At 33.6% G+C, this 58621-nt stretch overlaps 2 protein-coding genes and 1 long non-coding RNA gene across 4 annotated transcripts; 1 reads left to right on the top strand and 2 right to left on the bottom strand.

Annotated features, from left to right (window-relative positions):
- Positions 1 to 9928: 9928 nt before the first annotated feature.
- Positions 9929 to 11783, bottom strand: LOC122590918. The gene is made up of 3 exons (XR_006322630.1): positions 11768 to 11783; positions 10843 to 10907; positions 9929 to 10012 (listed from the first exon to the last, which is right to left on the bottom strand). It is a non-coding gene; the product is annotated as an uncharacterized LOC122590918 (long non-coding RNA).
- A 15742-nt stretch (positions 11784 to 27525) lies between these two features.
- LOC122594157 (putative glucose-6-phosphate 1-epimerase) lies at positions 27526 to 39587 on the top strand. The gene is made up of 9 exons (XM_043766628.1): positions 27526 to 27621; positions 29099 to 29173; positions 30004 to 30060; positions 30141 to 30301; positions 30423 to 30563; positions 33136 to 33238; positions 33315 to 33417; positions 33915 to 34088; positions 38948 to 39587. The coding sequence occupies exons 1-9, from the start codon at positions 27526 to 27528 to the stop codon at positions 38986 to 38988; spliced, it is 951 nt and encodes a 316-aa protein (XP_043622563.1). The 3' UTR covers positions 38989 to 39587.
- A 3379-nt stretch (positions 39588 to 42966) lies between these two features.
- On the bottom strand, positions 42967 to 52697 carry LOC122591995 (villin-4-like). 2 transcript variants are annotated; one of them, XM_043764212.1, is made up of 24 exons: positions 52628 to 52697; positions 51615 to 51748; positions 50953 to 51052; positions 50202 to 50270; positions 49876 to 50112; positions 49616 to 49793; positions 49398 to 49530; positions 48576 to 48738; positions 48344 to 48491; positions 48126 to 48226; positions 47724 to 47879; positions 47518 to 47586; positions 47349 to 47417; positions 47108 to 47245; positions 46878 to 47006; positions 46613 to 46760; positions 46480 to 46490; positions 46263 to 46403; positions 46058 to 46183; positions 45908 to 45976; positions 45112 to 45433; positions 44309 to 44508; positions 44101 to 44239; positions 42967 to 43467 (listed from the first exon to the last, which is right to left on the bottom strand). In XM_043764212.1, the coding sequence occupies exons 2-23, from the start codon at positions 51668 to 51670 to the stop codon at positions 44126 to 44128; spliced, it is 2877 nt and encodes a 958-aa protein (XP_043620147.1). In that variant the 5' UTR covers positions 51671 to 51748; positions 52628 to 52697; the 3' UTR covers positions 42967 to 43467; positions 44101 to 44125. The 2 variants fall into 2 exon arrangements, with proteins under 2 accessions (XP_043620147.1, XP_043620148.1); XM_043764213.1 differs by having other exon boundaries at positions 46263 to 46408; positions 46485 to 46490.
- Positions 52698 to 58621: the final 5924 nt, after the last annotated feature.

Genomic DNA, 58621 nt, shown 5'->3' with positions numbered 1-58621 from the left:
TGGCTGATCCGTGCTCTGATACCAACTGATGTAATTTTTCAATCAAGTTGGATCAAACAGTCACAAGAACAAGCTGGATATTTTATTCAGAAACAATATAATCAAAAGTTGCGTTCACAAAGAAAATCCTAAGTATTTATAGCCTAACCCTAGCAAAGATTTGAGGCAATAAACAAGGAAAAGAAAGTAAATCATACGTAAAGTCTAATACTAATAAAAGATCAATAATTAAACTATTTTCCAGCTTGCACTCCAAGTAAGGCTCAGCCCTGGTCTTCTATATGGGCTTTAATCGGGCCTATTAACTAGACCCTAACTGCATCAATTTCTTTCTTTGTTCAAATGGACTTTATTAACTTTCTAACGATCAGATGTTCAATTTTAAGCATGCATCGATGCATATAAAACTTAAATTTGACCATTGTTAATATAATATAATTTCTATCTCTACTACATTATAAAGCACGCGCTGAGGGGTACCCGCAAAATGCGGCGGCCGTGGCGGCGACAAGTAGTGGTGGCGGTAACGGTGTGATTATTAATGTAAAAATATAAATGTTTCGCTGTAACATCTCAAAACTTTTTGACGTTGACCGTTAACTTGTCGTTAGCGACCGTTAGTTACTATGTGTTTTATATGTGCTTACGAGAATTAAATGATTTACGTGAGATGTGTTAAAGTGATTTAAAGTAATGAAGTTAAAGTTGATAATGATTAATAAAGTCAATTAATGTTCCCGATAAGACATAAGGGGTCGATAAGTGTTTTCGTATGCGTTAAACGAGTCGTTAAGGGCCGAAACGAGTTGTAATGAAGTGCGAGGGTGATGTGCAAAATCGAGCTTTAAATTTATAAGACTAGAACTACCTAACAACTCACTACTACGCACTCACGGGCAGTGGACCCGATCGTTTGTAATATAGTTAAGAGATAAGTCCGAGTTCGTTCTCAGGGATCGGAAATGACTAGTTGCTTACGAAATGGTTTGGAATACGGGTGTTGCTTTGAAAATCCTCTTGACAATTAAAGTAAAATTGGTTTGCAAAATAATTGCATAAATTTGAAAAGAAATTCAGACAAGATAATTAAAAGTCATCCGCCTTGACTTCCCTCAACTTCAATTGTGATTGCATTTAATTAAGAATAAACTCTCTAGAGTTTAAAGATAATCATGACAAGACTAAAGTGCTCACGTGATACCACCAACCATGAACAGAATACCGAATCACCTAATTGCTAGTTAAATTACCCAAGCCGGTACCACCAAAACAAAGACAATTCTTCCAACAATTAGTTTTATTGACTATCAAATTATCAATTGAACCTATGTGACAATAACGTGGTACCACCAACCGATATCAATCACGTTGACAAAATTAATCTTTTCTTAAAATGATATTCACTATCATACCATGAACTAGTGATAATTACTCATAGACAAGTAACCGTTTTAAAATCACATACACATTGAACTGGTACCACCAACGAAGAATTATATGCAACCAATATCAAAATTAATTAATAAAAAGAATTAAACTCATCAAGATCATAGAACAACGATAATCAAATAAACTCTTTTGAATTAAAAATATTGCAATCACATTATCCGTCTCGTTTCATCAAGATGGATGATTAAACGTTTAGCTACTCATGATCAATCCACAATAATAATTAAAACAGAAGAGAAACATGATGTACCAATCGTTTGATAAAAAATAAATTGCAAGACAGTAAGTAGATAGGATCTAGATGGGTGCCCGTGAATCTTCAACGAATCCGCCTAAGAAATTATCTTGATTGGAGATTAAAGAACCCTTCTAGAACAGCTCCTAGAAAGATTTTTGATAACCTATTTTCGAACTAGGGTTTTTGCTTTTATACTCCTTCAAAATCTGATGCAGAAAATGATCCAAGCCTTCAGCCCCCGTGCACCCACTGCGGCACAGTGGGTAGTGCATCCCCTCACTGCGGCGCAGTGAGGTAGGTTTGACTTTGACTTCAAGGTGACTGCGGCGCAGTGGCCTTACGGACCCTCTACTGCGGCGTAGTCTAATTCCACATCCTATTTTCCTTTTCCAGTGACTGCGGCGCAGTCATGCACATGTAACCCCCACTGCGGCGCCGTCTCTTCTACTCGAATCAACTCTCGATATTATAAATCATTTCTGGGCCAATAAGTCTTCCAAAAATGCACCAATCGAACGCGTAATCTGCTTAGAACCTGAAAACACTAACACACACCATAAACGCGCCAAATGCATACGAAAACGACTTAAAACACATAATAAAATGGCCAATAATGATGTGGGTAATGGGTATAAATTAGTCACATCAGAGGCCCTAGATGTAAAGTTTTTGAAGTTGCCCCAGTATATATATGTCCTATTGGTCGACCTAAAGGTTGGGGAAACAGATCAAAACCCTAGAAAAGTATTTCACACAAAACCTAGGTTAAATCTTCAAGTTCTAGCTGATTTCGGGTGATTTGGTTTTTGCTAGCTTTTCGATCCATTAATCATCCTTAAAGGTAATATGTCAGTAATATAATGTTGATTAAGTTTTAAAGTAGGTTTTGTCTCTGTAAATTCGACCATGAGGGTTGGGATGGATTAAAGTTGATGTTTTCGGTTAAAAACGACGTTTTCGTGAATCAAATCATTAATTGAGTCACTTAACTACATCAAGATGCAAAATTTAATGTTGAATTATATTATTTATATGTTTATGAGTAAATCTCAGGTGGTTAATTAGATCCATAAGTGTTCAATTGTGTTTTTGTACAAAACGTGTCGATTTCGAGTCGTTTTAATGATCAAAAGAGGGATTCATGTTTGCAAAAATTGATTCAAGGATCAACTGATATTTTCAAAGGCTTAATTGAGTCCTATTTAATGTTAATTTAATGGGTTAAGGTGTTTATAGGACCTGGGGGTGTCACGAATACGTTTACGAGTCAAAAAACGAAGCAAAAACGCAAAGTCCTTCGACCAGCACCCCATATGCGGTGCATACAACTTATGTGCGGCGCATATCGGGGCCTGGGAGGGTTCTGGGTGATTTTCGAAGCAAATATGTGACGCATATTCAAAGCATGCGCCGCATAAAGTGTCTGTAAGTCCGTTTGAGGTCCGAAACAAGCGTTTAAGGGTCCTATAAGTGTACCTAAGTTAATGGTTGCTGTTGTAACCCTATTAGGATAGGTTTATACCAGTTTAATGACTATGAACTCGATATAGGTCACTCATGATAATTGTGAAGCTTGTTAACTTGTGTTTGGTGTATCATTGCGCGTTCTTGAGTTAAGATACATGACTTTTCTCACAGTGGAGGCACAACAAAAGTAGTTTTCTATAATTAACCTATTAATCGGATTATCTTATATATGTTGGGTTTTCCAGGTTATGCAGGAGGTTATGTGGGAATGTATGCATGTTGAAATGATTTATGTTGATTTGATGATGTTTAAAGTAGAAGTAAATATGTGCATATGAAGTATGATGCTTATAATTACGTTGCCATGATATGTTTAAGATATGTGTTGTTAATAAATTCATTGATATACCTTAGTATGATATGTGATGGCTTGTATGTGGGACTTAAGTATGATATGTCTAGTTCACTAGATACACGTAAGAAATGTTATGAGTTGTGCACATTAGTGGGATTAAATGCAAAAGTAGACGTGGGACTAATTAGGTAATGATTGTACCTAATGTTAAAGTAAAATGTGAGATGTGGGAAACCGTTCTAGCCTTAGTGTTAGTGCGTAAAAAGGAAGAAAGATATAAATACGTGGGAAATGCTATAGCTAAATATGTGATATTGACGTGGGAAGTGTTAAGCTTAACTCGTGCTAGTTGAAAAGCTAGTGCGTATGTGGTCGCTTGAGTGGCTCCTTGCGGCATAGTTAGGTGGGACTAATATTTCCGGGTAGAGTGACTAACCACTAATGTTAAAAGCATGACGGATACTATGGAAATGGCATTGCCTTTCTTGAAAGTTACGACGTGGGAAATCGTGCTAGTTGTAATGCTAGTGCGTAAGACGTGGGAAATCGTGCTAGTTGTAAAGCTAGTGTGTAATATGTAAGATGTAAGAATAAGTTGATTAAGATAATTCTGAGAATATGTGAGAAAGATGTACATGCAATTTAAGAGGTGGGATTACAATGTGATGTAAGATATAATAAGATATGTTGAGACGTGTGATAAGAATGATGTATTGTTGATAGGCACAATTAGGAGTATATACTCTACATGTGCTAATATGAATACGTGTGACAAGTTTATGTGTGATATGCCAAGATATGAAATGAAGTTACGTTTAAGTAGTAAGTCTATGTTGATATGATATAAGATATTGATTAAGATGTGAGTATATGATGATATGATGTATATGTTGATATCAAATGAAATGTGATGCAATGTGGGAAAAAGGAAGTATAGGTTGATCTATGATTGTTGTGGATGATATGTAATGTGGTTGTTGTTTGGGGTCAGATTTTCTATAACTATGATCCTGACCAAAGATATTACTGACATAAATTTTTGTTGTACACGATAATACTCTTTATGCTTTACAGGATCCTGAACTTAGGATCATGATCCAGGATATTTAGAAAGTGGCCAACGGTCGAAAATAAGTGTCTACATTCATTCAGCTAATTTCAGTTAGAAGATAAACGTGCAATTCCAAGAAAATCGCAACAAACTAGAAGAATAAACGTGTCAAAGAAGACTCAACGTTCACTTTTCAACTTCAGCATGTTGAATAATATCACACGGAAGATCCCAGATATTTCGGATCGTTAGTTAGGGATTTACATTATAACTAAGAGGTGATTGATCGAGATTAGGCCAATTGCTCACACACTTGTATTTTCACACACTCATTCACAGCATAGTTACATTTTTTTTCGTCTATTAGCTCGATCAAATCACACTCACCCATATTGTATTGTAACCAATCAAATTAATAAAAGAACTAAGGAAGGGTCGATTGCATCCTCCCGGGGTTTTTTTACCTAAGATCGCTTAATTGGATCAAGGGTTTTTCCTCGTCAACAAAATTCTGGTGTCGTTATTCTTTATAGCTTTCTTTAAGATCTTAGTATTAATTTACATTACTTTGCATTATCTTCAACAGTTTTCTTAATTACTCGAATTATTTCTATCTCAAAGATCTTCTAAAACTCCTTTTAGTCAAAACTCTTAGTTTTAATTATTTTTGTTAAGAAAACTTTCCTTTTAATTGAAGATCCTTGAACACCTAACCCCACTTACAAATTTTTGGTTCTTAAGTTGTCTAAAATCCTTTCTAAAATTATCTTAGGTATTTTTTGACCGAAATAGTTCTGTTTTGATAAGTAAAATATGACGAGGTTTTATGAAAGTAAAATGAAGAATTTTTTTATCAAAATGTGTGTATCTTACTTAGCTAATTTATTAGCTAACACTTGCTTTTATGAAAACGTTGTGTTCTTCAGGATAAGCAGGTTTAAGTTGGAGAAAGATTTAGCTTATGAGATGGGTAGATACAATAAAGAAGATTAGCATAGATTGTTTAATGCTTAGACTTTCCGCAGCCTATGTTTCGGCTACAATAATTACGTTTATGATGCATGTAATAATGCATGTAATAATGAATGGCATTTATGTTGGTGCCATGACTTGGATTTTCATTTATATTGTTTTGATAATGCATTTTAGTAACACCATTTTATGAAAGGTATCATCCGTTACGGATGGGACAGTTTTTAAGTGATCCTTTTCCGCTACGTTTAAACGCCGTTTGGCAAGGTTTTTTGAAATCCAGGTTTTTAAAATGACGGGTGTTACATTCGCTAATGAAATCCTAAATCAAATTGTAACACCCGTCATTTAAAAACCTAGATTTTCAAAAACTTTCGCCTAACGGCGTTTAATAATAGCAGAAAAGGATCTCATATAAATCTGCCCATCCGTAACCGTATGAAACATTTGAAAACATTTGGTGTTACTATATGCATCATCGAAATAATAAAAGAAAATCCAAGTCTTGGCACCAACAAAAATGCCAAGCATTATTACATAGTCTTTAATCATAATATCGTAAATGGAGTAGCCAAACAAAAGGCTAAAGGTAGTTTAAGCATGAAGAACATAAATGCTATCGGCTTTAATGTCCCTACCCATCCTCACCAAGCTATCCTTTCTCTAGCTCCAAACTCATCTAATCTGATGACACAACATTTTCAAAGAGCAAGTGTTAGCTAATAAAATAGCTAAGTAAGAATAACATATTTGAAAACATTTGCCAATTAGATATATTAACAAAATCATATCATCGTTATATGTTAATATCACATGAGCATCATAAACATCATAAACATAAGAAACATCATGAACATCATAAGCATCATATAACATAACATATTAGGAATTCATCGTAGTCCTAAATGTGCCTATCATCATAAAGCTTTACTTTTCATCTTTCTTTACTTTCTTTCTTTCTTTATTTCTTTATTTTTCTTTTGCCTAGACGTAGCCGATGTGACATAAGCCACACATACTTAGGGATGTGGGGTTGTGTGTAGGCGGTCATAGACCATACAGGGAGTCCTCACTAGGGGTGGTAATCGAGTCGAGCTGTTCGCGAAATGCTCGAGCTCGAACTCGGTTAAACTGAGTTCGAGTTTAACTTTGTTGAGTTCGAGTCGATCCCGAACAAAAAAAAGGACCTCGATTAGTTAGACGAGCCAAGCTTTAAAAAAAATATTTTAGGCTTGGCTCGCTCGAAAGATCGATTACTTTTTCGATCCGAACGAGTCGGGCGAGCTTTACGAGCTACTCGACTAGTCGAGCTACTCGAGCCTTGTGTACAAGGTTAAAAATATCACTTATATGTTAGTAAGGAGAGTTGAACCCATGACCTCCAAGTTTAATGGATGACACTTTAACCACTAAAGACAACCATCTCTTTATTATTATCCTTGCATATATTTTATATAAAGGCTGAAATCCTTAAGTCTTTAACCATTACTTAAATAAAAATATAAATCAAGACTAAATACTTTAATTGTGTATCAAACTTAATTTTTTTCAATTTATTTCAACTTCCAAATAATGTGATATGTGTCGCTTGCTCTTGACATTTTTAACTTTTTTTTAACTTATTATTTTGATAACTAATACGTATTCTTTAAAAAATATAAATATATGTTTTATCTAAAAATTTTTATATATTTTTTTAAAATAATATGTTATTATTCATTTTTATTTTTGTGAGATCACTTGTTTTAGGATAAACGCAAAAATACAAACAAACTTTTCATCATATCACCATGAATTAAAACGATTAATCAAAATTATGATTAGTATTTTATTTTATAGGAAATATAAAACAAGTATTCAAGTAAAAACAAATAAAACAATAAATTTCTCATATAGTTGTGACTTGTAAAAGGAAAGGAAAGGAACTGCTCAATGCCGCCTTCCGTGGGTTTTGAGCCCCAACACCTCGACGGTGTATGGGGAGGTTAAGTTGTAGGCAAACCTTACCTCTACCTAAGTAGAGAGGCTTCTTCCATGTTCTACCTAAATGATAGAAAATCCCTTCAACCTTTGCATGGGATGAGGATTGAACCCATAACCTTTGTCTCCAGAGACCAGGGTGTTTACCACTGATCCAACCATGCTGCTTTAGTAGATATATGCTCTGAATAACTTTCTTTCAATAGTGATCACAAAAATAACCAGTTGTGACTTGTGAATAACATATTACTAGATGTATGCTCTGAATAACTTTCTTTCAATAGTGATCATTTTAGTAGATCATTTTATTCATAGTAATGTGATCAAAATTTCGATTATACACTTATAAAGATTGATAAATGTTTAATGGTAACATATTTGATAACTAATACATATTAGGTATCCTTTAGTACTTAGACAAAAATGAATATCATATGGTTGATTTTGTCCAAAGTTATCTGATAAGGATAACATATAACTATATGTATAAGGGATTATTACCTATGAATGTAACTATGATCAAATGTCTATATTGTGTAAAGATCTTGTAGAATGTCTATGTCATGTAATGAACTTTCAAATCCCGATTATTAGATGTACATGACCAATCAAAAACTTACACGTGGCAGATTATATAGTAATTTTATATTGTAACTTATATAAACTTAAGTTGTAAGTTAAAAACATGAATTTCTAATATAATTAGAATTTAGAACTCTTGTATTAATACTTATATTATATTTGTTGTTATCATAAATATAAATTTTTAGGGATTATTACCGATCGATGTACCTAACTATGACGAAATGTCTATCTTATGTAAAGATATTGTAAAATGTCTATGTAATATAATAAACTTTCATATCACTATTATTATATTCAGTAGTAATTTTTAATTTATAACTTATATTACTGATTATTTAAAACCTTCAAAAATAAGAGACTTTTTTTTATAAATAAGAGATTTAACAAGAGTCTAGAATTTTTATAAATATATACTAAATAGCATATACTATATAATACATTTACAATTAAATACCCATATGAAGCATGTACATATATTTAAAAGTTACATATTGAAAATTAAAACCATATTGTTTTCATAGTTAACTACAGGTTTTTATTTCATATATATATAGCTTTTTTTTTCTTTAATTTTCATGTTTAATGTTAAAATCTTTCATATTATATGTATTAGATTTTGCTTCTTATTTGGATATTTTTTTAATTTTCATAAATTTGTGTTAATGTGTCAGAGCCTTAAAAAGGGTTAATGCTAGGTTAACAAACAACTTACAAACAAAAGTTTAGAAATAAATATTCAATCAATCAAATCAAGTTATGTTTTCTCTTTCGTTTTTCTCTCTTTGGTGATTGGTCCACATCACATGCGTTTGTAACCATTTGTTTGTAAATTGTTTGTAGATCTAACATTTTTCATCATTAAATCACGTTGACATTTATTAAAACTTTTTGGAAATGGGTCTTTGTTTTCTGATATATATCTCCATTGTTCTCAAAAATTATTTCCCGTTATTATATACACATATCTCAAAATATCCAAACCGTTAATGTCTTCTATATGGTAGATATATGCCAGATTTTCGACCAAACTTTCTATGCTCAAATGATGTGTATGTGAATCAAGAAGCATGTAAAACATTTTTAGTATGGTCATATATTTTTCAAAGAATGCATGTATGTGGTATGTATCCTATATGTTATGATATTTATTTAATTTAGTGGTCATTCTATTAAGTCCCTAATTTTTGTGGGTAAAATGATATTCAGAGATAAAGGCTGGACGTTATATGTTCGAATTTGCCAAAGTTAAGTGGTGAAACTATATCTTGTGGTTTATGTTGAGTCACCATCAAGGGTTTTGCTTGCTTTATCAAACCCTGACAAGTCTTGAAGACATAATAAATTGCAACTTCAATCGATAATCTCACCTTTTAATCTCATGGGTCTCGAGCTATGTAGATCTTACTATGACCATATTTCATTGAGGCCGTCATTTTCTTCATGTAAGAAGAAATGATGTAAGAAGAAATGACTGAACCTAGAAGATTATGGTTACAAAAAGAATTTGAAGGAGAAAAAGACATTGGTGGTGGATAAAGAAAGATATGGAAAATGATTTGATGAATAAAAACATTGTATTAATTGTAACTTAAATTAAGACAAAAACTAATCAATAAATTTCAGCAACAGATTCATTTATTCTAGAATCACATGGAATGTAACATCCCACCAGTGGCGAAAACGTGAGATGCAACTAAAACAAGCATGCAAATGGATATTATACAGCAAAACTACATGATGTTCATACATGGCTACTAGTTGTCATACACAAGTCAAGATAAGACATACAAATCCCATGAAAAGGAAAATAAACTGAGACATAATGCCCGAGTCTAAAGATCTAAAATGCAATCAATCGATCTTTAGGTCCATCTATAGGCATCAACTTCTAGCTTGCAAGCGATTTCTCATATACCTGAAAAGATACTCAAAAACGTCAACACTAGGTTGGTGAGTTCGTAGGATCACATAACATATCATACGTTCAACGATTAACAACAACGACTCATACGATAGATACCAGTAATAACGTTCGGTAATCAATACTTCACACTTACATGTACATAATCATTCATTTATAACTAACAATAGGCGACAAACATGGACTTATACGTTATGCAACAAACGTGGTCTTAAGCGTTATGCCACTAACGTGGACTTAATTCTTATGCCACCAACGTGGACTTAATCGTTATGCCACCAACATTGACTTAATCGTTATTCATACAAACATAAACATACACATCATTTAACAATACGCTAGGGAAACTATCATCCAAAGTCCCTAAGTCTCATTCCATATCACAACGTTTCCAAACCAACCGGCATACGTTTAACAATGAATACACTTTCCAATTAACTAAATCACCAAACGGACCTAGGTTTCTTATATGCCCTTTAGGTATTGTTCGGGTTTGTATACAGGTGATACCATCATTTTTCCCATCACCTGACCCACACCCATTAAGCATACCAAAAACCTACCAATCTCTAATCATATACACATACATCATATATCATATTCCACATCAGAAGATCATTTTAGTATAGGTAACAATCTTATACGTTCAACTACATCCACATCGTTATCAATCATGTTACATATCTATCTATGACATGTTCTAACACAAAAACGTATGCACGTAAAATTAACAAAAGCTTAATCTACGGCATAACACATAAACACATAGCGAGTATCTTTCCAGCCCAAAGTATACTACATATAGTAGGGCCTACGAAACTCACCTGACGCGCGCAATACAAATCCCAAGACGTTAGATTGTAGAACCGATGTCCATGATAGCCGAAACCTATTCATACACGCATCACATAAATCCTAAAGCATATCAAAAGGTAAGGTCATATAAATATTATCTTAATCTTACTATAAAGGCTTTATTATGTCTATTTTATAAGGTTTTGATAAAATCAAAGTAAAATCATTTCATTTCGTTACTTATCGACTAAACCGAACTTGACCAATTCATTTAGAACCCATTTTTGTATAAACTGAGTTTTATTTCACCTTAAAAAGATGCTACTGACAGAAAGTATACTCCTTTACGATTCTATGGCCGCTTGAATTGTTGAAAACGGACTTACGGTTTATAAGTTATGGACGTTTGAAAATGTTGTCAAAATCAGTCCCTAACGGGAGTTAAGAACTAACGGATATGGGTTATGAACAGTTCATTTGGGTTATCAAAAACAGTCCTTAGAACTAACAGGTGTTAAGAACTAACAAATCTGGGTTATGAATAGTTCATCTGGGTCATGAATAGTTCATATGGGTTATCAAAGAAAGTCCTTAGTAATAACGGGCGTTAAGAACTAACGGATTTGGGTTATGAATTGTTCATCTGGGTTATCAAAAACAATCCTTAGAACTAACGGCCATTAAAGTCTGCAACAAAATGTTCTTCACCATTTTTGACACTAAAATTGATCGACCAAACATCCAAATCAAGTTACCAAACTTATTTCTAGTAAAATTAAGCATATGTATCATCTCTAAATCAAATCCCACTTCCAAAATAAAAACCCCTCTTTGAAAACTTAATTTTTAACATATATGTTTAAGAACACCAATTTTGACCAAAACCTTGTAATAGCATGTAATTTAAGACTTGTATCAACATAAACAAGTAATTTGAAGATGAAAAACACTTACCCAAGTTCCTTGAACAACCAATTTTGGATTTAAGATCAAAGGAGTGAAAAACACTTATTCTTGGACTTGAAATGGAAGAGTTCTTGAACCCTTGAAGATTATTGTTATTATTATATCATTTACTAGTTGATTTCCTTACCAAGATGATGATTAAATCCGAAAATTCAAGAAGAAAAATAGAAGGAAGGTGTTCTTCCATGTTCTAGAGAGAAAAGGAGAGAGTTTAGAGAAGAGAAAGTTTAGAGAGGGAAAGGAGGATAAGAAATGAAAGGAAGAATGGGAGGTTTAGGGGTTTTGTTTCCCTCATGGGCTCTCGCGGCTAGTTTCAGTTTCTCCCGAAAAATGATTCGTTTAGTTAAGACTTTTAACCGGAAACTTGTTCTAATATTCCGTTGACATATTATTATCTATTTCGAAATTACTTTCTAACGACTATTCGTATGCCTACCTTTTCATTACAAAAGTTTACTTTATCAAATTTTGACTCATTTTAAAACTACTAGTCCCGTTATGTTGTCTGGTCAAAACGACGGATGTTACATGGAAATATATATGACATTGACATATATATCTCTTTTGTGAAACATGAAAAACAAAGACAAAAAAGTAAATAGGTATTTATAAACTTTAAAGTTGGACTAGAGTCTTTTCTCACGCTCAAATGTTAGCTTTGGCCTCACACTTAATACAATCACACACTTAGATATGTGAAAATTTCAAAAGGAAAAAGAAGTTGCACTTTTTCTCCCTTACTTTCTATCTTAAACTATGAAAATGTCTTTAAAATATGGGAAGTGATATTCTTACAACACAATTTTGTCATCTACAACAAAAATATAAACTTTATTGCACAGGGTACAACTGCATAAAGCAGATTTTGTTATAAATTGTCAAATTGGGTTGTAGAAATATCATTTCCTTTAAAATATACAATCACTGTACATTGTGATTGGTTAATGTGATTTGTTTGGTTCACTTTATAATATATTTAATTTCTCCAATCACATTGTGATTTACTTGGCTATTAAATTATTCACTTATTTGATTTACTTTGCAATGAGTTTAACTTACAAAATCACATAAAACTTGAATAATCATAGTGTAACTGAGTAATTACATGGTGGTTGAAATCTACAACTATATTGTAATTAATTCAGAGTTAGTTGGGACATAAAAAACCCATCAAAGCAAGTAGATATTTCATGATATAGCTGGATGTAGGGATGAGCATGGGACTGCTCCCGTTTCGTACCGTCCCAGTACCAACGGTACCGAGTCTCGAATTTTTCAAAAACGTGGTATCGGTACCGGTCCCATTTCCCATTCGGTACCATTTCCCGGTACTGCGGTCCCAAGTCCCGCAAACCAAGAAAATGGGGTACCAGTCCCGGTCCTAGTCCCAAGTCCCATTTGGTACCACTTCTCGGGATCGGGATCGGGATTTGAGAAAATTTGCTCATCCCTAGCTGCATGTAGTCGGAATATAATATAAAGCTTTTTAACAATTAGACACCCTTGCATCAACTACAAACCTTGGTTCTAAATATTTATATACAACTCATAAGACCCTAAGTTCAAATCTTCAACTTTGCTTATGAACAAAGATGCATGCATAAAAAAGACAATATATTTCTTAGAGAAGATAACAAAACATGAATTTAAATTGCAATTTTTCTTCCAAATCTCATCTGTACAGGATTTTAATTGTGCTCCGGTTTGGTTCGATCATGCACATCAAACCAACAGGCTTAAATCTTTCTATTATTGTGAAACTTTAATTCAATGCTATTGGTAACTATGATAGATAGAAAATGAATTAAGTAAACTTTTAAGCAAACATATCTAAGATTTTGTAGATGTGGTATTGAGTATTGACTTACGGGCAACAAAACGTACAAACCGACACCGCTCATCGGACCACACGAACCCGCTAGTGTTTTCATTACATGCTTATTGTTAAAATGATTGTTTCGTACAAATTAACTTTTATAGTTATATTTTAGATGGAAAATAATAAAAATAGCTAGTAATCTTTTTGACCAGAGCCGGTACCATACATAATTTCGGGGTAAAATTTAAACCTAAAATTTGTAAAACTTTGTATGTTTACAAAACAATATTCATGTTATCCATACATATAAATCTTGCATAACTTTTACGTTTGAAAAAATGAATAGTCATGTTTTCGTATCAAGCACAATAATAATAAGATACTTAATTAAAATTTCCTTGGTAACTGACAACGACGAAGCTTCATACTTAGTAAAGTGCTCGAATTGTAAAACGTCTGGACATGACAAGAATCCTTGTAACCAAGCTAATCAGTGTTGGCATATATAACTAAATATCATTATTCACGAGTACGCAACGGAAGCAAATAAAACCATGTAATCAAATAATTAACCTTGTAATAGGATTAAGGAATACCTTTAACGTAGATGATAAAGTGAAGAACTTTAAAAGGATTTGAAGTAAATCTCTCTACGATCGCACACTAGACACCTTTTATATCGTATGCTAGTACCCCCATCACGAACTGAACAACCCTTTGTTACTATCCTTATTAGTCGAACCAAACAAAACCCAAAACCCTTTGTTTTTGTGTGTTTCGGCAGAACCAAGAAAATGAAGGAGAAAGAGGAGAGAAACTTATGTGTGAATTAAATGAAAAACCCTTCAAATAAGCCCTTTATATATAGGAAATAATTAGGGTTTAATTATCTTGGAAAACAAGTTAAATAAAGGCTTAAAAAGCATTTGATAGAACCGCCCCCCATAGAAAAATTAGGGTCCAACACTAATTTTCTATTTTCACATTTAATCCTCCTTCTAATTAATTTAAATACAATTAACCTTTTAACTTATTTAAATTAATTATTTCGTGATCAAACTAATTAATATATTACTTTAATATATTAATTAATAATATAGAGTTATCTTGTCTTTTTGTGTGACCCCGTAGGCTTAAATCATTTCCGGACATACGTTCATTTTACGTGATCATATACTAACAGCTCCCACTTGAGCTCATAATAAATGAAGGTAATAACATTGGTTAGCGTCTAGCAACACGCCATGCTCCCAGAAATATTTAAATATAGCTTCTTAAAGTATATTTAAATGGTTGAGGCATTTATTATCTTTTTGTTCAGATACTGTGTTAAACATGAATATGGATCAATGTCATTTCATGACTTAACTATTCTGTTTCTCATTCCATCACTACTTAAGATTACCAAACATAATCGAGACACATCTGGATTCATTTGGACATGACCATGTAAACATCTTAAATAGTCCCAATGAGGGGCCCAGTAGTATCATTTTGCAACTATCAGTTGGAGGAACAAATCATGTATTGACTACACGTGTCAGTCATCATACTTCAATACACTTTCTGAAAATAGCCCTTTATGTGATCCCTTATTCAGGAGAGTTAAAATTATATCAAGTAAGTGCAATCCATACTTGCTGACCTGCTTGTATCTCAAGTCAAAGGATCAATAAAGTAACCATTTACGAATTTCACTTAATGACGCCGATCCATAAAGTGATAAATTCGTTAGTGGGGTAGTCCGATATGCATTATATGGATACCATGTGAGTTTGGTGGGACCAACCATTATATATTCAAAGAATATAACCAATCGCTCAAGTTTGTCTTAGTTTAATTATATTCCCATATAATTAATCGACAATGGACAATTTTGAATATTTATTAAAATATTCAAGGATTAAACATGCAAATATAGGATACAATTAATATTAAATGAAATCAAACATATCAAGTACTTTATTTCATTATGGAAAATATAAATTGTTTAACATCCCTTATCCAAATACCGAAACAACAGATTTACATGAAATAACTAGCTAATTTAAGTCCTATGCCCTCGGCATGCCTTTCAAGCTTGGGCCTAGCCAAAGCTTTTGTGAAAGGATCAACTAAGTTAAAATCTGTATGAACTTTGAGTAATTTGATCTCTCCTAGTTCGATCTGCTCACGAACATAGCGATATCTTCTAGCATAATGTCTGGCACCTTTCTGAGCTCCGGGCTCATTGGCAATGATTAATGCACCAGTGTTATCACAATACATATCAGTGTGTAAGTCACTCAAGAGATCACGTCAAGCCCGCTAATGAACTTCCTTATCCAGACTGCTTCCATTGCGGCTTCTGAGGCGGCAATGTACTCAGACTTTGTTGCAGACATGGCAACTGTGGTTTGCTTCTTGCTTTTCCAATCCACAGCACCTCCGTTAAGAACGAAGATGAATCCTGACTGAGACTTCGTGTCATCTCTATCAGTTTGAAATCCAACATCACAGTATCTGGTCACTTTGAGGTCTAAGTCTGGATTTCCTCTATACACCAAAAACATATCTTTAGTAGCTCGTAGGTACTTCAGAATGTTCTTAACAGTAGTCCAATGACTTTCACCTGGAATCTGTTGATATCGGCTAACGATGTTTTGTGCGAACGCCACATCGGGTCTAGTGCATCTAACCGCATACATAATAGATCCCACAGCCGAAGCATAAGGGATTCTTCGCATATGCTCCACCTCATTAGGTGTAATAGCACCTTGTTTGACAGATAAACTAAGTCCTTCTTGCATAGGTGTAAACCCACGCTTAGAATTCTCCATCTTGAATCGCTTCAAGACCTTATCAATATAAGCACTTTGACTTAGTCCAATCAACCGCTTTGATCTATCTTGGTAGATCTTGATTTCAAGAATAAATGTCGTTTCTCCTAAATCTTTCATGGCAAAACACTTTCCAAGATGGGATTTAACATCTTGCAACATTGGAATGTGTTTTCCTATGATAAATATGTCATCAACATATAAGACAAGGAAAGTAACATTACTCCCACTAGCTTTGCGATATACACATGGCTCATCAGGATTTTGAACGAAACCAAACTTTTTGATTTCTTCATCAAACCGCTTGTTCCAACTTCTTGATGCTTGCTTTAGTCCAAAAATGGACCTTTGAAGCTTGCATACTTTGTTGGGATGTTTTGGATCAATAAAACCTTCAGGTTGATCCATATAGACTTCTTCATCCAAGTAACCATTTAAGAAGGCAGTCTTAACATCCATTTGCCATACCTCAAAGTCATAGTACGCAACTATGGCTAAGAGAATCCTAATAGCTCTAATGTCCGCAACTGGAGAAAAGGTCTCATCATAGTCAACACCGAAACGTTGAGTATAACCTTTCGCTACGAGACGAGCTTTATAGGTGTGTACATTTCCATCCATGTCTATCTTCTTCTTGAAGATCCACTTACACCCAACAGTTTGAGCATTTTGTGGAAGATCAACCAAGCTCCAGACTTGATTGTCTTTCATAGATTTCATTTCCACCTTCGTGGCTTCAAGCCATTTGTCAGATTCCGGATCTGATAATGCAGCTTTGAAATTCGGAGGCTCATCGAGATGTCCTAAAATGTTTTCTTCTACCATCAGACATAATCTGTCAGTAGAACGTCTTGTCCTTTCGGACCTACGAAGTGGAATTACTTCATCATCATCGACTTGAGGTTCATCACTTTTAACATTTTTCCCCCAAAGTTGATGATTGCTAGGAGCTTCAGAAGGTGACACATCTTCCTCTTGAGTCTCATTAAGTTCTACAACCCTCCCACTGTTCTCTTGAGCTAATTTCTTTTCAAAGAATTCAACATATCGAGCAATGCGAACAGTGTTTTTGACGGGATCATAGAAGTCGTAACCCATCGTTTCCTTAGGGTATCCGACAAAGATGCACTTAGTAGTTCTTGGTTCAAGTTTGTCAGGCGTATCGCGCTTCACAAGTGCCTCACATCCCCAGACTTTTAAGTAAGACAGGTTAGGGACATCTCCATGCCATAATTCATATGGTGTCTTGTCAATCTTCTTGGTTGGAACCATATTGAGAATGCGTACAGCAGTCTCTAGAGCATAATCCCAAAAACAAAAATGGGAGAGTCGTAAGGTTCATCGTAGATCTCATCATGTCTAGCAAGGTTCGATTTCTCCTTTCAGACACTCCATTATGTTGAGGAGTGTATAGAGGAGTAAGCTGTTTGACAATACCACACGCTTTTAAATAATCCTTAAACTCTTGGCTTAAGTATTCACCACCTCGATCCGAATGAAGAATCTTGATGGTTTTACCGAGTTAATTTTCTACTTCATTTTTAAACTATTTGAATGTTTCAAACACTTCATGATTATGTTTAAGCAAGTAGACATAACCATAACGACTGAAATCATCCGTAAAAGTTGTGAAGTAGCTAGCTCCTTTTCTTGACAAATGTCTAAATGGGCCGCAAACATCGGTATGAATGAGTCTAAGAAGATCTTTAGCCCTCTCTGGTTTATGCGGAAAAGGTTTTCTTGTCATTTCGCCGGAAACACATGACTCGCATTTATCAAAAGATTAATCATTTAATTGTAAGATCTCTTCACGTTGAAGTCTTTCAATGCAATTTTTGCCAATGTGTGCAAGACGACAGTGCCATAGATAGGTAGAGTCCAAGTTAGTCTTGGCTCTTTTGCTAACATTATACATTGAATTATCATTTAGTGAATCACAACCACGCATATCAATTTCATAAATACCATTATTATCAATAGCATCAAAATAATGAACATTATTTTTAGAAACTGAAATACTATCATCATTAAAAACATTAATGAATCCATTGTTTTTCAACAATGAAACTGAAATTACACCTCTAGTAATAGATGGTGCATAATGACAATTGTCTAAAACAATAATTAAACCGGAAGGAAGAACTAAATGATATTCTCCAATAGCTTCAACAGGTGCTGGTAGACCATTGCCCACGAATAGCTGCAAAGCTCCGGGCTTCAGCTTCCTCCTTTTCCTAAGTGCCTGTAATTCATTACAGATATGAGTTCCACATCAGTGTCATAAACCCAAGATTTACGCTTAGTAAATAAAAATAATTCAATAGTGAAGATACCTGAAATACTAGCACCGCTAGCTTGCTTCTTTTTCACATTCAATTGGGCAAGATACTTGGGACAGTTCCTCTTCCAGTGTCCAACTTCATTACAATGATGACAGGTCTGGTCTTTAGCCGGGTGCTCTTTCTTAGCCGGGGGGGGGGGGGGTTCTTTGGTTTGGGGGCATTAGCAGCTTGCTTACCCTTGCCTTTACCATCAAACCTGCCTTTAGCTTGGTGTGATTTCTTAGCTTTCTGGATCCGACCCCCTTTTATCATAAGAACATTTGGGTCATTAGCCTTCTTTGGAATCGTCTTCTCATATTCAATGAGTATAGCATGAAGTTCAGTGACACTCTTTTTCATAGAGTGCATGGTATAGTTTTGCACAAAGCCCTCATATTCCTTATTAAGAGATTTGAGAATCATGCCAACTTTTACCTCCTTATGATAAGCGTGCTCCATTGAATCCAATTTGTCAAAAATGCTCTTCATCTTGAGCACATGACTGCTAACCGATTTACCAGATTCAAGTTTCATGTCATGGAGTTCCACGAATAAGTCGAATAGTTCCACTCCAGCTTGTTTTTCATACAAGGATCTAAGTTCTCTGATCATATCATATATAGTGTAATGCTCGAATTGTTTCTGAAGCTCGGGAGACATGCTCGCAAGCATCAAACAACAAACGTCATTGTATCTAGTGTATTGAACTCTATATTCAGTTCATTCAACTGCTGTTGATTCAGCAGTCAGTTCGGCTGGCCATTGCCTTTCAATGACATCCATGCGTTCTTCAACTCTCAGAACAATTCTCAGTTGACGATACCAGTCATTGAAATTTGATCCATTAAGCTTTTCTCTTTCAAACATTTGCCGAAAAGCATTGTTGTTTGTGGAAGGATTCATTGCCATCTACAAAACAGATTAAGTTCAAAAATCAGTATTTTCCATAATAATTCCTTAAGAAATCAATTACCCAATGTTTATAAAATAAATAATTAATTTCATTATGGCTAGGATCCAATTGACATACACTCATTTCATCAGTTGATTTGCTAGAAATGATTGCACTCAAAAGGTAAGTGACAAGCAGTAATTGCATTACATGTGCAATTCCTTGTACGAATGGGACCTACAAATGACACTTGATTCATCAAGTGATTTGTAGTCATGTTTTGTCCCATCTTTTGCCACGGGTTAAGGTCTCACCGCTTAACTCGCTTTAAGTCGTCCAACCAAGAACGCGCAAATTTGTCCACCATTGTGTACCAGTGAGTGGGATTCGTCATGCAACTGCCATTTCACCACTGTGTACCAGTGAGTAAAACAATAGCCACAAGTGTCCTTTACGAGTTGGATGGCAATGACTTAAGTTTATTGGGTCAATCAATTTGATGTGTGATCAAAAAGTTATGTTTGAAGATTCATGCATATCTTCTAAACATAATATGTTTATAAAACTCATTTTTATTGCCTGTAAATACAAAAGAGCTCGGTAGCTCCATTTGAACTCATAAAGAAGCGCAAGGGCAAAGGTTTGAGATGGACACAATTAAAAACCCACCCTTTTAGAAGACTAATTCACTCCGACTTATACCTCTCTTAGAGTTTGTTCAAATGGGTGAGCCGGTGTATCTTTTGATTTTAGGGCACCAACTTTATAAACAAAATCATTATTTCAATATAATTTAGTCAAGTTTAATTTTCGAAAAACAATTTTGCACACAATTTTCTTAAAGGGCAAAACTAAACTTACTAAATATAAACACGTAACAATTAGGTATCCATCCTTGGTTAGGCCACTATGGTTTAAGATTGGCTCCCCTTTCTCATGGAAAAGGACCACATATATCAAGTAAACTTGATTGCGTAAGCCAAAATTTAATAACAAATTTATCACATAAACACATAAGGTGCTGATTGGAAAATTCCAGCAGGTTCACGACCCACTTAGGCCTAGAGGATGGCCGAACTGGGATTAGCACAGGACTACAAAGTTGTAGCCCTATGAGTCTAGTATCTACAGTTCAAAAGAAGACTTCTAACTCCTCACGGATTAAAAGATATGGTCGTTTTAGTGGACTGGTGTCAAGCAGCAATATTAACAAATAATCATCACATTGTCAAACAATTAATTATTTTAATTATCCACCTAAATAGACCTAGTGATCAAGTAATTTTATCATTATAACTAAGTAATAATCATGAATTAATTGCATGTAAAAACTCATAATTCTTACTTCTATTTAACAATTAAAATAAAGGTAATCCATAAACGCATGCAATTAACACATTAATCATGCAATAAATCAAAACTTGCAATTAGGGTTTCCAAAAAAACAATTTTTTTTATTTAATTCCAGATTTTCGAATTAGGGTTTTTAAAAAAAATATTTTTTTTCATTATTTTATTACAATTAAACCAATTAATTAATAAAATAATCAAAATAATTACATATAAATTCGAAAAATATAAACCCTAACACCCCCCCCCCCTTCAAGTTTTGATTTTTAGGTAATTAAAAATTATTTGGGTGGCTCGTGATACCACTGTTGGAATATATAACTAAATATCATTATTCACGAGTACGCAACGGAAGCAAATAAAACCATGTAATCAAATAATTAACCTTGAAATAGGATTAAGGAATACCTTTAACGTAGATGATAAAGTGAAGAACTTTAAAAGAATTTGAAGTAAATCCCTCTACGATCGCACACTAGACACCTCTTATATCGTATGCTAGTACCCCGATCACGAACCGAACAACCCTTTGTTACAATCCCTATTAGTCTAACCAAACAAAACCCAAAACCCTTTGTTTTTGTGTGTTTCGGCCGAACCAAGAAAAGGAGGGCGAAAGAGGAGAGAAACTTATGTGTGAATTGAATGAAAAACTCTTGAATTAAGCTCTCTATATATACGGAATAATTAGGATTTAATTATCTTGGAAAATAAGTCAAATCAAGGCTTAAAAAGCCTTTGATAGAACCGGCCCCCCATTTCCCTATTTTCACATTTAATCCTTCTTCTAATTAATTTAAATACAATTAACCCCTTAACTTATTTAAATTAGTTATTTCATGATCAAACTAATTAATATATTACTTTAATATATTAATTAATAATATAGAGTTACCGTGTCTTTTTGTGTGACCCCGTAGGCTTAAATCTATTCCGAGCATACATTCATTTTACGTGATCATATACTAACAATCAGGTGTATAGTGTTGGTTTGAACTACGTAGCAATATTGTTGCTCTAAGGATATTGAGAGCATTGTTTGTTTGGTTTTGTTTTTGATTTTTGAATCATGAGGTTAAAGCTTGTGGATAAAGTTGTTTAACTTTTCATTTCTCATTTTATTTTATAACCATATTTCCCATATAATTCTTATTAAAATGGAAAAAAATATAAATTTTCAAACATGAGCACTACTAGAAAAATAGCCTTTAATGACACTTAAATTATGACACACGCATTTTAATGACAGGCAAAAATGTGTGTCATAAAAATACTGTCATAATTTATAAAATTTGAAGGGTTTATGACACGCAATTATTAGTGTCATAAAAAAGTGTAATGTAACACGGGATACACTTTCCTTGAGTGTATCCCTTGGTGTCGACTTATTATTTTGTTCCCACAAAAAAACCCTAAGTACTGGTAACTCAAAAAAAAACCAAAAAAACCCCATTCGATCAATAATCGATTACCAACCCCCCAAAAAACCCCATTCGATCAATAATCAATTAGATCGCATCATCTAATTATAGTTTCAGAACATTCAAGTTAGATCGCATCATCTGATTTTATGTCGTACTGTTCATTTAATTTCACTCGCCTTAAATGGATTGCATAGCGCTATTCAATGGATGCAAGACACGGCATCCTCCAACGAGGTTCAAAACCGCCGAACCATAAATCGGTAACGCGAAATTGGTCATCAAATTTTACTAAGTGATTAGTTTGTTGATGAACCAAAATACGATGACGCTTACTGACCAGGTGTGGGATCAAGACTTGGGACATCTCGACGACTAGTTTTTTTTATATTTAAGTCTAGTGTTTTTATTTTAATGTACTTTTTTTTATTGTGTATTGTTTTTTATTAAGTGTTATGTAATGTTTTATTAAGTTTTTAATAAAATGTTCAGTTAAATTATTTGTGTAATAAAAAAAAGAAAAAGAAAATGAATTTGGACAAGTTTAATGAATTGGATATGTATTTATAGTGATTTGGATAAGAATTGGGTTGAATTGGGTAGTGGTGAGTTAGAAGGTATTGATTGGATGAAGGATTGGATAAGTTAACCAAACTATGGACTATTCCCTCCCCCTTAAGGATTTCAATGATTTCAAGATTAACTTTTTCCCCAATAAAAAACAAGTCAAGTTCAAAAGGTTTGGTTTTCTCACGGAAGACAGGATTAGCTGCAATTTGAATTGCAACCTTACTATCACATTTAATTTGAACAGAATCATAGTCATGAATATTGAGATCCTTAGAGAATAATGATGTTTTGTAAGAGTGCATGATGTTGTTCAAGTTTGTGTAACATGTTGAAAAAGATAGCTAGATAACTAACTTGTTGCAGGGTATGCTAAGAAAAAGGACCTCCAAGACCAAATAACTGTCAAAAAGCAATAGATGAGTTAACAATGATTTATAATTGCTTTGTCTACGACTTTAGTACTTTAACTCTATTCTCCAATTAATTAAAACAAGTTAGACATATATAAAGACTTATTTAATTTTCACAAGTTTAACTTGATTTATCTAAATGTCAATAAACTTAACAGATAGCCATTGTTAATCCAAACAGAGATGTTTTGTTAATTCCAGCAAAATTTGGATTTATCGACCTAGTAGGTAAAGAATAATGGTGTTTTGTAAGAGTGAATGGTGTTGTTCAAGTTTGTCTTCAATATGTGCAGGCCTTAGTACCTTCGCTGGGAACACCACGACCATCTATTCACAACAGTTCAAGCTATTCAGACATATTGAAAGAGAGACGTAAAGAGGACTTTTTCGCAGCTGAAATGGAGTCGGGTGAAAGAGAAGGGTGTGCAATTGTCCCTTTTACCCCACATGCAATACCGTCCATGTTCCTAATTATTATATTTTGACATTTTCTAAAATTAAAAAATGAAGTTAGATATTACTATATACATAATCTTGGATTTTGGGAGCTAATGACCGTTAAGTTCCGTTCGAATGTTTAACGGGAATAACGGAAACTGCTGCAAATGAGGTCATTTTCTTTTACAATGATCGAGTTAGATCCTTTTTTCTAACATGTCTTAACAATCGACACATGCTATTTGAGTTTGTAAATTGAGAGATTGACTTATGTTACTTTTTTATAACTATCATCAAACATTACTTATAACTTGATAAAGTATACTTATAATATGCCCGACTTGCAACAAAGTGTTGCGTGAAATGATTTTCGTGCCAACATTTATTTATTTGTTTTTTTAGTTTTTTAATTTATTTTTGCTTTTCTTTACTTGTGCCTTTTTTTTTATCTGTTATCTTTTGGTTATGTATTCATTTTATTTTTTTGATTATTTCTTTTATAATGATAACCATCCTCTATCAATAAACTTACATATCTATAAAGTTTGAGTTTTACATATATGTAGTTCATGTTATTTACCTTTTTTGTATACATGTTTTTAAAGAATATATAAACTCGAATATACTGTTTTGGGGCTTTAAATATTACGTATTATATTGTAATTTTTGGGTTTTTTAACCGTTTTCTTCCAATTTTATGTTGTATGACAGCTACAATTCGATGACATATCACTAGCATTTTTGTAATCTTCATGACATTTAAATGATGTATAAAATGATTCTCAAAACATGTTATAAATTTTCCATATTATCACACACAATAAATGTCTGAAAGATTATTTTAATTTTATATGCTATCATATACATAAATGTCTCCCGAAGCATAGTACAAGTAACATATCTCAATTCATATATATAAGAAAAACAACAATAGTACCTTTTCTTTGATGGTATATGAGAAGGTTGGATAAAGTATGGAAAATGTTTACATAAACCCTTCTAAGGCCGCTCATAGTAAGTTATCGACGAGGTCGTCTTTAGCCTCGTCCTTGAGGCATTAGTGCTACCACCCGTTTCCTTCTCGTCGAAAAGCAATCCATTCCTAAATAAGAACAAGATGGACGAAGGAGAGTGGGGCCAGGGAGAGAGAAAGCTACGTATTTTCGTTTTTTTATATAAAATAATCTGCTATACTCTTTATGAATATATATATATATACATACATACATATTATAAAAAGATAAATTGAGTCTAGGTCTTAATTTGAGTTCAAAGGGTCCATTAATTTTCTTCCCTCCCCTCAAATCCCAACCATCTCCTCCCACCACCATGATCCTCCGGTTACGGCGACCACCACCACCACGACTTACACATGTGTAAGTTATACAACCACCATCATCTCTGACCACGACCATGATTTCCGACCATCACCATGATCTTCCGGCGACGACGACCACCGCCACCACGACTTACGCATAACTTACATATGTGTAAGTTACATGGACCCTTTGGACTTAAATTAAGACCTGGACTCAATTTATCCTACCCCCATATGTGTGTGTGTGTATTATACATATATATATACACACATATATATATGTATAGGGTAGAGATCTTGGAAAAAAGTGTTTTAAGGAGAGAAGGGAGAGAAGGTCCTATGAACCAATCAGAACGCGACATGTGTCAAAATGAAAAAAATGCGCGGTGGCATTTTGGTAAATAAATCAAACTTTTCTGAAGTGATCAGCCTGGGTTCCGATCAGCTTAGGTCTGGGTCAGCTTGGGTTCTGATCAGCTTGGTTGGTCAGCTTGGGTCTGGGTCAGCTTGGTTGGTCAGCATAATCAATTTGGTCAGCTTGGGTCTGGGTCAGATTGGGTCAGATTGGGGTTTGTTCAGGTTGGGTCAGCTTGACACAATTTACACATAATCTACACAAATGTAGATTATGGGTTTTGGGTCAACTTAGGTTCTGGGTTGGGTCAGCTTGCGTTAGGTTTGGGTCAGCTTGGGTTCTGATTAGCTTGGTTGGTCAGCATGATCGGTTTGGTCAAATTGGGGTCAGGGTCTGATTGGGTCAGCTTGTGGTCAGGTTGGGTTAGCTTGGGGTTGGGTCAGCTTGGGGTCAGGTTGGGTCATCTTGGGGTCAGCTTGGGTCAGCTTGGGGTCTGGGTCAAGTTGGGTCAGCTTAGTTAGCTTGGGTTGGGTCAGGTTGACACAATATACACAAATGTAGATTATGGGTTTTGGGTCAGCTTGGGTCAGCTTGGGGTTGGGTTGGGTCAGCTTGGGGTCTGGTTCAGGTTGGGTCAGATTGGGTTAGGTCAGTTTGACACAATCTACACAAATGTAGATTAATCTACACAAATGTAAATAATGGGTTTTGGATCAGCTTGGGGTTGGGTTGGGTCAGCTTGGGGTCTGGGTCAGGTTGGGTCAGCTTGACACAAAACTGCACATAATCTACACAAATGTAGATCCCAACCTGACCCAGATTCCAAGCTGACCAAGTTGACCTATAACCCAGGCTGACCAATTTGACCCAATCAAGCTGACTAACCAAGCTGATCCGAACCCAAGCTGACCCAGAACCCAAACTAACCAACCAAGCCGACCAAGCTTACCCAACCAAGCTGACAAACCAATTTGATTATAACCCAAGCTGACCAAGACTCAGGTTGATCCAGAACCAGACTGACAAAAGTTTGATTTATTTACAAAAATGTCACCGCGTTTTTTTTTTAAATCCACATGTCACGTTCTGATTGGTTCATAAGACCTTTTCTCCCTTCTCTCCCTAAGACACCTTCTTATTTGATCTCTCTCCTATATGTATATATATACATATATGGTTGTAAATCTCGGTTATCTCGGCCGATATATCGTTTATATATTGTGTGTAGGGAAGTCAAGAAAGAAGAATTTTTTTATTTTTTTATTTTTTTATGTTTTGACCTTGTATATTATCCAAACTTTCCAATTAACCCCTATACCCAAAATTTCGTATTATTATATTTATTTAAACAATAGAATTATTTTAATGGTAATATTTAAATTTTATTTAAACAATAGTTATTATTTTAGTTTTTGGTTAAAATAAAATAGAATAAAAAGTTTTGAGGTAATTCTTGGAGTAAGAAAAGATGACATGTAAGCAAGAGGTGGGGAAGAGATTTAGGAATAAATAATAAAAATTTTCTCATTTTTAAAAGCGAACTTTTTTTAATAATTAGTCGGTATCCAACATCGGAGAATACCTCATCAAATAATGTTGAAGCCCTGCACGTACTTTAGATTACGAGATATAAACCATAAGCCATTACAGATGATTCATGGAAAAAACCCACAAACTTGTCATTTCTAAAAGTGGAACCCAAAGACCAATGGAAGAGCTAGGCTTCGTTTACATTTTAAAAACGAATTACTCCGTTTTTTTAAATGCTCAAAGTGCCCTCATTTAGATTGGAGATGCCTTGGGCGAATAGGCGGGAGAAAACCATCTTTTTATATTTGGGGGAAAACTCACGCCCTACGCATTTCACTCAATCTTTCACTCTCTCTCTCCACACAAACACACTTATTCAATGTGAGTGTGTGAGTTATACACACAATATTGTGTAAGCATATCCAGAGTTCCGGAGGTAGATTACATTACAGAGTAGTAATAGGTGAGTGATATAGATAGATAGATACAGATTAGAGATAGCGATGTCAACTTCCAGCTACCAACCTCTTGAAGTCACTACAGGCATCAATGACCTTCCTAAACTCATTCTCCGTCAAACTGACGGCAGCTCTGCAGAGGTAGATACCTTCACTATAATCTATATATATATATACTTAGATAGATAGATAGATAGATACACATATATACTTCAATTATTGGTGAAATTTAGGTCTAATTGATTCGATATATTCATACTGTCACTAATCTCTCTCTCTCTCTATATATATATATATATATACACACATATCCGTCAAACTGACGGCAGCTCTGCGGAGGTATATATCAATATCTCAATATATGTAAAGTATATATATAGATACAGTCATACAGATATATACTTCAATTATTGGTGAAATTTAGGTCTAATTGATTCGATTTATTCACATTGCCACTAATCTAGATCACTAAACTGTTCTTTTTTTTTTTTATTTAGGTTAGGTTTGTAGCGGCTCATGAATTTATAGACATTTATTTCTGTATGACTGTATCGGATGGATTTATGAACATTTACTGTATTATAGTGTACTTGTTGGTGGAATCTAATTCAGCAGATTGCTAATTGATTCGATATAATCATAGTTTGCTTGATCTAGATTACGGAACCGTAAACTATGTTATAAGTTAGATTTGCCGCTATCTGCAATCGGAATGTGTTGAAACATTGTTTGAATTCATCGGAGGATTTTTGTGAAATATAAGTTTGATCTGAAATCTGTTCCTCGAACTGTAATTTTAGAAGGTAGTGTTTCGTGCTGCGGTATGCATGTAAGATGATACTGTAACCTTAATGTAATAATCGTATTTGTTTGCCATTATCGGAGTTGCTAGTTGAATTGAAGATGTATAACCAGTTAACCACTTATTTAATTCAATATGTATGATTTGTTTTAATTTTAATTGGCTGCTGAAGAATTAGAACATCTTTCCGGCATTTAGTAACTAGTACTTCTTTTAGGCTTTTTTGACATCTAATAATAGACTGTTATATGTTTATTGATAAGTACATTAGTCAAATTTGTAGTGTTTTTGTATGTATACATGGAGGAATATATTTGATTCAACTTTCAGCAGTGTTATAGATGGTTTGTTTGGAAAATACAATGGACTGTTCTGATGTCTCTTGAATCCTTAAACAGAACGGATAAATAGAATATTATATCCACTTTTTTTCATAATAATTGAATGTCAGATATTTATGCTAACGTGAATTGGTGATCTAAAAAGTGTTGTACAGAGGTAGCAGTCGAGTGACCATTTTACATTTAAATCATAGAAGCCCTGATTATATTGACATTATTCACAGATTAATAGATGGATTTATTAAATATGTAAGGTATAAATGTATAATTGATGATAGGTTATAAGAGTTAAGAATTAAATACTACATTATACATGTGCGGTGACTTCGATATGACTATCTGTTTTGTTTCATTCTTCCGGTAATATAAAGGCATGTAAAGGATTGAAATTATGGTTGTGTAAATTAGTTGGGTTAAAGCTTTCCAGTAATGTGCTTATGCATCTTTTATGGCCTTTAACCTTCTGTATTTGCAGGTATATCTGTATGGAGCTCACGTGACATCTTTGAAAAATGAGGAAGGAAAAGAGATTCTGTTTGTCAGTAGCAAGGTACCGCCTATTCATAAATTCCAGTTATGATGAATGCTTCAATTTGATACGCCTATCAGTATCTATATTAGGTTTTTTTTTGGCACTTAGCATTTGTAGAAAGAATTTGTAGTACAAAGCTTTACATTTTGGTTTCATAGATTTGTAATGTGCAAAGAATATCCAAGTCTCAGTGGTTGATAGCAATTATGTGTGTTATGGGAAACTACTTGTTAGCAGCTTTGCATGTAGGACTTTAATACTAGAGAGCCTAAGAATGCATAGGATATAGATATAGACATATAGTGCCTTTCCTGGCTGTGTTCTGGTAAACTTATCCTCTCTATGATTATGTGGAATGGTGGAAGGTTAAACAGCCTCTAAAATCTTGTGCATCTTGGTGACACAGAAATAATTTCTGTTTATCCTTGTTATGCTTCTGCTTAGACATCTAATAGTTTCCTTCATATGCAGTATTATTTGAAATTGGGAGGGGTATGTTTCTCTGTTGGTTTTAATATACAATGTGAATGACATTGTATGCCTCTGTTGTTATGCTTCTGCTTAGACATCCAATAGTTTCCTTCATTAATTTGCAGTATTATGTTTTTTGAAATTGGGAGGGTTATATTCCTCTGTTGGTTTTAATATACAATGTGAATGACATTATATGCTTCTGTTGTTATGCTTCTGCTTAGACATCCAATAGTTTCCTTCCATTAATATGCAGTATTATGTTTTTTGAAATTGGGAGCATTATATTCCTCTGTTTGTTTTAATATACAATGCGAATGACTCTTTTCTATCTTGCTAACTTCATCAATAATCCTGAAATGTTTGTGTTTTTGCAGGCAATCTTTGATCCTCCAAAGGAAATACATGGGGGTATTTCAATACGCTTTTCTCTTGTATGTGTCTCTATCTCTTTGCTGTTTCCTTCACTGTTAATTGAATTTTGTTACAGTCATGGATACCTTCTTTGATGCAGTCCCCGGATAAAGATACTCCTGGAGCACATGTATCTGCTGCAAACAGTACATGGGATATGGACACTAATGCCTCTTCTCCAGCTGATGTTGCCACTGGTGTGTTTGTTGATTTGGTACTGAAGCCCACTGAACAGGAATATTTGCGCTTACGCCGTCACAGGTTGTTAGATGTTTTTATGTTATGTTTTTCAAGCTTTTACTTTCTCATGGATTGTCTATTCACTTAGCCAATTTGTATGTATTCTTGCTGCTTAGATTCCAACCTCTGATGTAATTTGTAGGTTTGAGTATCGACTGAGGGTTGCCCTAAGGCGTGGAGGAGAATTAGTGTTGACATCTCGGATCAAAAATACAAACTCTGATGGAAGGCCATTCAAGTTCACATGTGGATATCCAGCCTATTTTTCTGTTTCAGATATCAGGTAAGTTGGTCTTTCATATTTTACTTGATATCTATGACAGACTTGGTGTATTTGGTTAAAAGTATCAATGTTATCGTTAATGATTCATTTGTGCTAGGAATTTTTTACCAGCAAGATAAAATTTTGAAATTTCTTCATAAGATGATAAGAGTCTTGTGCTAAACTATTGTCTGGACAGAATCTGTACATACGAAATGTCTTCCAACATTTAAATTTCATAAATAAGCTCATGCTATTATCGTGGCAAATTGAGTCCGGATTATCTATTGTGATGAATTGTCAATGATTCATGGGAACTTATCACCAGTTTACTGCCGCTACCTTGGCTGCATGCCCATTGATAAACCACATTATCTTTCACTAAAAAACCTCTTTGTAATGTTTAGTAATTCAAAGTCAAACTGTGCTTCCTACATGTGTTTAGTTTTTGTTCTTACATACTTTTCATCATTTCATCAACACCTTATTCTTGTAAAATAATCTCTAGGAAACATCTTTATAAGCTGGATTTTGTAAAGCATATCCAAATATTGGTGTAAAGTTATTTAACTTCCTATGGCTATGATCAGTTTTAAGCTTCAGACCAAACCTGTAAGGTTACATTCCAATGATTCATCTGTTATGAGTGTGATGCTACATTGACTCCTCGTTAGTGGTAATTCAGAATTTCTAATAATTAAAACATTTATGAAAGTTAAAACTAATGTTTTAACCATAAGTCAAAATTTACATAGAAGTCTAACAATAATAATATCCATTCATGTAATCATTTAAATAATTCCAAATCACGCATACACACACACACACATACACACACACACACATATATATGTTCTTAAAATAACTCGCCCTATATATATAAAAACATATTACGTTTGGCTTGAGTCAACCCTTATCAGCTCAAGCTTGACTTGGTATCTATTCCGAGCTTCATTTTTAAGCTTGGACTTGTTCCTGAACTAGATAAAAACTCAAGGGAATGAACTTGAGTAGCTCAAGATCGAGTTACTAGATAAAAGCTCAGTGTGTTTGCAGCCTTAGTTTCCTTTATATAGTTCAATATAATTGTAATTAGTTTTTTTTTTAACTTTAAAGGTGAATTTGTATTATCAACAAAATTATTTACAAGCAAATACAAGTACACTGGACTTGACCCTGGACTATTCTACCTTCAAAATCTAATACAATCCAATTCTACTTACTCCTCACAAATATACCCAGATACAAAACCAAATCAGAAAAATACCAGAAACCAACATACTAGTGTTAGAAAAGGACCAAGAATTGTCATCTTGCACCACTCTCTATTCCCTTTCGCACACACTAGTTCAGAATCACCACATTCTAGATACAGAAACATACTTCCAGTCTTCAATTTTAACTGGCAAACAAAGCATTTGACCTCCAAACAAGCTTCCAATTTGTAGCCACTTTTATCACATTTTAGAATTCTATACTTTCAAAGCAAGCAGCTTGAACCTAACAACATCTTTAATTATGCTACATACTTCCTCCTCTCTCCTTTGTTCCTTTCTGAAAAGCCTTGAATTCCTTTCCTGCCAAATATAGTACACAGAAGCAGCCAGTACTAGTTTATTTACTATCACACTAATGCTTTTCTGCACTCTCTTATGATCTTATCAACAATCTCCTGAATACAATCCTCCAGATTGGTACATTCCCATATTTTCATAGCAAACTGACATTGAAAAAAAAGATGAGCATGACTATCAGCAACTTCTTGACAGAATGAGCACTTCAAACTGCCATCCTGCTGCCATTTTTCCATTCTATCATGTGTATTAATCTCCCATTGTAATTAGTTATATTTATTTAGGAGCTGTGCTTTTGTATTATGGCTAATCTAATTACACAACTTAACAATATAAAGGTTTTAAGCTCTGTGGAAAGTATAAATCCTTAGTCGGTTATATAGGATATTAATATTGAAAAACTAGCAACGTCTTTTAAATTTTTAGTCTGTTTAAGTTGCTCTAAAGATAAATTTCTCAGTGTGCGATCTCTTGACACGAGGAATCAAAAGTACCATCAGTACAAATATTAAGTTTTCCTGTAGCACATGGTAATTGCTATGCGTTCTCTCTCCCAGGCCAAAGAATTAGATCTCTTTCTTTATATCATACTTTGAACTGTACTTTCAGCAATACCTTACTTTTGTGTAGATACCGCTAGAAAACTTGTTCCACTTCCTAATTCCTGTAGCAGCTTTAGGTTTCAGACCAGGCTTGTAATACGAAAAATTCAAAACATTCATCGGTTTAGAGAATAAAGCTATATTCTTGGAGAGTTATTATAATATTATATGGAAGTATGAACATGTGTTTTAAGTCCTGGCTGATAATGTTCATGCCGATTGACGATGGGAACTTGGAGTTATAGAATTTCATGTCTGCAGTGATATTATGAGACAATTATTTGGTCCTGCGTCGCTGTTGGTTAAAATTGTTCACACTTCCATTCTTTTTCTATTCTGGATCAATGGTTGTCAACTACTGGTGGGATCAATGGTTATCTATTATTAAAGGAAATATCTTACTATTTATCCCTCCAGTGACATTCGGGTTGAAGGATTGGAGACACTGAATTACCTTGACAACTTGAAGAACGGGGAAAGATATACAGAGAATGGGGAGGCACTAACCTTTGAATCAGAGGCAATTCAGTTACCTCTTTTCTCATGTTTATTGTGTTGCCGTTGTTCCTCTTATGTAGGATCAATTGTTTTCTTAGGTTGACAAGGTATATCTCAGTACACCAACAAAGCTTGCAATAGTGGATCATAAAAAGAGTCGAACATATGTCATTCGGAAAGATGCCCAACTACCTGATGCTGGTGAGATCGTGCATTTCCGCTGAAGATCTTATCGCTATATGATTGTTCTATTTGTGTAGGTTCAGGGTTTTTTGAAAAGTATTTACCTTTGACACACTTTAGTGTTAATAGGAACTTCATGACAAGACAAATGAAAGAATATTTTTTATGTGGAATATTCCTGAGCATGACCATCTAGTCCATAAGCATTATAGCTTTCTTCAGTTTGTTTTTATTTCATTTCTTTCGTTAAGGTATTTACATCTAGAGGGTGGATTACGTGTTGCTCTATTATTCTCATCTAATGCTCGTCAAAACTGTAATTAATTGTTCTCAGACTTGCAGGCAATCTTTCCCACAAAATTGTCCTTTGTTCTTGTAAACAATTTCCTTATCGAGTTATCCTCGACTAATTCTGGATTTTTCTAGTTTAAATGGATGTGCTCAGAGTTTCTATGCGAATTTTATTATATTACAGCATATGTAACAAAATTGTGTTTTTTTGGTACTTATGCTAGTGGTGTGGAATCCATGGGATAAGAAGGCAAAAGCTATGGCTGATTTTGGAAATGATGAATACAAACACATGCTTTGTGCCGGGGCAGCAAGAATGGAAAATCCCATTACGTTGAAGCCTGGTGATGAATGGATAGCAAGGCAGGAACTTTCAGCTGTTAATTCAAGCTATTGCAGTAGTTGAGAAACATATGCTGATCAATGTTCAGGTGTGCTTGCTGATTCAACTGAGTTTTGTTACCACATAATACTTTGGTGCTAGCATTAGTTAATTGTGTGTTTCAGTAACTTTCAACCACTTCTAGTGATTGATAGTTTTAGTGATATACTCTTTTTCTATATCGTCTAGCATGGTCCACCTTTTTTGGGGATTGATGTTGGGATTAACAGAAGTGTGTGATTTGAGTAAGACAGGATTGGTTATATGTGGAGGTGGCAATTATAAACTTTTATTTGAAACCACAATTGGGGCCAGGGTTTTTTAATGACAGGTCAAATTACTCAAATCTGTAGAATACCAGAAGTTAGCAATTAAACCAGTCAAACGTAGAGTATTGGCTTTGCCTGAAGTGTATTTTAGTAGTTAAAACCTAGAATGTTAGATCTTTATAGTTAGAAACATTTGCTCATTAACTTAACTCTCTTTTTTTTGTCATCATACAGTAAAGATAACATATGTGATGGCCACCTAAGTATTCAACTTTTTTCATTAACGCCACCAAAGGTATTGAAACCTCATTAGATACCACCAGAGTTTGTATCTGATATCATTTATACCGGTTTTGGTCAATGGGCAAACTGATTTGTGAAATGAATAGACATATTGAAAAGACAATGGTGATAACCTATAACGCATTGACTCCTCGTTAGTAGTATTTCAGGATTTTCAGTAATTTTATGGTCATTTTTGTCACCCAACATCATCCTGGACTGATCTGAGTACCTGACATTACTAAAACTATATATGTAGCTCGGTAACTTTTAACTTGTTTTAAGACTTGGATGGTCTTATGGGAAAAAATTGAATCACTTGGGTGGACAACACATATATATAATCACCATCTAATTCACTAATTGATATCAAATTTGGAACAAAAGAGAAGGCTAACCAAAAAGGTGTAGGCAGGTTGGGTTTATCCCGGCTTGGACGAGTGATCTGAACTAAGTGTTTGAGTTCATAATGCGACTTCAGTACTTTTTTGTGAAGTTAATATACTCGCATTATCTATAATTCTATTTCAATGTTAAGATCAATCTCAGATTTGGCTGATTTTACCAAATGCAATTTTGCTATTTAGGTTTAATAATGAATGATGCATATTTTAGAAGTTAAATTATCCTGTTATTTTAGACTTCTTATCTAGCCATCCTAATGACACTCTCTCTAATATTGCAGGTTTGTGGCGTAAGAAAGGCTTGTGCCAGATCTTCTGTGAGTCCTATTTTTGTGTAAAGTTTCAGTTACATTGATTAAAATGGTTGAACTTTTTCTGAGTACAGAATTGTCAAAAGAACTGTTGGCTAGAAACTGCTGAATCTAAATGGTAAACTTGAATCGTGAAAAAAAACATTAAGAGATGGTAAATGATTGCTCATATTGTTGTTTGATAATCTCAATGCATTTTGATGTTGTACATCAAGTATGTCCTACATGAGAAGTAGGTTTTCTGCTTGACCTATGCTATATTTACAGCCTTATTTCGATATTAACTGCATAAGTTTGTGTTAAATGTTGGATATGAATAACAGATACAAGATGTAAAACCAATGGTATAAATATATTACAGAAAACTTCCATTGTTGAACACTATATTAGAAAATTTCCTTCAGTGGTCAGGTACTTCTATAATAATAGGTCACCATTTTTCAACCTAATGAGTATGTATAAATTATTGGTAGTTTGATGAGCGTACAATACATTCTAGTCTAATAGATAACATACTTTGTTTTAGATGAAGTATACACTTTATTTAAGTAGATCACCTGGTTTGAATAGCGAGACTAATGATACATTCAAGAGATTGATTGAAGTTGGAATTGTCTTATAATTTTCTGTTGTAAATTGTAATGAAAGGTTAAATGGATATGTAATCCAAATGAAAGTATTCCAACAACTGACTTTTGTTTACCCTTGATGGGTGCTATGTCTTGGACATTACCCAAACAAAGCTTGTATCTATATTCACCATGTAGAGGAGTCAGTGTCTATCTCTTTAAGAGTTGGGTAGCAGCAAGGTCTGTCTTATTGTAAAAACTCATTAAATATATTATTGGGTGCTGATCTGACCTCGTTTCCATGCATGATGGGTTATAGTTGCCAACCAGCATTTTTTGTGCAAATTGTATTTTTTGAATCGTAAGGATAGAGACATTCATCTCATATCAAATGCTGCTAAAATTAGGATTATCAGTCAATTAATAGTAATAATAAACTCGATATTTGTGATTGGTAATCGTAGTTATATGGGTTGTATTTTAAATAACAAGTTTGTTATTAGTTTAAAGTACACTAAATTAGTGTCTCTCATTACAGTGTGAGATGAGAAGTGTTAATTGCATTATTAAGAGGATGAACTTAAAGCTCTAGATTCTTATATATTTCTAGTTGGTGATAATATCAAGTACAAAACACCCTTTAATGAAATCACTGGTGTGAATTTGATATGAGTCTTCTTAGAAAACTATTGAATCACCAGCCACATTCTTGGCTTAGCAGTAACTAAGGGCTAATAACAAATGGTGTGGGGATGTCAAATTAGTGGTATTTTGACACAACTAGGATGGCTTAAAGTTCACATATTATAAAAAACGTTACCTATATCTTTGTGTGTCAAACATAAATAGTATGAAAACTGATCACATCACATTAGGAGCATGTACAACCATGTCTTACGAAGCAAAAGATTCTAGTTATAGTCTATTTGAAATATATGAAAAGCATGTATAGGAGCATTTATATCTATGCCTCTAGGTTTAGATTTAAAGTGATTTCCCTAATCCCTACTTTCTATTTCTAATGACATTTGTACATTTTTCTTGTGTTATGCACATCACTTTCCCACAACGCATTAGAGATAATTGATGTACCATGTTTTCGCAGAGTCATGGTTGACTATCAGATGGGTGGTGATGGTGTATCGAATGGATGGGCTTAACATGACACTTTCTTCTCATTCAACCCTAAATATTAGTTTCACTCTAGAGGTAAGACCCCTCCACTCCCTTGCATTACTATACATGGATCATGTATTGACATGGTTGTTCAAGGTGGCTCTTGGGACTCTATCATTGTCAACTTCTAACTATCTACTCTGTTGTTTGTGGCATGATTCTAGTTTAGATGATGGATAACAACTGTTACAAGTGGTGACATACGTGCTACCAGATAAATGCCTTGTGTCTTATTGAAAAACTAGATGGATCCAGGTTCGAACGTCTAAAGACATATGTGTGATGCAATAAAAGATAACAATCACTTAAAACTAGATTTGAGCATTTATTCTTCATAAAAACCCACGGTGCTGAATTATTCTCGTGAATAGGGAAAAGCTCCTCTTTCATTCTTGTATATGCTTAAAAACAATGACAGTATCGGTGAGTACCTAACAAGAATTTTTTTTTTTGCAAGATTACACCATATTTTCTCACTACTCTACCTTAAGCTTTTGTTTTTGTGGTACGGGGAAACCCTGCACGAGCCACTGTTAGTGACATGGCAGGTAAACCTGGACTCTTCAGACCAAGACCCATGGAGCAAGACAAAAGTAGCCCGACACGATTCTGGATTATTACGTAGGGGTAGATGGCCCTAAGGAGTTGCACCTTACGAGATTCAAATTTGGAACCTCTGTAGACTCTAGCCCTTACAGCTTCCATGCTACCCTTGGGACTTGTAGCTTCTCTGAAAGCAATGTCAAACAATTATCTTTGATATGCCAATAGTTTGCCACATTGATGATATAAGGTACTATCATTATTACTTGAAAATCAGCTTTTGTTACCTGAGTTCAATGCTACTAACATTGATGGCATTGAGCCGGGTATGGAGCTGACAATTTTGACACGAAACCTGTTAACACGACACGACCTGGTTTTAAGAGGTTTTGTGTTTGAGCTTAACAGGATTCCTGTCTTAACAGGTCTTGTTTGTTTCTTAACAGATCCTGTTAGAACCTGTTAAGACCTGTTAAGGTTATACATGTATAAAAAATACTAAGAATTTGATAATCTAATTTGATATATGATTTGTACTAGTTAAGATTTCTATGAACTTTTGTAATGTTAAGAATTATTATCTTATGTATTACTTAAGATTTGTAAGAGTTTTTGTATCGTTAAAGTTTTTTTTAAGTATTGGTCAAGGCTTCTACAAAAAAAATATGTTAAAAGACCTGTTACTTTTCGTGTAGTGTTCGTATTTGGACAAAATGACACGATTAGTTAACAATTCGTATTCGTGTTTGACCTTAACAGCTTTGTGTCTTAACCGATTTTGTGTGACCTGTGCCAGCCTTAGCCAGGTACAATGATGGTATGCCAGATCAAGTTTGGTTTGATTTTTTCTCACTTCTTAATGATATGGGAATTATCTTATGCCTATCACATCGCTGTCAAATCTGTCTCTCTTTCTGCAGGATATGATGTTTGCATGCAAGTGGCCACATATTTTCACATCGAGGCACAGATGATTATACATTGACGGTCGGATGACCAACCTCGCCTAATCTTACTTAGCATTGAGAACCCATATAAAGCTCGTGTAAAGGGATGAGGCAACTCCCTCCTAACTTTTTTACAACTTCGTTTCTAGTCCAAGCTCAAAAGTTTCAGCTCTCTCTCAATAAGTTATAATTTCAATTCTACCTCGGCAATACAGGTTTGCTTATTCTCTCTCAATTCGAGCACTGTTAATGTGTGTGTCCCTAAGAGGTAAGATCTCATCTACACTTCCTTCAGTTCTATACTCACATTTGTAGAGTTTAGATTGCTGACTCTGAGCTGGAGAGGACATAATGACAAAGAACATTCCATCTAGATGGTCAACACCAACCCAAACTAATCATACATGTCATGTGAGTTATTTATAAATATACTGAATAATGGAGAAAAGCGTTTCAGGTCAACCTGACTCTTAAAATGTTATTCATTTTGAGCCAAACTCATTTGACCTATTACCCAATCTGTCAAATTGCCCATTTCTCAACCTCTACTACAGAGGTATGCTTATTAGATCAAATTCCGCTTGGTCCCTTTCTTTGTTGATTAATCAACTTAAGTTTTTTTTCGAATACCATGGCTTACCCTAATTCTATTTAGTTGATTTTTGTTCTATTTTTGAAAGGTAACTTTATCTTTCCAGTTGATATATTAGCAAGTCGAAGGCCCAGTTTTGCGTGTCTTATTGTCATGGACATATGGTGAGAGCATCCTTGCATTTTTAGCTGTATGAGTGTTGGTGCGTGATTGCAACTGTTAGTCAAGTCTAATTTGATATGTAGCTTTGTTAATCCTTTAATTTTCTATCGGGCAGTTGCATGGTCATATTTTAGATGGTCACAGCCTTGGGGGTTTACAGATTGTATTGTAAACTGTCATATGGAAGTCTGAACAGGACAACACACTGTAAAAACCTGTCAAGTTAATTGTAAATGATGTATTTTGTTCTGTATATTTGTTGGATGTTGACACATTTAATAGTAAATTGTGTATTTTGCTTTTAATGTTTTATTTTTGCTTTTAAACTCGGGAAAAATAAATATTTTCTGAAGATAAATATGTGATGTGTATTAAAATGTAGTCTATTAGACTTATTAAAGAACATTATTGGTGACATCTAAGCTAAATGCTAGTGATCTTCGTAAGAAGGATTCAGATTTCATTGTTCGTCATTATCTACTGTCATTCACTAAAACTGTTAAACCAAGTTTGCATGTCTAAGAGTGTGAAGGTATGAATAATGTTGAAGACTTGACCAGTTAATGACATCACTAAGAAACCACACTATCCAAGTTTTATCACAAGTAGGAGGTTCGAACTTTCGTTTGGCGTCTGTGTGCTTTTTTTAATTGGTGTAACTGGGCTTGGTTCCGTACAACTCGATTGGAACAGCTATGTGGTGGTGTTTCTTCCTTAAGTCACTACGAACAAAGTTCTGGGTTTTGACTTGGTAGGTTGATTGACAAAATAATCACACTAGGTTATAGCCCAAGGGGATAGCGGTTTTAAAAGTGATTTGTAAGTGATTCCCCTACGATAAGAGGGCAAAGCAAGCCGCTTTATGCCTGGAATGAGAGGGTTTTTTGCCAAGTGAAGGACTTGGATGTTACCGCATGGGTACTTCCCTTTATATAGATGATTATATCTTGGAAGATATCTTCTAAGTTTAGGAAAGATTTTGAAGGGATCCCATATATCGTGTCTAAGGTATTTGGGATTTTATATCTTATTTCTTATGAAGAGATTTGGATAAATATGAAAAAAGATCTAAGTATATCATGTAGAAATCAGGTCAAAAATATACTCACACCTCACAAATATATTTGTATATTGATATATAAAATTGCTGAAAATAAATAAAGAAAGACTTTTTAACGCAAAAGGGAAACTACAACTTTCATTCAACAAAAGTGAAGGCTATATATATACATAGAGCTTACCCATGACCTCTAAATAACTATTAAAGTTGAAAATAACTCCATTATGGCATATTACTCGGTAAACATAACCTCCAACAATACTAACAGCGACAAACATTAATAAATCATAACAAAATAAGAATTACTGATTCCAACTATGACTTGCACTAGACACTGACTTAAAATACTTATGACACTTTCTAATTTAACCAAACATAAAACAATTTATTCATGTCAAGATTAATTACATCATTCACCCTCTTTATCTTGACCCACTTCATAGAAGTGAAGGCTCATTATCATCTTCAATCAAGTTTGCTTCATTTTTGTCCTTGCCTTTCCATTTGGTGCATTCATAGCTAAAATATCCAAACACTCCACTGTCATAACAACGAATGCCACTCTTGTCACCATGACCTCTTCCTCGGCCTCGTCCACCTCTTTCTTTGTTTCTTCCACGACCTATTCCACGTCCACAACTTTCACCATACCTTTGTTCACTTGCCAACAAAAATTGTCTTTGATCTTCTTCATCACCTTGGAGCCTTTCTTTATATGTTTAATCCTTCCAATAGCCTCTACAAATGGCATTTTTGAAAGGTCGGAATATTGTTCCATAGGAGCAACAATCGGCAAATACTTCTTAGGGACTGAATTGAGAAACTTTCTCACCATTACCTCCTCTTCAAAAGTCGAACCAAGACTTTTGAACTTAGCGACAATGGCACTTATCTTACCCGCAAAGTCGTTGATTGGTTCATTTTCTTTCATCTTTAGCTTCTCCAACTCGTTCCTTAAGGTTTGCAACCTCGCCTTTTGCACCCGTTCTTCTCCAATGTATCGAACCTTAATTGGTTCCCACACATCTTTCACATTCTCGTGTTTGGAAACATGCAAAAGAACATCTTCCAGGAGGGTTGATAGATTATACCTTTCGTGGTAAAGTTCTTCTTCTGATCAACCTCATATTTGGTTATGGCATCCCAATGGCCATAAGCTTTTAGCACGGTCTCGATCATGATAGACCACGTAGTGTCGTTGGTCTCGGTCAACTTCGGACACTAAAATGGTAAAACAGTACCTTGATCACAAACAGCAAGTTCTTTACGATCGCTTGACATCTCTCTTTCTTTTCTCGGACTTGTTTTTCTCCGGTCTTTTTTAAGATAATCAGAATGTGTAGCTGATTTACAGCTTTCTCGATCTCTCCCCACGGTCTTTCTTTCTTGTTTACGGTCTTCTATCTAGAACGGTCTCTTTCTTCGGTCTTTGCTGCTGCAGCCAGTCTTCACGGACAAATCTTGATGTGTTTTACATGAAACACACCCTTCTAAACGAACCTAACCAAGCTCTGATACCAATATGTTGGAAATCAGGCTAAAAATATACTCACACTTCACACAAATATATATGTATACTGAGACATAAAATTGCTGAAAATAAATGAACTGAGACTTTGCAATGCAAAAGGGAAACTATAGTTTTCATTCAACAAAATTTTAGGCTATATATAGTCATACATAGAGCCTACCCATGACCTCTATATAACTGACATATGACTCAACCTACTAAACCCGAAAAGGACTCCATTATGACATATTACCCGGTCAACATAACCTCCAACAATCCTAATATTCCAAAGTGCAAACTTAAAGCAACAAACATTAATAAACTATAACAAGAAATAAGACTAACTCCAACTATGACTTGCACTAGACATTGACTTAAAATACTTAGGGCACTTTATAATTTCACCAAACATAAAACAATTTATTCATGTCAAGATAAATTCCATCACCATTAATGGTAGGTCTCTATGGAGCTGTCCGCTGAGTGAGTCATTCCAGGAACTCCGAAGTTAATCTGATTACAAAGGTGGTGCTTCGTAATATTGATTGGAAGAGCGAACGTTAGTTTGAATAAGTAATTTATTGTTACAAAGGGATCTTCCTATCCGCTTCGGTACGAATGTACGAAGGTGGAGCAAAGGGATCTTCCTATCCGCTTTGGCACGATTGTACGAAGGTGGAGCTTCGTATGAGGTATATCATTATAGGGCATAAGCCGCTAAAAAATGACATGGTAGATATGTGACGGTTGTGATATAACAATAGATAACATTTAACAAGTATACAATTAATTGCTGGGACTCTACTAGTTTATTCACTCCAATGTAAGTCCAAAAATAATAATGGGACAAGAACTTTCATAAATAAATTTACAATTCATTCCAGTCACCACTATCATGGCATTGTCATCACATTACGAGAGTACTTCTCGAACTTTTTATATGGACACATATGACTAAAGTTTAGTAAATATACAGTATCAAATAATTAACAGTTCCATATAATAGAATATAAAGTTTTCTTATAAATATAACGCTTTAAGATTAAAAGTTTCTCAGTACAAAAATAAATGATACATATAGACTGCCCAAAACAATTACCATCATGTAAATTACAAATTATAACCTGTCAAAATCTCAATATACAGTACAAAACACACAATTTACTATTAACATTACAGGTTTTTACACTCATTTGTTGTCCTGTACATACCTCCATCCGTCGGAGTACAATACAATCTAAAAAGTGTCTGCATCCGCAAACCCCTATAGCTCAGTTGAAATCAATAATCAATAATGGAATAATAGATTAAAAGAAAAAACAACCAAAAATGCAAACTCACAACAAACCTGTGACCATAAATAATGACCATGCAACTGCCACAGGAAGGGGAAAAAAAAGAAAGAAATGATAAACAAAGCTACATTTCAGATCAGAAGAAAGTAGAGTTAACTGAAAATTGCAATCCAACTCTCATATCAACCGTAAACCAGCTTCTTGAGAGCAGAAGCAGCTAAAAATGCACCGATGCTCTCACTATCACACTAAAACACGAAAAACTGTGCCGCCCACTGCATAATATATTATAAAAATCTAGAATTAGAACATAGAATAAATCATAGGTTTTTAGTAAAGCATTACTGTACTCATAAAAGTTGGGTTAACTTAGGTCTCTGTAACCCCTTGGATGATGAGTTTAAGTGGAGGTGGCACTTTCCCTAATTTACTTATAAATGGGTTGACTCATTGCATATTATAATGTAACGGGTCAGACGGCCAGACGGGTATAAAAAATTGACAGCTAAAGAAGAAACTATAAATATGGTCAAACAGGTCGAAAGTTGCCTTATGCATATCTTATAAATGGGTCTGATTCATATTGCGTATTATACTTAATGGCTGATACAGATTACAAAAAGGATAGCTAAAAGAAGAAACTAGACAAATGGTCAAACAGGTTAGAAGTTGCCGAAAGTGTGTTTACATTTACAATGAATGCATATTTCCTAGATTAATTCATTCATAAAGTAGACCATTTCTTGAATCAAACAAGCTTTTTAAAAATTATGTCTAACAGGTGTTTTAACCGGTTACCCAACCTACCCAAGCAAACCCATATTTCTTGCTGTTAATTCAAGGCACTTTATTCGTTTACTGATCATCTCTGAAAAAGGGAGAAGGGGTTAAAGAGCAAAAAGACATACAAATTTGTGACAGGCTGCATAGAACTCAAAACAGCTGAAGTGCCATCTTTAATTTATTTTGCTTCCATTTTGGCAGCTTGTAGAAGGCTTCTTTGGTCATTCCAAACTTTTCTCTGAACTCAGCTGAGGACAGGTATGTCTGCATAGAGAAAGTTTTCAGTCACATAACGGTTAAATTTATCAAAAAAAAAAAAACAATAAACAATACCTCTCTCTTGGTAACATCTATATCAGCAGCAGGGTCAGTGGATACTGTTGTAAGACGTTCATATGGGTACAATGTCAGCCCTTCCTCATCTTCAACTTCACTTTCTTTAACATCTTCTTGTATTGTGAGGGCTTCCATTTTACTGCTCATCAACTTTTCCTTAGAGTTGGAATCAGTCTTTGGTGGAGACTTAGGCCGAGCTTTATACATGGCAAGATAATAATAAGTTTCAGAAATAAAGAGTGAGATAACTACCTACATGTCTTCTACTTATTTATTTGTTGTTTCTTGGATATTTATCAGATTGTAGTTGGGATTTTTAATAAGCGTATAAACAGAAGCTACTTCTCATTATCAATGCATACCTGTTTACAGAGCACTTTACCTAAGAATAAACCAAGACTGCCTATTTTAACCTTCTTTCAACTTTATAACACCAACTATTTTATCATTTTTTTTAGTTTATCCTTTCTTTTAACTTAATAAGACTACCTATTTTATCCTTTCTTGTAACTTAATATGAGATGAAAATGCACTGCAATAGCATTAAGGGGCGAAAAAGCATACAAACTGAAGAGGCTTCGACTCCCAAATGACAATGATGTTTAATTTGATCATTTTATCAAAACTTATTAGTTGTAAATACAAAACACTTCGATACTCAAACATCTGGCCCATATGATATTACATTTGAGTATCTGATTCTGATTATTTAATACTATTAAATAAGCACTTTTAAAACAGATACCCAAACACCTCCTTAGTATATACTCCGTATAATGCAAGAAGCCAGGAATACTTACTTTTCACAGAACGGGGCATCAGAGGTTCTCGTGGAGGTTGTTCAAAAGTGGCGGTTAGTGATGCTATAGCTGCCGACTTAGCAGCAACACTAGAAGAATCAGTGGGCCCTGACTTGGGATATGGTTTCCTCACTTGGGGAGGGGGAGTTGACAGGTTCCTTGCATTGGCATTCTCGAATGTGGAAGCAAGAGCATTGAAGGCTGGAGATCTGCCTCTTACACGAACACGGTCGGGGCTAAAAGACACACTTCTTGAACGTTGTGGTTTTTCATTAGTTACAGACCTTCTTTCATGTGATACTGGTGCTCGCCTTTTTGGTTTCTAAAATTACAAAAGGCCATATCAGAAAACTTGTGAGCATGGACTTTTGCTAGACATAAAAGAATGCGATACAAAAAGCATGAACATTTTGTTGGATATAAAGGGACCAGGTCAATCATTTATGTTACGTAACTTAATCAAAATTGAACAAAAATGATGTGAGATGATTTTGAGAGTAAAACAATGTGATTAATGAATAATTACACTCGCGTATGTAATTGAAAACGTGAGACTACATTAATATTTTGTTCTAAATTGCTGATATAATATGTATATTTAATGTATATTATTTGCCAAAAATGGAAATAGAAAATGAAGAAAAGAAGCATGAGTTCCAACAGGTCATCTTAAGCTGATCCAACCCGTAACTGTTTTGATTCACCTAAAAAATAAATTTTCCATTCCAGCCATCTAACAGAACTGACAAACAAATCTGCATGCTAGTAACAAACAATTGCAGAAGATGCAACTTACATTATTCAAAGTTGGGCGACCTCCATTTTTTATAATTGATAGCTTCCTTTGGAACGAATTCCCATGCATCTACAGCAATATTAACAGAATGAACTCATTAAAAACATATATTTAGCTGGAACACTTTTAGTTGTAATGGTGATCACTTACTGCAAATTTGCTTGAATCCCATGTAAAGAAACGTGTAAAGAATTGTGGTTCACTTCCTTCCGATATGATATATAGTGGTGTTTCATAAGATAATTTCTCAAGAAGAAAATCATGTTTCAGGAATTTCTGTTAAATTTCCAAGTAGATTATTACAAAGCCAATATGCAACTCCAGTAAATTGTAACTTAAAAATGAAATAGCATACCTCCCCGACAACCAATGCTTGCGTTTTCAGTTTCTGATCAACCTGCTGCCCTACCCAAACAAAAATGCTCGAGTGACAATCAAGAATAAATATATCCTCAGTCATCAAATCATCTTGGTTGAAGTTGTAGATCTCGGTGACCTTCATCAAAACCCCATAAATGTTATCAAAAGGAGAAAGAAGATAAATGAATGGAAGCAAATTAGGTAACACACACCTTCAAATCTCCTGAACCAGCACAAGTGACGGCAGCAGGCAATGAAAGAAGAAATTAATCAGTATATTTGTTGCAAGTTTTAAAAGGAATTCAACGTAATAGATTTAAGGATTTAGAAGGTAGTTGCTTCAACCTTTTAAGAATGTACATGAGAACAAATGGGGGTCACTTTCGGCATCTCTTGCAATCTTCTGACTCGGGTATTCAGATTTTCCACCTAAAATTTCCCAAAACATTTCAGATTCCGAACCCTCTTTCTGTAACTTCGTCTGCATATTTGGCTGCAAGTATCATGAATAACAAGTAAATAATAGAATAACACGAGCAAAAAATTGAAGTACACACTCCATATCTCAAGTATGTATTTAATAAATGCCTATTGGGCAAAAATTTTTAACCTTAATAACATCCAGTTGCCTCTCGACAAGTTCTTGGACCTCCGGAGTTGTAAGATTACCAATCCATGTAAAGACAGAAGAACCACTGTGTAGTATGTAACAGTACGAGGAGTTTAATGATGAAGCTACCTGAGATAATTAGAAACTATGTAAAATTTTTGCAGGCAATATAAAAGAAACTTCTTAGAACATAACAAGATATAAACTGAATCAGAACTGAAAGAACTTACAGGTTCAACTTGGATTGCTTGCATGTTTTCTGGTCCGGAGCCCTGAACTCGAAATAGTGCGACACCGTCTTCTTTATAAGTTACATCAGGAAGTTCTTTCCCTGATATAAAATTTTTGTACCCATCACTTAGACCACCCTGAGAATTTCAATTAACAATGATTCATGTTGATACATGTGAAGAATTGACAAAATTAAAACTCTAATGTAAGTTCTTTAATATAGAGTTTAGTTAAGCACACCTTAAGAACCAGAAAGCTCTGAAAAATTGCAAAGAAAAGGATAGGTTCATTTCCATCATAAACTTGTAGCTATAAAAACATGGAATGAAACTATCAGTACAAAACTAAAAATACGAAGTGAGATTAATAACAAAAATTAGGTACCAAAATGACGAAAAGAACAATCAACCTGAGCAGCCATATACTTAAGTGACTCAACCATCTTATATGCCTGTGAGGTAGCTGAAACTCGTTCTTCCTGTACAATGTGAGAAATTATTAGGTCGACTTTAGCTATTTCCTTTTTCTGTTTGCCTCCAACAAGGACTTAATTAGGCTCCTAATCTAATATTATTATTATTCAAAAATCTGATAATATGATGGCATGAATAATACCTCAACGCTTTCCTTTCCAAACCATGTCCCTACAAGGCATTCATCTTGATCTTCACCGGGATATGTATACTGGAAGATATAACATTCTCCACTGTAAAATTTTGACTGATCGGGAACTGGAAGAAGAATCTTTTCTTCGCCATTTACACGCCAAACCTGTACACAGTGCCAGTTACATGATTACTAAACTGTGATAACAATAACTAAAGGTTCATTATGTCGAGAAGTGGCAAGATGAATGGATTAGGTAACCCAAATCGACCCATTCGTAAGTAATTGGGTCAAAGCAACCACATCTGATTATGTATATTCTTCTTCTTTTCTAAGGTTCGAACAGGAATGAAGTCATATATTACTATATTTTATGACAGCATGATAACTGTATTTTCTTTTTCCAACTACCTGCAAATTTCCAGTGCAATCAATATATGGTTGAGGTTCCTCCTTTGCAGGAGCAGCTTTAAGTAGGCCCCTCACATTAACCCCTTGGCGCTTTAAGAGTGCTAAAATACGAACCAATGAGGGACAATGATTATCACTAACAAAAGGTTACATGCTAAGTAAAGTCAAGCATGGTAAAAATATGCACTGAATATAAGTTTTTAGGAAACACCACTAACCAGCCACTTTGCCTCTACCATCCTCAGAGACTGCCACCTCGGTTGATTGAGGCCAGGTATCAAATTTTGACCGGAAAGTCACCGTTTCAAAATTCTCAATCACACGGATGATATGAACTTTTAGTCTATCTTGACTACGCAAGAATTCCTATCAATTGAGATCAACAACTGTAAGTAACAATATATGTATATATGTATATATGTATGTATGTAAGTAAATGAAATGATATACTTCTGCAGCTCCACTCGCAGCTTTTCTTTCATCAAGAGATGTACTTCTCCCCATCCACACATAAATTTCTGACCCACAGTCTAAAAGATAGCATTTATTTGTATCCAGTAACTCTTTTATCAAGGAATCAGCAGCAACAGGTTCTGCCTTCCCCTTCTCAACACTTAAATACAACAAAAAAAAGTACTCAATCAAATTCCACCATCTGTTCAAAATCCTTCGAAATTATGTGGCAAACTTATTATCAAAAATGGCCAAAATGAACAGGTCTTTGTGATTTGAATAGAGCAGGATATAGAACTAATGGCAGCAGAAACTAGGCAATTGACAAGGCTACATCATGTGATCAGATTTCAACAATTAACAAGTGGTTGTAGCAACTTTTTTCCTTTTCACTTTCCGAAATTACATAATAGCTAGAGTGATCATGTGATTCATGTCTTTTAAAACTACCTTCATCTCAACTTTGGTTGTTCACTATATCAATTAAACATCAAAGAAAATACTTGGTCAACAAGAAAATGAAACATCTCAGCAAGTATATATTGCGCAAGTCAAGTGCATAAATTGTTTGCGGGAATACAGAGTTAGTTTTACCCTTCAACTCTGGATATTACCAAGTAAAAGAAAATGTGTGTACCTTGTAAATGCAAAAGAAATTTTCACTTACAAAACAAGAAACGACCATATTCATGTTGCAAGAATGTAGGAAGCAATTAAGTGGACAGTCCTAACTATTGCCATCTATGGGTCTACTTTTTTTTTTCCATGTAAATGTGACAATATACAGAGGCAGACTTGACATGGCAGGAGCATATTTACCAAAACAGCTGAGTGAGAATAGCATCGGCACTTTTGTTGTCATCTGTTGCTGTTTTCCTAGGCAGTGGAGCAAAGCCACCAAAGAAACCCCAGAATTCTCCAGTTTCAGCATCAGACATCAACTTTCCATCCTCTATCAAGGGACCCAGAAATCAGGCTTCAATTGTGAAGATCATTCATACTTGAAGTATGCATAATCCTAAATGATATATACTTACCAACAGTGGCTATGTCACATTTCCCATCATGATAAGTATCTTTAATATGCTGCACAACCTCTAGGGCTTTAGCCCTTTCTTGAATGCATGAATTGGAGCCATTAAACTGGAATATCTTATTCGCAGTATCCAGGATAAAAATGTCATCGTGATTGAGCGACGATCGAGCAAAAGGGACCTGCCACCAACAAAAACATTTTATTAGAAACTAGGAAATCCAAATCGATAATTTGTAACAATGGAGAAGTACATAAACTTGCCTCTTTTACATGAACTACATGCTTGCCTTGGCAAGTAAACATACGGATCTTGTGTTCCTCAGCTTCAACATGCTTGAAACCAGAAGCAGTTCCACCTTCTTGAGGTATGATGCATGGTTTAAAGTAAGAAAGAAACCTCTCTGTTTCATGTCCTTGAACTTCTCGATACTGAACTGCACGTCCTCCAAGAGCTGCATCAAGCTCAACCGTCTTTAAGGCTGCTGCTCCAGCTTCATCCTGTAACCAAAAGATAATTATGATCAAATTCAACTGAACCACAGATTAAGATATTAATTAGAAAAAGATAAGGGATAGAGAAAACACACCTGACTTGTATCTTTACCTAGCCAATAATGGATGTCGTGACGCAATGCACCACTTTTTAATGCAATAGTCTGTAAGAACAATGATAAGCAAGAAAAGGAAGACCTCATTCAAAATTTAGTATAACCAACTGAAATTGCAACAAATTCTACTTTTGGGATATTGAACTAATTTCTATGATAACTTTTGAGTCAAATTTTTAAGCCAAACATCAACAGTCTTGATTACTTTGGTGCATACATATTGTATAACTTTAGAGATATTATTGACCATTTTGACATTTACGAACACTCCAACAATCCTAAAAAGCTGTTTCATGGGATAGAATATGACTAACATGTGGCTGTTACACAAATGATTTATTACTAATGTATTAGATATATAAGCCATGCTACCTAAAAAGTTTGGATTTCAATTTTGAGTGCTCTAAATGTGGGACTTCATAAGAATGTACTTTGAGAAACATGTTAAAATGTTGATGGTTGACTCCCTATAGCGTGAATTACAATATTAGGGTCTTGATGAATGAATGCAATTGCAAGTTAAGCACTTCATAATGGAATGATATTTATCCTAAGAAAAAGCAAATAGTAATAAAGCTAATGCCCCATTGGTGTTGATATAAAAGGTCAAAATATGGAGAAAAAAAAAGATATAATGATAAATAACAACAAACTTTCACACAAAACAAGACGAAAGGATGAAGAACCACTATGCAATCGTATTTATTCGTATTAAGACTAGAGAACAAACCTTTAATATAACATAGGAATCCCCTGTGAAAAATTTGCCATGAGAAGACTGTGGAATGGCCACTGGCTTAAAGTTCTCAATGCGCCACACTTCAATCCCTCTATAAATTGGTTAGGGAAAAAAAAGAGAGGGACATTCATGATAACTAAAAGACGGTCTTGATAACCATAGAGCTAAGGGCTAACAAGATTAAGAGATAACTTCCCACCACCAGACAATCATTACTTAATGAAATGGACTAAAATAGGGGTTATCAGAAGTTCAGAAACAGACAAGTAAAGATGGATAATAGATAATTAATGATTGTTTCTAGCAACACTAACCTCATGGTGGTTATAAGATATGACAATCATTACTTAATAAAATGCACTAAAATGGGGATATCAGAACCAGACAATTAAGATTGGATGAGTAATGAATGATTATCTCTAGCAGCACTAACCTCATGGTGGTTATAAAATATTATACCCTTAACTAAAGCCCTTATGGCAGTGGTTATCAAAAACCTTAAAATTATATGATGCAACATGAAATAAACGTCTACATGCGGTATGCAACTCCCATCATTAACTTTAAAAAAAGATGCAATTTGATTAAATCACCTGCATTTGTATTACCAAAAAATGATGATGCGAATAGCAAATAATATAAAATAAGGATACGCTTTTTGTCCGGCTCCTTGAAAGGCTGGATCCAAATCTCTCATAGAAACAGACATACTGTGCTTGTGTTTTTTACTTCGTTATGTGGCTTTTAAAAATACCAGCTGAATATCAAAACAGGGTCCAAGGATCCCCTGAATGTAGTGAAAAATTAACAAAGATTTAACAGAAGTTAAATAGGGCAAAAAGAAACAAGAGTACATCCAGTAAAGTTATATCCATAGTTTCCTACATTGCACGCACTGTAGCTTCGTTAGTAAAGTGCTGCATAACTTCTTGGTCTAATCACAGTATTTTTAGTGTTTTCTGATGTTCTGAATTGTGAAATCGAATCATTTCCTACACTAAAGGCATAAACTTTTTCTAAGACTTAGATAACATCAATCAGTTCAAGTCAGCCTAACATTTTTCTGAATCACAAGCAGATAAACTTAAGCTCATCCTGAAGTCGGGCAGACCAGCCGGCCCAAAAACAAATGAAAAAAACAAAATTTAAAGAAATTATAAAATATAAAACCCAAATTTACAGCATTTTTAGTGTTTGTTAACGTTCTGAATTGTGAATCGATACGTTTCCCTACATTAAAGGCATCTACTTTTTCTAAAACTTAGATAATATCAATCAGCTCAATTCAATCTAAACATTCTTCTGAATCACAAGCACATAAACTCAAGTTCACGGTGAAGTACGGGCCCGAAAACAGATGCAAAAACCTAATATATATATATATATATATATTATATAAACCTCTCTGCTCTCTACTAGCTAGATATCATCATTAGTTAGTTGCACAAACTTCAACATATTAGCATCCCAATCCCAATACATATTATTATATCTGTATATATATATATACGTACAGTTCATGAATCTATATACGAACTTAATAATTAAAATTCCACCAAAATTCTAGAAAAAACATTATTGAAATACACATCTATCTACTCTATAAAACATAATAATTATTATTTCTAAAAATAAACAATTAAAGTATACAGATCAGTTCACATACCTTGATGTAGCGAAAAAAGATCCAATTTAATTATTATTATTATTATTATTATTAGCTGATTAACACACACACACACACACACACAAAAAGAAAAAAGAAAATGTTTAAGTTTTTAGATCCAATTTTTTTTTTTTTGTGTGTGTGTGAAAACTGAAAAGAGAATTGAATTGAGAAAAGAAAGTAGAAGAGAAAGAGAGAGGGGGGAGGAAGATGGGAAGAATGATGGGAATGACAGAGGCGAAGGCGTGCCTATCACTAACTCGCTTCACCAATTTTTTTGTTAATTGATGATTCAAGTTTTTATTTTTACTATTCATTCATTCAACTTTCCTACCTTCAAAAACAAGTAAGAATAAAAAAGAAACTATTATGACAACTGTAAAAATAATTGACTTTTACAGTGGTCCTTTCATTTTTCTTCAACGCATTTTCTTCTGTATTTGACTTTTATTGTCTGAAGTCTTAATTACTTTCTGTTTTCACCCTTAAAACATGACATGTTTGCCTTATTAACCTTTTTAAATTTGTGTTTGTTGTGTAACTTATAATGATTAGTTTTGTATATGTTGTATATTTATAATATAATTTTATTTGGGCAATTTACATAATTATGTGTATATTTATATATAAAAAAGCTAAAATTATCAATATATTAGTTAATCAATCCGCATATTATGCGGGTACCGGAATAAAACTTTATTTTTTTTAAGATATACAACACACTGAAAGTGTTTAATATTTTATTATGTTCAACACTATTATATTATATATTTTGAGTAAACGATATTCAGACTACAATTTGTTTAAATTTCATAACATATATATCACATTAGCTATGTTAAAAATTCAAATGATAATTCAAATCTTATACCTTTAACACCAAAATGATATTATAGTAGTCAATTTTGATCTACAAATTTGTTTCTCATTTTAGTAATATCCTTCGATGATTATCGATCTACTAAAGATATTTAAAGTCATAATATCTTGAAATAAGTTTTCATTTTCTTTTTTTACCTCTTTTAAATTTTTTTTGATGACGTCATAAAAATATAAGATTATATATTAAGTCTTCATTAGAGTAATATGACATCATCACAATTTTGTTTTATTAATATAAAATATGTCTTATTAGTCATGCCCCCTTTCGCCATGCATAAACTAAACCAACAATTAAGATAAGCACGAAAATTACTCCATAAGCAGTAGTAGAGACTTTCGCTTCCTTAGCTGCATCCTGTTGCTACATTTTTAACATATGTATATTGATTGAAAAAACTATAAAAAATTATATTACAAAATCATTATAACTTTTATGAAAATAATTAATCCTGATAACTCATTCTTTTAAAATCTTTCTAATATAATATTTTTATGACAAACTTATTTCCTATTCTCACATTCTCTTGCAAACTTTTTAAGTATAACAATTTATATATCACTTACAGATAAAACCGAATATGTTCAACATCAAATGGTAACGTAATAGTCAATTATCTAAACCAAATGCCCCTACCACGAGTCGAGCAACATCGCGAAAAGAGAAATCTCACAAGACTCTCCCTTATAAGTTATAACTTAAAATAATAAAGTACACCTGACAATAATCAAACTTTCGTCTTATGGTAAAACCTGGTTTCTTATCTTCTAAGTCATTGACTGTAACTATCCTGTTAAAAAGATATTTAAAAAGATAATTCACTAACATATGTCACAACCAACTATTTAAGCATGCTAGTGATTATATCTCAAAAAATTTAACATATTATTATTGTGTGTTTTGGTAAAAAAAAAAAAATCTTCAAGGTTGAATGCTTTTTATTAATATGTTTGTTGAAAGAAATAAGGAGTTACTGATATTTTTGAAAAATACTTACCTAATTAAGAAAATATAGTATATTATTTTATTATTATATATCTAAAAAAATTTAAATTTTTAAAAGGGAAATTTAGAAGTATATAACATGAGGTTCACTCATGTGAGAATTAAATTCTGATTTCATGATAACGATTTATGTTCACATGTTCCTCCTTTTTCCCTATACCAAAATTTTGTAAAGATGTGTCATTTTCATGTTGAGAGCTTCTTGAATGAGTTTGTCTTTTCATATGATATATAAATGTTGCATGTGATTAATGTTGTGAATGAATTTTGTTTACTTTTGGTTAATTATTATAAAGAACTTGTATTAAAGTCATTAAAAAAGATTTATTGTAAGAAAAAATAATACTGTATTAATTTATTTGACTTATGTTAATATGAATGTAGAAAAAAAAAATTCAATTAGAATCGGATAATTGTTTAATTGTTACATTTATAAGACTACCAGATGGGTACCTGCGTAATGCGGCGGCGGTGGTGGCAACGGGTGATGCTAGTGGCGGTGGTGGCAACGATGTGGTTATTAATCTAAAAAATTTGACATAAATGGTAGTATAGTTATTTTATTGTTAAGAGGTGTATTTTTTGTAAATAACTTTATTAAGAATATTATAGAAATATTAGGTGAAAAATATGTAAATTAATTAATAAAGGAGATAAATACTTTGGATAAATATGGGTGTAAAATATTTTAGGGATATATAGGGTAGATTTAGTGTGTGAGTTAAGAATGTATTGTAAAATAAGGGTATTTTAAAGTTAGAGAGTTAAAAAGAGGATGGTAGTTTGTTTATTGATATCTATAATATAACTAAAAGAGGGGGTTGGGGTACACTTGGCACACTTAATCTTCTCATTTAGCCTAATACTCCATCGTTATTAATTCTTTATTTTTTTAAAAATTTATTTAATAAATGGCTGACCTTTAATAAAAATTTCTTATAAAAAAATCTTTATTATATATATATAAACACCACCTATTTATATATACTTTGTTCATATTTGATAATTATTATTATTATTTAACATTGAATTTTTATGTTACTTTTACGATCGATTACCAAAAAGGTTTTTTATTTATATACTTTGTTCATGTTTAATCATTATTATTATTTAACATTGAATTCTTATGTTATTGTTATTATATCTTTTAATTTAGTTTGTTATCCATTATAGGTTCATTATGGACTGTTTCGGAGTGGAACAACCCAAAGAAAATCAAAACGTTCGAAATAGTCTTTGTTGATGAATTGATATGTATTTTTCAAGTTATATACTCTACACTTTTTATTTCTCTTTTTATTTAACTAAAGTTGATATAAGAAAGTAAACTAGAATCAATATTAATATGGAGTTAATTTTCATATGTTTATTCTTTAGCTTTCGTATTGATTAAGTTGTGATATTGGTCATACACTTTTTGTTTTTCTTTTTATTTAACTAAAGTTGAAAAAAATGGATAAGCTGAAATCAATATTTATATGGAGTTAATTTTCATATGTTATTCTTTAGCTTTCGTATTTATTAAGTTGTGACATTGGTCATATACTTTATATTTCACAATTATTATAAGATTTATATATCTTGAGATTAGCCGTCCAATGGACGGGCCTGAGCACTAGTTAATATATATATATATATATATAGTATAGATATATCAACCTAACACTAAATTAGTTAAAGTTATTACTATGAAACGATATATCAACCTAACCTTATAAATGTAATTATATTTTTATGTATTAGAAATAATATTCCTCACGTTAAACAAAATAATTCCTAACATCTTTTATCCATAGCCTAATAGAGTATTGTAATTGTTAAAGTGTTCGGAATTGTATTTTGAAAATTTGGTTTATTAATTTATTGCATAAAATGAAAAACTTATTATATGTGTCGCAAACATAGCTTTAAAGTTTTTATGTAGATTAGGACGGTACAAGAACTCTACAAATATAAACAAGGTTTGTTCATGTTCGACTGTTAGTACAACCACACGAACAAACATTAAATTTCTATTACAAAATCGAGAACTTTTAATGGAGTCATGGTTGATAACTATAAAAACCAACTATAGTTAAGTGTTTGATATTCATGTCATCACTGAAGTTTTTTTTTTTGTTTTTTTATATTTTATCATTTTTAAAACTTAAAAGCAACATTTTTACCTTAGATAGGAGTAAGACTGTCCCCATAACACATTGAAAAACGATATTGAGAGTTACTTCCTCAACTACTTATATTGTTTATAACTTGAAGGGACATAAAAGAAAATTGTATTTTTAAGAGTCAACAAAAAATTAAATGAAGGTTTAACAAACACTCTTACACTCATTTTGTCAATGTTGCACATCAATTAAAAAAAAAACATGACTTTTTGGAAAGAAAAGTACCAAATGGGTTCAAAGTATGTAATGACGTGTTTAAATGTTGCTTAATGCCTTAATATTCGAGTGTTTGATCAGTTAGATATCTGTTCTTTCGGAACATGTGAAAAACTTGTGTTGAATAACAAAAGAAAAATTTTAATTATTCCGTACAAAAACACCTTTCTTTTACAACTAAACATATATAATATATTATATGAAATTCAATTTTGATTCATGAGAATCCATTACTTTTAGATTAATAACTACATTGTTACTACCACCACTACCATCACCACCCGTTGTCACCACCGCCGCCGCATTGCGCGGGTATACATCTCGTACTTCTATATAAAAATAATAACATTTTATTTTGTAAGTGTTAAAAAATATGTAATATTTTCCCTTAGCACTCCTTAAAATATTTTTATGAACACTACCCTATTAACATTAATTATTAAATTACACTATCACTCTTTTATCTTTTATAAAATATCTTCATTAAACCTTTACATCAGTTATCAACACTACTCGACGTATCATATACCACCAACAGTCGCCCCCACCACCACATCGTTGCTGCCACGACCACCACCGTATTGCGCGGGTAACGTATTACTCAACTCATATGTATGTTAATTCTAAGTTTACAACCAATCCCCACTATAATATTTTTTTTTTATATTTCTAAATCTGAAACAAAATAGGAAAATGCTAAACGCATTCTTAAGGCTGCACTTAACGTGCATAAAAATGTTGTACCTTTCCATATTAAAAGTCCACCCTTTGAATTTTATAATAAGTGTACAACTATTTAATGCAATTTAACAAAAACTCTAAGGGCTTCGTTTGGTAAAACCAACCAAATAATATTAATTTTCTTGCTTACAGATGGAACCCATCGCATTAGCTTATCTAGTTCAATTATTGATTTCAAATATGTATATCAGTATATTGTATACTTATTCTTTTGCGCTAATCCAGCTATACATTGCCTTCATTAACTGAATTTGGTCCCATTTTATTTTTATTAACCCATTTTGTTTATCTTGGCTACTTTGTGCTAGTCCAGAAATTCTGTTTGTTTCATGTGTATATTAGAAAAGATATACATTTGTCGAGAAAATGATCGATTTAATTTTTGGTGCTGATATGTTTATAAATCATAACTACATACGTACATGGATGTGATGTACGAGTAAGTATTAGTATTAATTTATTATTATTATTATTGGAAGAAAAATAAAAGTCAGGGAATCTGTTTTTTACAGATAGTTTGTGTGGGGTTGTTTTTGTTGGGATTATTTTAGTAGATACAAGTACTCCACCACAGGAATGGAATCTTCTATAAATCCTTGTTTATCACAATTATAATTAATTAGTTATATCAATATCAATTTTATTTAAGAAAAACCTAAAATTTTCTTTGTTAAAGCAAAACAATGATTTTTCTATAAAAAGTTTTATCTGAAAAAATAAAATGTCGTAGAAACATGCACGGACCAATACTAATGAAGCAAAATAAAGATATACTTTTCTTCCCCTTATCCATATCATTTTTACCAAATACCAAATGTATTGTGAAAGACACTGAAAAAATACCTGTTCTAAAAAAAATTCGATTGGAACTTGGAAGCCACTCTTTGTGTGGTGAGCGTGAGCCCATGACCAAGCCCAAATTCAGCTTGTTTGAGTTTGGGCCTTGAAGAGGATCGGAAAAGAAATAAACATGTTCTTGGATTGTCT

This window comes from Erigeron canadensis, chromosome 3 (assembly GCF_010389155.1).
Source record: "Erigeron canadensis isolate Cc75 chromosome 3, C_canadensis_v1, whole genome shotgun sequence".
NCBI classification, from domain to species: domain Eukaryota; kingdom Viridiplantae; phylum Streptophyta; class Magnoliopsida; order Asterales; family Asteraceae; genus Erigeron; species Erigeron canadensis.
Note: the sequence above shows the minus strand (reverse complement) of the source record. Positions and strands in the feature narration are given on the sequence as shown.

Bases quoted from the DNA above. Each gene is read 5' to 3' on its own strand.
- LOC122594157 (XM_043766628.1), top strand. From the start codon at position 27,526: ATGTCAACTTCCAGCTACCAACCTCTTGAAGTCACTACAGGCATCAAT. The intron at 33,239-33,314 runs GCAATTCAGTTA...TTGTTTTCTTAG, and splicing joins CACTAACCTTTGAATCAGAG to GTTGACAAGGTATATCTCAG. The intron at 34,089-38,947 runs GTAGTTGAGAAA...CATTCCATCTAG, and splicing joins TGTTAATTCAAGCTATTGCA to ATGGTCAACACCAACCCAAA.
- LOC122591995 (XM_043764212.1), bottom strand. From the start codon at position 51,670: ATGTCTGTTTCTATGAGAGATTTGGATCCAGCCTTTCAAGGAGCCGGA. The intron at 50,271-50,952 runs GTTTGTTCTCTA...TTGTTCTTACAG, and splicing joins ATTCCTATGTTATATTAAAG to ACTATTGCATTAAAAAGTGG. The intron at 45,434-45,907 runs GTAAGTTGCATC...TTGTAATTTTAG, and splicing joins GTCGCCCAACTTTGAATAAT to AAACCAAAAAGGCGAGCACC.